General features: G+C 39.5%; 2 pseudogenes; both read left to right on the top strand.

Moving 5' to 3' along the window:
- The first annotated feature begins 50,367 nt into the window (after positions 1 to 50,367).
- On the top strand, positions 50,368 to 50,972 carry LOC118832936 (annotated as a pseudogene).
- A 2,319-nt stretch (positions 50,973 to 53,291) lies between these two features.
- Positions 53,292 to 53,660, top strand: LOC118842065 (annotated as a pseudogene).
- The last annotated feature ends 18,429 nt before the right edge of the window (positions 53,661 to 72,089 follow it).

Genomic DNA, 72,089 nt, shown 5'->3' with positions numbered 1-72,089 from the left:
TCACTGAAGAAGGGTTTGCTTTGTTTTGTTTGACTGTGGAGGGCAGACCTAGAAGCACCAGGTAGAAGTTGCAGAGAGGCAGATTTCTGTTAAATATGGGAACTTGATTTTTAAAGCCCTTCATTGTACATTCTTTTCCTTCCTGCATTCTTCTATCAAGTCCATGCTTGATCTTTACATGCACCAGACACTCCATCCCATGTGTCTTCACCCTTTTGTCCTGGATGTGTCTCATTCTTGGAATGTAGTCTCTCCTCATGTCCTTCCAGAGAATCCCTCTTCCTTCAAGACACAGCTCAAGCACCACCTTCCACACCAAAATTGTTTAACCTGAAACCAAGATCTTTTTTAAAAAAATATTTTGATGACCTTATTTGAATATAATTAGTTTCCTTTGTAATCCTATATATTTTGTTTTACACATTTAAAAATATCATTCTGAGATAGGGTCCATAAGCTTCACCAAGCTGCCGATGACTTGGGTCCATGGACTTTGGGTCCATGACCCCCAAAAATGTTAATAACCCCTGTTCTAAATGAAGCCTTTTCTAATTCAACCTAATCCAGTAAACATTTATTAAGCACCTTCTATGTGCCTGACGCTGTGCTAAGTGCTAGGGATACAATAAATAAAAAGAAAGACAGTCCCTACGCTGAAGGAGCTTACAGTCTAAAAGGAGAGACAACACACAAAAAAGGCAAGAAAGCAGGGGGCTAGGAGACTCTGGGGCGGGCAGGGGGGCAGTACCCTTCAATGAGGTATATTGTTTCATGCAGTTGAAACTAGGTAGAGGAGCAGATACAAAGTGAAGTAAACTGAGAATCAAGTTTCTGGCCTCTATAATGGAAGGCGTTGGGAGGAGTTTGGTACTCTATTCTCCAGCCCTCCAATCAGAGGCTGAGGGAACTGGTTTTGACTGAGGTTTGAGTTAGAAGCGTGGTGGTGAGTTTAGAAGAGATGAGCTTAACCTGGGAAGGGTATCTTGTAGCATGGAGTCGAAACCAGGCAGGGCAGCAGATGCAAAGTGGAAGATGCAAAATCCTCCCAACTGATAGTGACCTCTTTCTCAAACTATAAATATTTGCCTGCTCCCCCACCCCCACCATCTCTCTGTCTGTGTCTCTCTCCCCCTCCCAACGCCCTGTAAAACCTATATCTTTATCCATGTCACCAATACCCATTTTAATTAGCACAAGGTAAAACATAATTACTATGTAGTACTCCTTTGGAAGTCTCCTTCCAAGTTGACATTGAAACCTTAATGATTACTCTGTGAATCTAGATATTCAACTAATTTCAAATCCACTATACTGTTTTGTTGTTTAGTCTGCATCTCTCCATCTCTTTAAAACGATCTGTTTCCTAATTTCTTATAGGACAACAGTATTCGTTCATTTTTATACAGTGCAACTTGTATACAGCCATAAATCCTGGGATGTTCCATGTGACTAGAAGTGGTTTCTTTTAAAGGCAGCGTAAAAAGAGGTCCTGATCATGGCCATCAGGGCAGACCTTTCTCTTTATCTCATTATTAGCTTTACTTAATTCTTTTTACATTGATACAAGAGACTTCTCACAGCATTGTGATAATCTGCCAATGTGGTTAATGTAAAATAAAAACAAATCTACAAAACATTTTTTAAAAAGAAAAGAACGTGGAGAGGCAGCATTCTGAATTTGGAGTCAGACAACGTGGATTTCAGTTGAGGCTCTGCCGTATAGTAACTGTGTGATCTTGGACAAATCTTTTCCCTTTTCTAGGCCTCAGTTTCTTCTTGTGTGAGGTGAGGGTTGACACAATGACCTCTTAGTTCCCTTCCTGTTCTAAATGTATGGTCCTTTAGGCATACACATTTGTAACTATGCTTCAAACATCTGATTTAAGATGAATGCACCCAGATCCTAATGTTAGATAATTTCACATTCCAATAGTGGTTGACAACCACAATTAATCAAAATCAAACACTGAGGTAGAGAAGGGGTAGCAGTTGAAGGTTGAGAGAATAGAAAGCCTGTAAACTGATTTCTAATGGCAGCCGTGACTCAGTTGGCAAAAAAAGTAAAAATCAAGTGTATAAAACTAGTGTACTGTGAAGCTAAGTGATTGAAATACAGGCAAACCTTGAGCCTCTGGACTGTCATTCAGGGACTTTCCCTTTCCTAGACCTCATGAAGTGCCTCATTCAGTGAGGGAAGCATCCTAGAGTGACTCCTAGTAGTGACTCCCAGCACATCAATGAATTCTCCTGAGGCTTGCTAAGACTAAATATGTGTCATTTAGAAACTACCAACCTATCAACACTCCAATGCTGAAAATGTCCCCTAGAAACCTCTTGTCTTCAGAGAGATGACATAGATTGGAATGGTATGGAAGAAGGGGAATGTTAGGAGCTGGCCACAGGGGTCCGATAATCCGGGTGCAAACGTAGTTTGGGATGCCAAGTACTTTTACTCCACTGTCTTCGATTGTCCTATTTGTCTCATTAATCAGAACCCACTCAGCATGAATGAAATTACTTTCCTCCACTTGTATATATCTGAAAAGCAGAGATTTCCAATCTCCCCCATAGGCAGTTTTAAAATGCCTGGCAGCATTCTGTGCTGTGTGCTGTCCCTTGGCATGGTACATGGCACCCGTGCTTTTCTTACACTCTCCTCCAAGTTTTAAATTCATCATGGAATCCAAAACAGATGTACTGAATCGAGGGAGGTCTCAAGTGGCATTGCTTTGTTTCTGGTGGGAATGCCCTGAATCAGCCTGTTCTCAGGCAGACATTTCTGATAAGATCCAGGCAATAAAAGATCCCAGCATGCTTTAAACACGGACGTTTTTGCCATTTGTGTCAAAGGAGATTTGGAAGGGATGGATTGCTGAAGGAGAACTGATGGAGTTTATGGCTCCACCTTTCACTGAAATATTCGCATTTGGAAGATATCACAGACCAGAGAAGCAGACATTTGGATTAAGAACAGTGTGTGGAAGGGTAGAGCTGCTAACTTCACGTATGGGCTGTAATTCAGTTAGCTAGGATATAGAACAAATGAGACCAAATTTGCAGGTTTAATTCTGGCAATGGTCAGCCACCCACATGGGCAGGGCCAGAGCACCTACATCATGCAGAAGAGTTTCTTAGTCAGCCTACTTTAGTGGAAAAAAGAACCAGATTAGGGAGTCAAAATTTCTAGGTTTGCCATTCACTGCCTGGTTAAGTCAGTTAAATCTGAGCCTCATTTTTCCCTTCCGTAGAATATGGGTAATAATACTTATACCGCCTACCTCATAAAGTACTTGTGGAGATTAAATGAAATAATGCCGGTTGATAAGCGCCACAGAGAGGAGTAATACATTAGAATGCCTGGAAGGTAGAAAGGGGCCAAGTTTAAAGGCTTTCATGACCGAACAGAGGATTTTGCATTTGATCTTGGAGGTAATATGGAGTTACTGGAGTTTACTGAGTAGGTGTGGAAGGAAGGGACTGGGAAGTGGTGTCATGATCAGACATGTACTTTGGGGAGATCACGTTGACTGCTGACTGGGCCATGGACCGGATTAGGGAGACTTGAGGCAGGGAAATCAACTAAAAGGCTATTATAATAATCCAGATGTGAGGAGATAAGGGCCTGCATCAAGGTGGGGCAGCTGTGTCAGAGGAAGAAGGGGACATAGAGGAGAAATATTGTAAAGGTAGAAACAAGACTTGGCAACACATTGGATGTGGGGATTGAGCGAGAGTCTGAAGTAGCAGATGACATCAAGGTTGAAAGCCTGGGAGACTGGAAAGATGGTGGTGCCCTCCATCAGGAAACTAATGAAGAGGTGCGTGTGTGTGTGTGTGTGTACATCTGTAGAGAAAGATAATAAGTTTTATTTTAGGGATATAGGGTGTGTTCAGGGAAGACTAGTACTTGTGTGAGGGCTGCTGGGCCCTTTTCGGGGCTGCATTCCACCTTTGGTGTCCACCTGATTCACCTAACTCACCTGTGACTCCAAGAAGCTTTAGCATATACAGCAGCCACGTGTTGGTAAACTGTTTCAGCAGAAGGGCTAAACCAGGTTGAGAGTAACTGATGGGTCTCAAACCAGTCATTGAGTTGGGGGGGAGGGTATCTACCCCAAGCATGTGAAGACTTCCCCCAGAGCAATGGACGAATGAGAACAATTTGTTCCAATGGCCATGAAGGTGGCTGAAATCAGGTGCTGTGGAGTGCTTAGAGCTTGGTTAAACATTGAAGATCCCAAGGTCATACCCTGGATCCTGGGCCATCACCAATTGTCTTGTTTTTGTCTTGCCACTGGACTCCAATGACTCTGGAAGAGAGAGTGAGGCTGATGACTTTGTGCAACTCTGCTGCACTTAAATCCAGTTTATGAACAAATCAAAAGACATCATGCAAACCATTTTACCATTTTCACCTGTATTACAATCCAGTGGTGACAGGCAAGTGATGAAGCAGCAGATAGGAGCTGAAGTCACAACCCTCCATGCAGGCAGCCCAGGCCATAGTGTCATCTTCTCATTGGACTGAAGCAGCACTAGAAATCAGCAGCCCCCTTGGTGTCTGAGTAGCCTTTTTTAAGTACCGCACTGTTTACCTCCTGGTATAAGGAAGGGGCTAGAAAAGATGACCCCAAAATTGTCAGCTTCACCCAGTCCTGGTCTGCTTACCATAGCAGGTAGGGATTGCTTCTTGTGGTCAAAACATAAAATATATGTACAAAAACTTTTGTTAAGTACATGCTTATGGACAATATGAACTCCAGTAGACCCAAAAAACAAACAGCTTTTGTTGTGAGAGGACTCAGCAGGTATCCCATCCAAATAGCATCCCTGAGTGAAGCAAAGTTGGCAAGTGAAGGCCAGCTTACTGAAATCAGAGCTGGATACACATTTTTCTGGAGTGGCCACAGGGAAGGGGAGTGCTGTGACGCTGGCATATGTTTTGCAATCAGAACTAATCTAGTCAATGAGCTTGTATACCTAACAAGAGGAATGAATGACAGGCTCATGACAATGTGATTGCTTCTTGCAGGAAAGCAACACACTACCATCTTCAGTGCCTATACTCCCATCATGCAAACCCTGGTGAGGTCAAAGAAAAATTTTATGAAGACCTGGAGACCTTTATCATCAACGTGCCAAAAAATGACAGACTTATAATTCTGTAATGCAAGAGTAGACCCAGACTATCAGACACAGTCCTTGGGAGAAATGGAGTCAGAAACAATCACAGCAATGGTCACTTACTACTGAAGACTTGTGTATCTCATGACATTCTCATCACCAACACTGTCTTCCATTTACCTAAATGTAATAAAACTTTGTGGATGCACCTTCACAGCAAACATTGGCATTTAATAGACTATGCCATTGTAAGGAAAAGAGACAGATAGGATGTGAGAGTGACTAAGGCTAGGGGTGAGACAGAGTGTTGGATTGATCGTAGATACCCTCTCTAAGCTAAATATTCATATTCAACAAAAGTGGCAGCCCAAAGGCAAAACAACTACCAGAAGACAATGTCAACAGATTAGAGCACTTCTCTGAGTGGGAACAGTTTGTTGCTAAATTGGAGGGAAAGTTAGGCCAACACATGGTTGGCAACTGTGAAGCAGAAAAAGAGTGGACAGCTTTCAGAGATTTGGTATTAGGAGCACGGCATTTACTCATCTGGGCCACAACACTTACAAACATAAAGTTTGGTTTGATTGAAATAATGGGGAAATTCAGAAGATGATAAAGAAAAAGCAAGAACTTCATAGGGTTTAGCAATAGGACAGTTTATCTCTAAGAAGGCAGTGTTGAAGTCCATCAGAAGTAAAGTGCAATTGAAACTTAGAGTGATACAGAATTCTTGGCTCAGTAAGAAGGCAGATAAAATTTACTTTTATGTTGATAGTAACAATCCAAAGCATTTTTATGTTGCCCTGAAGGCTATTTATAGGTCAAAAACCTATGGTGGATCTTGACTACTCAGTGCTAATAGAACCACATCGATTAGTGATAAGGAGATGATCCTGGAGAGATGAGCTGAACACTTGCATAGTGTTCTCAACAGATTGTCATCAATCAGTGATGAAGCCATTGACTGTATACCTCAGGTTGAAGTCCATGCCTCTCTAGATAGATTTCCAACTGAAACAAAAATGGTTTTGAATGCCATTGAGCTCCTCTCATATGGCAAAGCACCTGGTGCTGATTCTATTGCAGCTGAGATTTGCAAGGCAGGGGGTCTACTGCTCATACCAAAGCTGACTGAAATTTTCTGGGTTACGTGACAAAAAGGGGTTGTGTAAGATGCCTCCATGGTACATCTCTGTAAAGGTAAAGGGAATAGATTCTCGTGTGACAATCACAGGTGGTGGGTGTCTTTCTCTTAGTCATTGCTGGCAAGATTCTTCTTGCCAGAATCTTCCTTAATAAGCTAATCCTTCACCTAGAAAATAGTCATCTACCTGAGAGCCAGTATGGCTTCAGAAAGAGCCAAAGAATGGTTGATGTGGTTATTTCCTGCCTAACAACTCAAGGAAAAATGCAAGGAGCAGAACAGAGGTCTATATACAACATTCATGAGCCTGACCAAGGCCTTTGATACCGTCAGTTGTGAGGGCTTGTGAAAAATTATGGCAAAATTTGGTTGCCTGGAGTTCATCAGTATTGTACATCAATTTCACGGTGGCATGCTTGCCCAGGTTCTGTATAGTGGATGGTGTTCTTGTGCTTTCCCAGTCACCAATGAAATGAAGCAGGGCTGTGTGCTTGCTCCCATGCTTTTTAGCATGATATTTTTAGCCATGTTGTCAGATGCCGTCAACGAAGATGAAAATGGCGTCAAGGTCAGCTACTACGCTGATGGTAAATTATTTAAATTGAGAAAGCTACAAGCCAAGACTAAAGTGGAGGGAGAGTCAGTACATGATTTTTTTTTTCCACAGATGATTGTGTACTCAGTGCTACCTCTGAAGCTGAGATGCAACAAAGTATGGATCAAATCTCTGCTGTTTGCGCTCCATCAGCCAGCACCACACAATTCATAAGTGGAACCATCAGTTATAGCAAATGGAGAAATATTGAATGGTGTGGATAACTTCACTTAACTTGGCAGTATATTTTCCAGGGATATCCACATAGATGATGATGCTGATGCACACATTGCTGGAGCTAGCTCAGTGTTTGGAAGACTCCAACAGAAAGTGTGGAAAAGAAGAGGTATTAGACTTCCTATCAAACAATGTCTATGCAGCTATTGGGCTGACTTCAATGTTGTATACCTGTGAAGTCTGGACAGTATACCAGTGACATGCCAAGACACTGAATCACTTCCATTTGAATTATTTTAGGAAGATTCTGAAGATTACCTGGCAAAATAACGTACTGGACACCATAGTCCTTTCTCGAACTAATTTGCCAAGCATTCAAACTCTGCTTCAAAAGGTGCAACTCCAATGGGCTGACCATGTTGTTTGAATGCCAAACATACATTTGCCTAAAAGACTATTTTACAGAGAACTCACACAAGGCAAGTGCTCACACAGAGGTCAGCAGAAGCAATACAGAACACTCTCAAGGTCTCTCTACTTTGGAACTGATTGTGAGATCTGGGGAACACTGCCACAGGACTGCCCAGCACGGCATGCCCTCATCAAAGAAGTCACTGCGCTCCATGAGTGAAGCAAAATTGCAGTAGCTCAAAAGAAACATGAGATTCACAAATTTAGAGACATATCCACTCCAAATACTCATGTGGACTATTTGTGCCTGACCTGTGGTAAAGACTTCTGAGCTTATTTTGGTCTGATCAGACACATTCAGACGCATTTTACCTTGACTCCAAAATAGTGACGTCATTTTGGCCCTCTTCAGGAATGAAGGACAACAACTAACCAACCACCAAAATTCTGTTTTGGACATGGTATATTTGAGATGTCAATGGGACATCCAATTCAATATATCACATTCCATAACTATAATGTGGCTATACACAGATGTATGTATATATATATGTGTGTATTATTATATTGTTAAATATTGTCAGCATGAGAAATGAAGTGACTCCATGAGCCAGGAGAGTCAACTAGCTGCAGAATACACACCAGGACATATGAAGATAGAGGCCTTAATACTTGAGTTAAGGGATTTCAGTTATTAGGAAAGCTAAAATAAGGGATAGCTATACATGATGTGAGCAAATGCCCCTTATCTGGAACTGATACTTATATTTATGGTAGAAGGCAGTTCGGTAAGATAGCTATCAGGTGGCTGAAAAGAGTTATGTTGAAAAGATACGAAGTTATTTGGGATCTTTGCATCTTCAGCACTAGGCACAATATCATAGATGGCTTAATATTATAGATGCTTAATATGTGCATCTTATGTTGGATTAGAGGGGATGAAGTTTTCCAAGTGTGTAGAGTCTAAGCAATGCATGTGTCTTTGGGACTGATCAATCAATTAAGCATTTCTTAACCACTTACTATGATCCAGGTGTTGCAAAAACAAAAATGAAACACTCCTGGCCTTAATGGAACTAGGACTCTATCAATGGAGATTACATATATACATAGAAGTAGGTACAAAACAAGTTTAAAAAATTAAATGTAAGTTAAACTTAAAAGTGGGGTAGCTAGGTGGTGCAGTGGACAGAGTGCTGGGCCTGTAGTCAGAAAGACCTGAGTTCAAATGCAGCCTCAGACACTCACTAGCTATGTGACCCTGAGCAAGTCACTTAACCCTGTTTGCTTCAGTTTCTTCATCCGTAAAATGAACTGGAGAAAGAAATGGCAAATCATTCCAGTATCTTTGCCAAGAAAACTCCAAGTGAGGTCACGAAGAGTCAGATATTACTGAAACGACTGAACAACAAAACTTAAAAGAATGTTGTATGTACATTTGCCAGGAAGGCTGGTTGTCACACACTTACCAGCACATGCCTTGGCACAAATAAGTATGATACAAAATAGCAAATGGCAAGTGTACAGGAGAGCTATAAACAAGTGTTTATAAAATCAGAGGAAATCAGAGGAAGGAGAAATGACTTCTGACTGGCAGTGGGGAGGATCTAAGGAAGCTTCATGAAAGGAGTGGCATCTTAGCTAGACTGAAGCCTGGGTGTTGGGGGAGCTGTTCAAATGCAGATTGTGACTTTTACAAAGTAACTTCAACAATGCAAATTGAGAAGGCTGGAAAGGGCATCCTGGGCATAGCGAATGAATAAAAAAAAGAGGAATAAATTTGAAGAGGCAAGCAAATCATCTCCTCTGGCAGTATCATAGGGTGTATAAGGTGCAAATGTATAAGGTAAGGTTGAAAAAGGAAGTTGAAGCTAGATGGTTACAGGTTAAGGAGCATAGAATATTCAACCGGCAATACTGAAATTTTAAGGTGTTTTTTTTTTTTATCAAGGGAGGGGAATGTAACCAAAATAAAGCTTGAAAAAGATCATTCCTCCTGCTGCATATAGAATAAAATAAAGTATGGAAGAGACTCGAGATAGAGAAGAGAGAAAGTAGGTTACAAAAATGACATGTGTTTTTAGCTAGTGCTTAATGTGGGAAGATCACAGAATCACAGAATTTCAGAGTTGGAAGAGACCTCAATGGCCATCTATTCCAAACCATAATTGAAAAACAATAGCTCTTTAAAAATCACCTGGCAAAGGGACAACCAGCTTTTACTTAAAGACATATGTGCAGAGGGAGCCCTCTCCCTCCTGAAGCAGCCCATTCTCAGATCTTGTACCTTGTGTCAAAAGAGAGTAGAGGGAAAGATTGCACAGGGTCAGGCAAAAATACTTTAGAAAAAAAAGAATATGGTAACTTCTTTTCCTTCACAATTCTATTTTCTGAGAAATCTTCAATTCTGCCAAGGAAAAAAAGGAGAGGAAATAAGTCTAAAAATGGAATTGGAGACTGTAGCATTGAACCAAATGCCAGAGGACAGGAGGATTTGAAGAACCATTTCCACCAAGAAAGCCTCTGTTCACTGTTGTGGAGGCGGATTAAGGAGCACGAAAGCAACTTGGGCCTTTACATGTCACAAAGTTTTTGAAGCAATCGGTTACAGAGTAATATTTCTGAGATTTTATCAGTGTGAATCCTCCCTCTTGACAAGTTAAAACCCCTTCTAAATCTTAGAGGGCAGTTTAATCAGTCACTATGCCCCCACCCCAAAAAAACCAGCACAGGTCAGTCTTCTGACAATGAGACTCTCCAAACTTAGTCTGACTTATCCTTCAGACAACATTACATAATACAGACCATCACTAGACCCAAACTTGAAGCCTTTCCAACTTGGTAGTGTTCCTTCCTTGGTACGTGTTGGCCCCCTTCCTGTCACAATGAGGCATTAAAAGTAAGACTTTAGAGGAAGTCCCCAATAATCAATCCATCAATAAGCATTTATTCAGTATCTGCTATGTGCCAGGCACAGTGAAAGGGGCTGATACAAAGACAAAAAAAGTAAAACAATCCCGGCTCTCAAGGATGCTATCAGAATAGTAATAATGTTTGTAATGATAGCTTACGTTTATATAATATGTCAGATTTACAAAGTATTTTCGTCACAACTCTCCTGTAAGGTAGAAAATTATCTCCATGTTAGAGATATAGAAATTGAGACTCAGGCTAGATTAAGTGATTTGCCCAAGGTTACCCAGATAGTAAGGAAGTGGCATCATCAGGATTTGAACCCACTGAGCTGTCCTATGTGGGAATTAAAAAACACTGACCCTACCCTCTACACATGTACTGAACTCTCAGGCATTTGTCCATATTGTTCCTTATGCTTGAAATGCCCTACTTTCTCCTTTTTCCCTGTCAAACTCTTTTAAAGCCCAACTAAAATACTTTGTCCTCTAGGAAGCCTCTGCTTGTCCCTCCCAATTGATAATGACTATCAGACCTCAAATTGACAACTGGTTTTCTGAACAAACTCTAATAACACTTATCATACAGTTTTGTATATTATAGTTATCTGTGTTTGTGGTTTATTCTCCTACCAGATTGTAAATTCTTTCACAGGAGGTACTGTCTCTTACCTAAATGTTGTGTCTCCATTCCCCACCTCCCCCAAACTCCCAGCACAGTGCTCTGCATATGATAAGTAGTACCTAAGAAAATATCTGCTGCCCAACTGATTGAATAAAAGAAGTCATCATTTGTAGCTAGAATCCAGCAGAGAAAATGTCCACTAAGAGCCTGATTTTGTAGCTAGTACTTTAATTTCGATGGAAAACTACTTGTTTAGATCCTTTATTAAGTGAGCACCCCCGCAAGAATACTTGGCAGAGTTATGGCTTTCTATTTTATCATTGAAATTCGAGAATTTTGAAGCCCTCACTTGACCAATAGCAGATGGAGCAACATTTGGCGTGCCTAGCACTTAAGCATCACCATGAATGGACAGTGAGGGAGCACTCGCTGATTGGCTGCATGTCATAGTGGATTATTTCCAGATGCAAATAAGAAGGAGCAATAAGAACAGTTACTAAAACATAAAATACATCAGAGGTCAGTTCCCCATTCACAAATGGAGTAAGAAAAGCACGTGCATATTTAATATGATTTAGTAGAAAGAGCACTAAACAGAGAATCTGGAAACCTAGGCTTGAGTCCACCATATGATCTTCAGTAAGTCATTTAGCTTCCCTGAGGATCAGTTTTGTCATATGTAAAATGGGTTGGGAGTGGGGTGGTTACTTCTAGTTCAAAACTAAGGTGTAATAATTCACTTCAAGCAAGTGCAGATGATAGGATTTTATTAATGAAAGAGAACTTAGAGGTCAGCCAGTCTAAACCTCTCATTTTAAAGATGAGTAAATAAACACTCAGAGAAGTCCTGCAATTTGCCCAATATCACACACAGTAAGTGGATCCAAGATTCAAAGTCAGGTCCTCTGATTTGAAATCTGGTATTCTTTCTGCTACATCAAATCCTTATAACAAGTGTCTAGCAAATTTTGTTCCATGGAAACATTTCAGCTTGGAATAACAGTTTAAGCCTAAGTAGATTAATTCATTTTGCCTAGTTCTAGAAGAATCATGTAGGCTTTTATATGTTTTCATGAGTTCCTCAAATACAAAGCCATGACTACAATGAAAAAAGTTGAATGTCGTAGGTAGCTTCTGGAAGAAATGTCTTTACTTTAGAGTCTCATGCTTTGTAGAATATAGATGAGCTAAAATAAATAACCAAATAAGTAAATAAATGAATAACAACATAGTTTTATTTTGTTTATATTGAATTTCCATTTTAAATAAGTCAAGAAGTATTCATCTGAACTCCAAGCCAACTAACAATGTCTTGGTAAATGAATATATTTGAAAAACAGATACCCAAATTACTTTTCATCCAGCAATAACTAAAATGGTATTTCAGAGGAATGACAACAAAAGAAGAAAACAATAAGGTAGAGAGGCTATTGGAAGAAAGACGTACCAATCCACTGTTGATGGACCTGTAAGTTAGACTATCTTTTACAAAGATCAGTTTGTAATTATTCAAGAAAAAGCAGTGAATTGTTCATACCCTTTTACTAGTAATCCCTCTACTGGGTATAAACTCCAAGGAGGTCAAGGATCACAAAATGACAAACTATTAATAGCAGCAATTTCTGTGGTAGCAAAAATATGGAAACAAAGCAGATGTCCATCAACTGGGGAATGGCCTGACAAATTAACAGCTATAAATATAATGGAAAATTGTTGTGCTGTGAAAAAAATGACAAAAAGAAGAATTCAGAGAAATATGGTTAAAATATGTAAGAAGTGGTGCCAAAGAAATAGGCAGAAGCAGGAGAAAGATATACACAAAGACCATAATAATGTAAATAAAACCAAACTAAATAGCAGCCAAATTCTATTTAACCATAATGACAAGTGTTGGCCCTGGAAAATGAATGATGAAACATATTTTCCTCCACTTAATAGAGAAGTGGGGGACTGTGTATGGGAATGTTGCATTGTCTGTTGGATGTAGTCACCACTGCATAGTCGTTTCTTCTTAACTAGTTTTTTTTTTTCCATTTTGCAAAGAAGAGTCTGCTACCTGGAAATGACTGTGATGTAAAAATTAAATGCCTCAATAAAGCTATTAAAATTACATTAAAAATTAAACTGAACTTCAGCATGCTTAGTTTGGACAAAAATTAACAATAATAATACTAAGTTTCAGGTTTACAAAGTACTTTTTTCGTAACAGCCACAAAAGGTAGAAAATATCACTATCTCCATTTTGCAGACAAGGAAAGAGGGTAAAAGGGATTAAGTGATTTTTCCATTGGTGATAACAGGCACTAAAATATAACTGAAATCAGCATCAATTTTAAATTTACCCACAGTATAAATTCCAAAGCCAGGTCTAGGCTATTTGAAGTAACCAGACTATTGCTGGCGCTTACCAAATACAGAGTAACAATCATAAACAGACTTAATTTGAGAGAAGTTTTGCTCAGGAGACATTTCTAATCTTGTTGGTATCTGGTGTGCATCATCAGACACATAATATATCCTTGATGCTGATTTGACTGTATTACAAACTTTAATCTTGAAAACAAAATGACAAATTATATCAGTGCCATAAGCAAAGGCAACTTGTAAAACCTGGGCTGCAAGCAAGAATGCACAGAGTTTCCAACTGTATAGAAAGAGTGGAGAAATGGAGCATTGCAATAGTTCTTTATGTGAATGACATAAATGGATTGTTGTAAGAAGTAGACCGAACTCCCATTGTTAACGACAATGCCTTACGTCCATGTTAGTCATATGGTCAAAGGAAATACTGTTTGTGGTGGAGGGGAAAAAATGACTTTTCTTGGCATCATCTGAAAATTCTCATCCCCCAGGACATAGCTGCAATACTTTTTCTAGAGATAAACAAAACTCTGATTGAGGCTTTTCTGACCCTACAGGTTGAGCCTGTTGGTTAAAAGTTGACCTACTTTATATCCATTCCTCTCCCGCCCACACTTTAGAAAACTAATTGGTGCTTTCTTCAACTACTGTTATATGTTTTGCTTCAAGTCATAGCTGTAGAATAAAGATGGAGTGTTCAGTCTGCAAAGAGGGGGGAAAGTAATCCACCAGAATAGAACACAAACATCTTCTGTAGTTTCACTGTTTATTAATAACACATTTTCTTGCCAGCTTATTTCTTTGTAGACCACAGAACAGAACAAATCCCATTTATGCTGAATACAGACGTCAGTGAAAGTTGTAATGCCCTTTGATTGATCCCTCAAAAGGAAGTTTACCTCATTCCCCTAAAAATAAAAGCAAACATTCTAACCTGAGAATGTCCTCTTTCTAAAGGAAAAGTTGATTCTAACAGGATATAGCTCAAAGTACTTGCATACTTTTTGTGCCACATGCTAGCAGAATTGGGAGATTTGGGGCTTGGATCAAATCTGCTATTGTGAAAAAAAAATGAATTTCAAATTATAATCCACGTAATTGCAGATGAGGAACAATCTTAATTTCTCATTTTTCAGTGTCCTAAGTGGAAGACTCTAGCAGCCGATATCTGGGTGTCATCAGTCACCCTGTTTTCCAGAGCTATGGCACAGCAAGCAAGTTGTGCCCTGTATTTGGCATAACAAAATCCTTTGCACTCACCCTCCGGATGATCTCACACTCTGGCAAAAATCATATGATTATTGTATTGCTTTGACCAAGAATGGTTTGCAAACCATTTCCCTCACTTTGAAGTTAAACTTCTGTTTGATTCCTGACTCTCCTGTCTCTAGCCTGCTCTGTTCAGCTCCAGCTACCCACAGGTTAGAGGCAGGTTCCATTCAGTTGACACATCATCTCTATTGAAATGTGGCATCCAGAACTGAACCTACTATCCCAAATGTTGGCTGGCTAGTATAATGTACAGTGGAACTATTATCTTCCTTCAGCCAGGAGTCCTAAAACCTACTGAGCTGGGCTGTCACGTGGATCAAGTGAGAATCATGAATAGGGAATAAATGAAAACTTGTCACATCATATAAATGTCAGACATTATTATTGTTACATTGTATTGATTAAAATAATCAAAACAACCTATGACTGCCTTCAATTTTTTTTGGAACCAGCATCACACTGTCTGTTGAGTCATATTGAGCTTGCAGGAAACAAAACCTCCTAGGTAATTTTTCACATGAACTACTTGCTATCAAGACAACCACATCTTTTACTCTATATTTGGACAATTGCCTTTTTAAAATTCAACTCAATTCAATGAGCATTTATGCAGTAACTGTTAAGTGCCAGGAACTGTACTAGGATATGGTGATACAAAGACAAAAGTAAAAATAGTCCCTGCTCTAAAGAAGCTTACAATCTACTGAGAGAAACAACATGTACACAGATAAATAAATGCAAAACATATACAAATAAATACAAAGTAACTTTGTAAGAATAGCAGACCTAAATGAGTGGAACAGGAAAGAACATAGTAGGAAGTAACACTGGACCTGACCCTGAATGGAGGTAGAGATTCCAAAAGGTGAAAGGGAAAAGGAGAGGGCAGGGAGGGGGGAGGAGCAAAGCATTCTCAGCCTATGAATATCCTACAAAAAGGAGGAAGATGGAAGACAAAATGTTTTATACAGGGAACAGCATGTTGGCCAATTTGGCTGCAACATAGTGTGTGAGGGAAATGTAATGAGAAATAAGCCTGGAAAGACTGCAGATTTAAACCGGGAGCAGGTCTCTATGTTTATGTCTGGTATGTGTCATCTTGCTAATTTCATTAGCTCATTATCAAAATTTGTATTCTGACAACTACTGTAGTGGCTTTCTCTCTCAGCTTTGTGTTATCTTCAGATTTTGTAAACATGGAACAAACTGTGCTAAGACTTTGGGGACACCCTATATTTTCACTAGTGTCCCCAACAAAAATGTTGAGCAGAAGATCAAGAATCAATTTCTGCAACAAGTCATTAGAGACATCTCTATAGGATGACATCAAACAATCAATTAGTGCTCCTTGGGTGCCCATTCTTTCAACCAACCATGAATCTGAATAACTATATTATCATTCAGACATGAAGCCTTTCTTGATCCTCACCCTCCCATTCCCAAATACTTGTGCCTCCATCCAAAATCACCTTGTATTTCTTTTTTATGTATTTTGTATATGATTATATGGGAATATGGAATGTTCTCTAATAGAATTTAAGCTCCTTGTGGGCAGGAGCTATTTTTTTTTGCCTTTGTATGTCCCAGCACCCAGTACAGCCATCTGGAATATAATAGGCTCTTACGATACAAGTGTACATTGATTTATTTTTTTAACATGAAAGAGATGGCTTTTGAGCTGAGCTTTCAGGGAAACTAGGGGTTCCAAGAAGCTAATATTAGAAGGCTATGCATTACAGACGTGGGGTACAGCCTATACAAAGGCACAGAGAATGCAGATGGAATTTCATGAGTGAAGAACAGCAAGGTAGCCCATTTGGCTGGACTAAGAGAGTGTGTGAAGGGAAATGATGGATATCAAAGCTGGAAAGGTAGACAGCAGTCAGGTCAGGAAAGACTTGACATTCCAAGAAGAAGAGTTTATAACTGATCCTGGGGATAATAGGGAATAATCGGAGTTTATTGAAAAAGAGTTTGACACCATCAGGCCTGCACTTTAGGAAAATCGCTGTGATGGTTTGTGAAGTATAGTTTGGAAAGAGGAGAGATTAGTTGCAAGGAGCCCAATGAAGAGACTATTACGATCATCCAAGTCATGAGGTGAAAAGAAGGGGATTAAGAGGTATTGTGAAGATGTTGTTTGGTCATTTTTTTTCAATCTTATCTGACTCTTTGTGACCCCATTTAGGGTTTTCTTAGCAAAGATACTGAAGTGGTTTGTCATTTCCTTCTCCAGCTCATTTTACAGATGAGGAAACTGAGGCAAACAGGAATAAGTGATTTACCTGTGTTCACCTAGCTAGTAGGTGTATGAGGCTGAATTTGAACTTAGGAAGATGAGTCCTCCTGACACCAGGTGCAGCGCTCTCTCCACTGCGCCACCTAGCTGCTTTATCATGAAGATAGAATCAACAACTTCAGGAATTGCATAACTAAATGGAACCATCAGCATCCCCCTAATTGCAATTAGCTTCTCTTCCCTAGATCATTTCTATTAGTGGTATCATTACTTTTCTTAGTCTTCTTTGTGCAAGACATTAAATCATACTAGACTCTTTGCTCACTTTCACCCTCTACATCCAATCTCCCACCAAATCTTGCTGTTTCATCTTTGCACTGTCTCTTAGCTTTATCTCTTCCTTACATCCTCACTGACATCCCCTTAGTCCAATTGTTATTATTTCACTCCTGGAATAATTGCAAAACCCTCCCGGCGGGCCTTTCTTCCACCTCCATTTTCTCTCCACCTCAATCTATTATGTATATTACTATCTAACCAAGTACCCTTTTCATCATGTCACCTTCTAGCTCAAAAGTCTAACAAAAATCTCCCTATTACCTGTCATATGAATTCCAAATTCCTCTACTTTGTTTACTAAGCTCTCCATAAGCCGGCCATCATTGGGTTTCCTGCTGGTATTAGTTCCTGAATGCTAAATCTTGACAATTATTGGCCTCTAAGTAATGATGAATATGAAGTAATGATGAATATGTTTTTATTTTGATTTGTCTAGCACCAACCATTGAATCCTTAATACTTTAAGTGAAGTAAAACAACCTATTTCAGTCTCAGTGTCCTTATCTGTAAAATAGCACCTATCTCACAGAATTGTGAGCATCAAATGAGATAACTTAGTTTGCAAATGTTAAAGCACTTTATAAGTGCATATTGTTGTTATTATTATTATTATTATTGTTATTATATGAAAAGAAGTCTCATGGAATAGAGGTAAGAGCATCAAACAGAGACTCAGGACATCCCTGGGTTTAGGTACAAATCTCACTTCTGCCTATCCTTAGGCAGATCACTTAACATCTAGGCTTTCATATCCTTATTTATAAAACATGAGTACGTTAACTGTAGGAAGATCAAATAAGATATTATAAGATGATAGTATGCTTGGCAAAGCTTAGATCACCATTAAAATGTTAATTATTTTAGCAATAATGAGAGCAGGTATTGTTTCATTTTTTTGTGTTCGTGTACCCAGTTGTTAACACAGTACCTGGCACATTGTATGAGCTTAATTAGTGCTAGATTGATTAAGAATAAATGTGGCTGTTGAAAAATGCATGACTTTTCAACATTGGTAAAAAGCCAATTCTAGGTATTTGGCAAAACATAAGGTAAGACAACAGCAAAAGTGCCACCCAGGAGTGAGCCCTGCTCAAGGACAAACCTATGGCCGAGCCAATGCTGCAGAAAGCTGGGGTAGAATGGGGCCACAGGGGAGATTTTTATAAAGGTTGTTTGAATATGAAGGGAGAGTTTGGACAAATGGATGTTGGTAGAGCACCCTCCCTAAATCCTTAAATAAGCAGGAATTTAGAAGGACCTGCTAAAGGCTGGAGGAACCCCAAGGGATTTAGACTAATCCTCCCTTGGTGGGACTATAATATTCATGTAGCTTATGTCCCATGAGGGTAACCTGCTCAAACTTGTCTGGTATTACAGGGATGGAAGAAATTAAATTCTCATACCTGATAGTAAGACTAGATGAGCCTGAGATGAAGAACGGAAACACAATGGCTGGAAACCAAGCAAAGTCTGAGGCTGCCCTGCTTGGTTACATGATGTTACCTTCAGGAAAGATCCAAAAGACATTCAGAGTTTGCTACCCAGGGTAGAGTATGCACAGTTATCAAGTGTATAGAAATTGGAGGAATAGGAAACTGAAATTTCTAGCTTTTGCCTGACTTGCCACTTGCAGGTTTGATGTGGAAACTGGAAAGGTTGGGTATACATTAATATTAACGTGTTAGGCTTTATTTCTACCATTCTCATCAAAGCCTTTTTACAGTATGTCTTTGTAGGTGAACTTCAGTGAAAAGCACACAGGAGATAGATGAATGGAAGTGGCCTGTTGAATGGGAGCATACAAGCTCTAAGATTTGATTGAAGGATATGGTCATATTCCCCAGACTGATGGAATATCTGACCTCATGCCTGAAGGGGCAGATAGAGACACCAGGTAAGTAACTATGATATATTCTGAGAGTACATGGAGCCTGGTGGGTGTTAGAACCCTGCCCTCTACTGGTAGGTGAGGCTGGCTTCCCTTCCTCCTGCTTCAACTGTAGCCAAATGTCCAAGTATACTCAAGAAGATGAACAATGTGCAAAGTCATTCTGAGCCTGTGCAGCTAAGAACAGAACAAAAATGTTCTCTCATCCCACCTACAAAACCTCACACTAATTACCCAATAGGACTTGTTGAGTATGGTGGACTTGTTTTAAGCACCAGATATAATTGAGTAAAAATAATACAAATATTGAATTATCTGGAACCTTAATTTTCAGACAGACAAGCAATTTTTCATCATTTTCTCCAATTTCCCCCAGAGGGACATAAGAGAGATTATCACTGTTTGATAGACATAATAACCAATGAGGCAGCTAAGTGGCACAGTAGATAAAGTGCCAGGCCTGAAGTTTAGAAAGACTCCTCTGTCTGAGTTCAAATATGGCCTCAGACACTTAAGCTGTGTGAACCTGGGCAAGTGACTTAACCCTGTTTGCTTTAGTTCCTCATCTATAAAAATGAGCTGGAGAAGGGGATGGCAAACCACTCCAATATCTTTGCCAGGAAAACCCCAAATGGGCTCACGAAGACTCAGACACGCCTGAAATGACTGAACAACAACACCCAAGGAAGAGTGTCATAGGTTGTCAAATAAGGGAAACATGGAAGGGAATTGAGATATCCAAACTAAAAGTCTGCAATTTATTAAATTTGAATGGGTTATTTCTGTGCCAGGCTGAAAGTGAAGAAGCAGTGAATGAATTTGTTATGTGTAAGTCCAAAATATGGAATTTGGAAGGTCTCTGATCTTACTTAGAGCAAGTGTTCTTCCTTCAAATGACCCAGGTTTACAACTTTGACCTTATCTTTAACTCTTCACTCTTTCTCATCCTACACATCCAGTAACTTATCAAATCTTGTCATTTCTAACTCTGGAATCTGCCCTGCTCCTCTCTCTACTTAGACAACCATCACCCTGATTCAGTTCCCCCTAGTTATCACCTTTGCTGGTACTACTGGCATAGGTCCCTCTTTGGGCTTCCTGCCCCCAAATCTATCCCTTTTCTAATCTGCTAGAGTGATTTTCCTGAAATGAAGGTCTCATCATGTTACTCCCCTCCTCCATAAATTCTAATGGCTTCCAGTTGCTTCTAATATCAAACATAAGCTGCTCTGTTTAGCTTTATAATGTCAAAACAACATGGTCCCGACCTGCCTCTTCAATATTATTATACATTGTGCTCCTTCCTACACTCTACAATCCATCCAAACTGGCATTTGTGATGTTGCTCATACATGCCTCTCAGATCTTATCTTTGCACTGACTTTCCCCTGGGCCTGGAATGCAGGCTCAGGCCTCTTAGAATCTTGTTTCCTTAAAAAGAAAAGACCGCTCAAGTGCTACCTTCTACATGAATCCTTTTCTCATTCCCCTAGCTGCTATTACCTTCCTCCCCACCAAACAACAACAAAACTACCTTGTATTCATTTTGTATGTATTTATTTATGTGTATGTGGTCTCCCCAATGGAGTGAGGACTGTCACATTTTTGTATTTGTATCCCCAATGCCTAGAATGGTTCCAAACACATAGTAGGTGCTTTAAAACACTTGTTAATTGATTACTATGTAGATGGAATAAGACTTCACTCTCCTGGTCAAAGAAGAGTCAAGTAGTAAAGAATATGTTGTAAAGGAATGGGCCAGTATATTAGTAGTACAGAGGAACTTTGAATCAAGATGGGCTCTGTGGGATGTTGCAGAGGAAGGGGGACAAGAGTTAAGGTGACATTTGGAAAGAAACATCACAAGCAAAAGCAACATAGAAGTATATATCCAGAACAAAAATGAACAAGGAGGAATGAGTGGTATCTTTAAAGTAATGCTATTTTGAGAGAAAGTAAGTACAGTATGAAGGGATCAACTGTCTTATTCTCAGCTTAGTAAGTAAAAGTAATGGGCTATACATAGGATGTGCCTGTACACATCTGACAAGTGACACTGCGGTTTGGATTTGCAGCAACAAAAGGTTCCATTTTTATCAGTCAATTCCACAAAAATTGTCTTGAGGCAGGAAATAAAGGCATACAGCAAAAATGTCTTTTATCCTCCTTCATTTTGGAGATGAAAGAGATCATATTTTTGAGAAAAGATACCCTATTTTGGCACCATTTTTAAAAAGTAATTAATGCCATGTTGAAACATGTTTATCTTGGGCTCTATAAAAGGAGTAGCACAGGAGAATCAGTCACATGCCAGGAATGGCCCACTCTTTAGATTTGTGCATGATCTCCAGAATTTGACCCTGGAATGGCAGTTCCTATCAGTTGAATTCTGAACAGATATTTGCCTTACATACTTTCTTGTGGAATCTACATCCCAGTAAGCGTACTTACAAAAATTTGAAAGAATGAACAATAGACATTGTTAACCATTACCCTCAAAATACCAAATGTCACAGAATGAATGCTTCAGCAGATGGCAAAATGCCCTCCTCCTCCCTGGCCCAATGCCAAGAATATTAAATGAGGGAGTTCAGAGGGACTTGCCATAGGCTAGAGCAACCTCAGGGGATTCGGGCCCATTCCTGTTTGGCACCAATTTTGAGAATCAAGGGTTAATTTAGAGGTGTTTCCTTTAAAAAATTTACTTTTGCCCATATTCTAAATATGTTTCTGGGGAAATTCAGCTTTCTATCAGTCCACAACTGACTTTTCACCAGGGGAATTGTTTTAGTCTTGATGCTTAGTCATTATCACCTTTCAAGGGGCTCAATACTATGACAGAAATCATTAAATTGGACTCTATGCCTGGGAATTCTGCCATATAAATATGATTCTAAAATACAGAAAAATTTTGAGATGATGAAGGTATAGCTTTAGATTTATTTTGAGAAGAGGAACACTCTATTTTTCTGGATTGCCTTGATTGTCATTTTCCTAACTCCACGCTTAGAATGCCTCCTCCTTGCCCACCTCTGACAAATCACAGAATTTGAGAGTTGGAAACAATCTTCCAACCCATGACTGAACAAAAATTCTCTCTACAACATATTCATAGAAATGATAATCCAGGCTTTATGAGGCAGAGTTATTTGGGCACCATCCACTCCATGTTTGGAGAACTTTAATTGTAAAAATGTTTTCCTGATATCAAACCTTAATTTGCCTACCTGAAACTTCTATCCATGACTCCTCGTTCTGCTCTAATGAGCCAAGTCTTTTTGCTGTTGTTCATTCATTTCAGTCATATCTGACTCTTCTTGACCTCATTTGGGGTCTTCCTGGCAAAGATACTGGAGTGGTTTGCCATTTCCTTCTCCAGCTCATTTTACAGATGAGGCAAACAGGGTTAAGTGACTTGCCGGGGTCACACAGCTAGTATGTGTCTGAGGCTGGATTTGAACTCAGGAAGTTGAGTCTGCCTGACTCCAGGCCCAACACCCTATCCACCTAGCTGTGCTACCTGGATGCCTAGGGAGCCAAGTAAAATGAGTCTAATCTCTTTACCACATGACGGCTCCTTTAAAGTCTTGAAGACAAATATCATGTGTACCCTTCCCCTAATTCTTCTCTTCTCTAAGCTAAACATTACCAGTTCCTTCAACCAGTCTTCATATGGCATGGCTTCCAGTCCTCTCACCACAGTGGTCACCTTCTTGTAGACATGTTCCAGTTTGTCTAGGTGTTTCCTAAAATGGGGCACATGAAATCGAACCTCATACTCCAGATAAGGTTTAATCAGGAAAGAGCACATTGGTTGTATCACCTTTCTAGTTCTGGAGACTCTAGTGTTAGACTCTCTTGACTCATATTGAGATCACAGGCCACCGAAATCCCCAGATCTTTTTCACCAGACCTGTTTTCCTGAGTGCCTCCCTGATCCAGTATTTGTGAAGCTGATTAAGAAAAAAAATCTAAGTATAGAATATTGGATCTATCCCTAATAAATTTAATCTTATCCAAAGCTTTGGCCAATTTTTCTAGTATATAGAAATATTTGGGGATGCACCATGTCATTCAATCTGTTAGTCTCCCACCCCTATTTATGTCATCTGCAAATTTAACAAGTGTACCTCTTATTACTCCACCCAATAACTTGCAGAAATGTAAAAGGTATAAGGCCAAGGACAAATGATTCTCTTTGTAAACGTGAGGGTATACACTAGGCTATATCAGGCTTTCCTCTCCTCTGCCCTCACCTTCTCTTGATGGATTGATCTCCTGCCCTCAGATCTTCAGCGTTTCTACTTCATCAACCAGGATCAGGTCCATAGCAGCAATTCCCTGCATTGCTTCCTCTGTCTTTTGAAGGATAAAACAATCATTAAGGCATGTAGAGAATTTATCAGCTGCTCTGCTTTTGTCAGGGAGAACACTAGCAAATGTCTGAATCATCAGAGTCTCCCATCACTATAGTATCAAGTCTCTGACAAGCTTGTGATATGTTTCCCAAATTCCTTTTCTATTTCCTTGTTCTGTTGGTAGAATAGGCCAATGATAATGTTTGTTTCTCCCTTTGTTGATACTCAATCCCATGTTCTCTCCAAAGCTTTTTCTAACTGGATCCTAGTTTCCTCATCTGAGCCATTACACAATGGTACACCACCAGTCTTTGTATCTATTTTTTTTTCCTTTTTAAAAAGGTATTCTTATACATATTACAGCCATGAATCTCATCCTACCAAGTGTAAGGGATACCTATGAGGTCCAAATTACTTCCTTTTTGATGAATTCTTAGCCAAATAAGGGCTAGAGGTGATAATAAAAGGTAATTTTGATTATATGAAATTGAAAAGCTTTTGTAGAAACAATTTTTATTCAACTAGGATGAGAAGAGACTAGTAAAACATCTAAAGTTCAGCTTTGGGAAACTAAAACAAATATAAAGACTGAGTCATTTCCTAATTGATACATGATCAAAGGAAATGAGTAAACAGTTTCTGAAAGAATAGCAAACTTGTATAAACAATCATTTGAAAAATCATTCAGAATCATTAATAATACGAAAAACTTCAAATCAAAATAATTCTGAGATTTTTACCTCACAACAGCAAATTGGAAAAGATGACAACATATGGAAATAATCAATGTTGAAAGGGTGGTAGAAAGATAGCACACTAACACACTATTGGTAGAGCTGTGAATCAGTCCAACTTTTCAGAAAAGAAATTTGAAATTGTTTTAAGAAAGGAAAGTGACTAAACAGTGACTTTGACCCAGAGATGCCACAGTTTAGGCAAATAGCCCAAGGAGATCAACATTAAAAATGAATTCACATACACCAAAATATTTACAGGAGCATTTTTTTTGAAGTTGCAAATAACTGGAAACAAAGATGACCATCAATGACCATCATTTAAAGATTAAACACATGGTGGTACATAAATAAAATGGAATATTATTGCTTTCTAAGAAATTGTGGGTATGATAAATACAAGGAAGAATAGGAAAACACTGGAAAAGATGCAAAATAAAATAAGAAGAATCAGAACAATGTTTACAATGATGTAACTGGAAAGAACAACCAACCAGTTAAAATTGAATGCTATGAAATTATAATGATCAACTTTGAGCCCTAAGAAGAGATTCTAGAAGACACCTCCTCACTTTCTTTGAAGAGGTAGAGGAGTACGGGCATGGAACTCTATATATAACTTTGGACTTTTTTAATATGTTGGATTATTTTGTTGAATTGCCTATTTTTCTTTTTTTTTTAATTATTTTATATGAGATGAATGGGAGGTAGAAGGAAAGAGATACATTAGAAAATGTAGGAGAACAAAAGATGTCAATAAAGGTTTATTTTTTAATTGTCTCCTTACATAAAATCTATAGTTCACTGTTACCCATACATGCTTTGTGCATATGCATCTAGACATCTGAGGACATGTGTTTTCATATGCTACTCTTATGTTAACTGCTATCACACAGTGATAGACTTGGCAGATCTGTATGTGTAGTACTTTTCTTCTCTCCTTTTTTAAAATTTTAAGTCCAAAGACTCCAAGTCTTTACACACACCCATATGTATGTATGTATGTATATGTGTGTATATATATATATATATATATATATATATATACATATATATAAAGAGAGAGAGACAGAGAGAGAGTCCCCCATCACTATAATATCAAATATGTATGTATATGTGTGTGTGTGTGTGTGTTTCTCTCAAGAGCACTTGATCCCTGGCCCAGATCTCATAATTCCTGTATTGAACACAGTGCTATAAAAGTCCAAGTCACATCCCAACATGCCATTTTCTCATTCAGCTGTTCATTTCCCAAATCTATGGATCTCTTCTGAATGCCATACTTTCATTTAGGAATAATAATGAAAACACTCCCTTTATAGTTCTTAGCAATACTTTCTAGTTGGTTTTTTGCCTGGTGATAATGTGATTTGTCTCCACATAAATCGGGATGAGTGGACAGTGGCTATTGCATTTAATAGTTCTTGGAAGGTTTTCTGCCACATCTCAGATTTATAGCCTGGACAGACAGACCACCTCAATATCCCTTAGCAAGGAGTGGCCAATAACCACTCTTTATCTCTTTTTTTCTCTATTAGCGCATCCGATGGTTACACATCATCATTCTCTGGACCACAAGGAGATGTTTCCTCTGGAGATGGTCTAGCTTCCTCATCTAATGGAAGAGCTACACACCTATTACTTGATGTTCAGTGATGTTTATTCTTCCTTTTCATCTCTGTCATGTTCTTCTACCTTTTAACTTCTTGATACATATCAGAATTATTTTCAACCTTTCCATATTCCTCTTTTATTTCCTCCTTGAGTTATATCACCCACTCTTTTGAGGAACATTTCATCATCACCAAAAACCTGGAGATTAGAGGTGCATTTTTCCAGACTGTTTGCCCTCTCCTCTAGGAAAGAGACCAACTTACCCTTTGTATATAAATAGGAACTACTTGAAACTGGCAGGAACACAAATGTAGCATACTCTCAGCAGGTCACTGAAAAATTCTCTTTGTCCTCTATATTTACTTGAAACCAGATCCTCAGTCCTCTGTCTTCTTTTTGGTAGCTTACTTGGGGAGCCTCTGTAACTAACTGCCTTTTTGCCACACCTGTTTGCTAAGGTAAGAGCTAATGGTTGTAAGTTCTTGAAGTTTAATTTGTTGAGTGTATTTGCTACCTTTTCTTTCAATAGCACCCTTTAACTAGCAGTTAGCATATTACTGCCACACCCTAATGTAGTCCAAAGCAAAGTCCCTCACTTAAATCCAATTCACTTGCATGTCATGGTATCACCTCCCTAATATCATGGTCCTCTTCAAGAACAAGAACAGACGACAACAACCACCACCTCGGTTGTAAAATGAGTAGGTTGACTAGATTATCTATAGTCCTTCCCAGTTCTAAATCTGTGATTCTTATTTGGCTACTTGCCTTTCTCATTCTCTCAATCTCTTCCTGTCAAAATCTCCTGCATCCTTCAAAGGTCCAGTTTCTATGCCACCTTCTCCAGGAATCCTTCTCTGATCTTCCTGGCTAACAGAATTTCTCCCTCTGAATAAGAATAAGAATAATAGCTAATATTTATATGGTAACTTATGATTTACAAAGCACTTTCTTCACAACAACCTTGTAGGAATAGGTAGCATTTCACAGATGAAGAAACTGAAGCTCATAGAGCTTAAGTGACTAGTAGCCACAACACAGATAGAGCTGGGACTTGAATCCATGGCTTTAGATTCCAAAACCCAGACTTTTTTTCCTGTAACCTTAAGTCCCATTTAATTTTTTTTAAACTTGTAAAAATTCACTCTACAACCCACTTTTGTGGACCAAAGATTGAACTTATTCTGTCTGACTTGAGAGAATAGAACTAAGGACCAGTGGATAGACATTACAGAAGGGCACATTTTGATTCCAACTAAGGAAGAATTTCCTAACAAGCAGAGCTATCAGAAAAATGTTAACGGACCACCGTGTTGGGAAGTGAGCTCCTTGTCACTGGAGGTATTCAAACAAAAGCCAACTGATGACTTACCAGGAAGGTTATAAGAAAGAATCATGAAATTGGGCAGCAATTGGACTAGTTAACCTATAAGGAACCTTCTAAATTCAGGGTTCTACTCTATGATAGTATAGTATAAAAATGAGAGAAAATACTTTTAAAATGCTAAAATAAAAAAAGAAAATTATCTCGAATAAGCTGACAATTACCCAAAAAACAGAAGATGTGTTTCTTGTTTTCAAAAGTAAATCATGCAATTTTCCTCAGAAATGAAACATCCTCTTTCCCCACAGACCCTCAGGCCTCTGCATTTTAACACACTTGGTTAGATCGTATGTCTTTCTTAAGCTTCCTTAATTGACATACTTTCAGTCATGGGTACCTAACCTTGTCCAGGAACTGTCTGCACATAATTTGCTTGTATTCCAGACTTAAAGGGAGGTGTTTTTTTTTCTCTTATTTTTAAAAATTACTGTTACTTCCTGAATACCTTCTTTCCTCTTTCTTCTTGGGGGTGGTGGAAGGGGGAAGAATATGTACTTACTAAATCTCTTTTGTTTCAGTTCTGTTCTCCTGTGAGCTTAATTTAAGCCCCATTTGACCTATTTTATTAACAAATCTCTAACAAGCCCCGTGCTGTGTGGCCACCCTTCGTAGCTACTATGTTTGCCAACTGGTGGCCAGACCCTGGCACTGACTGCTCCAATTAGCAGAGCCCTCCATCTGGTGGCTGAACAGCTGAGGTGCACATTCTTAGGACTGTTTGTTTTGTTTTTTACATTTAAACAAGGCTCTCTACACCTAGAACCGTTGTTGTCCAGAGACTACAGTATGACCAAGGGAAGCAAACCCAACCCAGGGTGGAGCTTGACTAACCTCTCCTTTAGAAATGATTTCTTTGCATATCAAATTCAGTGGCTTGAGAAGGGCCAGGGACAATCATACTTTGTGTTGTAATGAGATCATTTCTTTCTATTCCTTGGACACAAGAAGACTTTTGACACTAAATATTGGGTATATTCTTCCTTTCATGTTGGTGCCTCACTAGCCCATTAAAAGCAAATTATTTGGGTAAAGGGAGATGTGTTATGAGGAGATTGCTAAAGAAACATTTTAATTAATTAGCAAGCAGTTAGGAAGAAATTGCCAGCGAGATCATCAGTTATCCAATATACATAACATTTGATTGCTAATGGAGAGGGATTGTGATATTGTCTCTAAATGGAAACTAATTCCTGAAGTATGTTCCATGGCGCTAGTGTTGTATTTCTAATTATAAGATGTATATTGATTATATGGATTTGTGACTGGGGGTGTAAGAGCATTTCTGCCAGCTGAAGATGGAAAATAATGAGGATCTTCGTAGGCTGAAGATGGAGGTCCTGAAATGTAGTTTAGGGTGTGCTTATGGGGCATCCGGGGGGGCAGGGGGACTATCTAGGATCTGGAGTCCACTGGGGCTCTGTCCAGTGGCTCTCCGGTGGCTTGCCCAGTCTCTAGGCCTCCCCAGTTGCTGTAGGTACAGCACACACCTGCTCCTGCTTTCTTCCTCAGCTTCTCCCTTACTTCCCCCAAGCCATTTTTTGAGACATTTGGGCAAAGAAAGGAGGCCTCTCTAGGGTATCAGTCAGCCTTTCCATTCCAGGTCTCTGGGACCTTCTGGCAGACTTTCTCCATGGCGGTTCTGCCTCATCTGCTCTGCTGGTGCTCCTTCTTGCCAGGTTACTGCCAGTGTCAGACAGATTGTCTGACCTCTTCCTTCCCACCCCCAGGAGGGCCCTGCTCCTGCCTCGGGATTCCTGCCGCCTGTAGCCTGGTCAGGGAAAAAAATCAGTTAGGTTTTTTTTTTTTTTCCACTTTTGACTCTTTGGCCCCTCTTTTCCAAGGCTCAGCCTTCAGTTCCTGGTCTGAGCCTCTAGGTGTTTGTCAAGGAATGCAAGAAGTTAAAACTTTACATTTTAAAAGGATAAGCCTTAGGAGGCCATTCTTTAAATTCCATAGTCCACCCTTTCTTGAAAAATGCAGGATTAGGGGAGCTGGGTCCAGTTGGAAATGTGCTTTTTAGCCAAGAAAAGTCTGAAAAGATTGTTCTGTATTATAGGAGAAGGAGAAGGGTTTGGGGGGGTTTGTTTTTGTTTTTTAAATAGGAACCTTTGGCAAAGTTTGTATTTTAAAGTATAGTTATTAATTTTTAAAATTAAATTTTAGTTTTTTTGGTGAATATAAACATAAATATGCATATATATAAAATGTATTTATATATTTATTTATGCGATAAATATAAATATAAATGCTAGCATTTATATAGCACCTTAATGATTGCAAGGGGTTTGTCATATGTTATCCCATTTGATCTCTGAAACAAACCTGGGGGGAGGTGCTATTTATTATTCCCCTTTTACAGATGGGGAAACTGAGGTAAAGAAAAGTGAAATGATATGCCCAGGATGACGCAGCTAAGAAGTGTCTTAAAGTAGGATTTGAACTTGGGTGTTTCTGGCTCCATGTCCTACCTTCTATTCACTGGACCACCCCACTGCTGAGTCAATAGTCATTCATTGGTTGTTATAAATAATTTCACTTATGATTGAATATTCAATCAAAGTTAGCCTTAAGATGTTAATATAATTCTCTGCGTCCATGTCTAGCTCTCCATACACTACAACACACTGACTTTATTTATAATTATTGTATTTATTGTGGAAGAATCAGTATGTCGAGGTAGACTGCAGTGAGCATTTAGGATTAAAAAGTGAAGTGCATAACGTACTGGTGGCCTTAGGTGATGTTTTGGCTAATGTTGCTAAACTGCTCCCCCACCTTTCTTTTTATTCTGCATTGACAGATAAAGGGAAGAGAAGGGATATATTGGGAAATGAAGTTGATAAAAAAAAATTTAAGAGCAAGAAGTGTATGATTCAATTGGTGCTTCTTTGATTTGTGTGGGTGACCTCGAGCAATAGTAGAGCAGGAAGCAATGTGTTGCAGCAGGAAGAACCCTAAATTAGGAATCAGAAGAAAGAGTGGGGTTTGAGACCCAGTCCTTACATTGATGTGTTAGCTAACTAGTCTCTTTATCTCTCCAGGCCTCTAAGCCTTACCAAGCTTACCCTGATATTATCTGTTATCCAACGATACTGAAGAAAAGAGGAAGATTGAGAAGTATTCTTCAACAATGGATACAGAAAAGTATGGCAAGTCCTGTGTGAATCAATGCAAAATATAGTAAGTGAAACCAGGAAAACAATATGCACAATTACCAAAATAATGTAAATGAAGAGAATAACAGCAATGCAATTGGCACTGAATTATGTAAAATTATAATGAATCGTAGATCTAGAAGATATTACAGAAGCTTCTAGTCTAAACAACTGAGGAAACTGAGGTGAGGTTTGCCAATGTTACACAAGGTAGCAAGCTGCTGGAGGCAGTGTTTAAATCCATATCCTCTGATTCCAGAGCTAGTTTTCTTTCCATTGTACTAAGCTCCCTTCAAAAATCAAGCTGAGCCCCAAAGATGAAATATGGAAAGGTATCTCCCCTGATCCCTTCTTTGCAGAGATGATGGACTCAGGGCATAGAACACTCCATGTAATGTCAAACTAATTCAATATTTTGGCCATAATGATAATGTTGGTTTTGCTAAACTGTATGTTCCTCTTCTTTTAAATTCTTTGTTAAAAGGGGTGGCTTTCTGGAAGGAAAAAGGGAGACGGAGATACTGGGAAATGTAGGTGATATTAAAATGAAAGATATCAATAAAAATCCATTTTGCAAAAAGATCAGCTACTGCTTCACAACTTGTCATCAAGGACAGTTGCCCGAGTACTGAGATGTTAAATAATTTGCCAGGGTTACACAAATAGTATATAGGGAAACAAGCCTTAAGCATAGGTCTTCTTGGCTCAAGATTGGTCATGCTATACTCTTTGACCCTGCAATACCACTTCTAGGTCTGTATCCCAAAGAGATCATAAAAATGGGAAAAGGACCTACATGTTGTAACACCAATGTTACTACCAGCTGCTATGGAGGTGTAAGACCAATAACAAGACCAGCAGCACCAGCACACAGGAGGGTTGCTAGCATAGGTTCTTTGATCTGCTTTTCTAAGGAAAGCAACTTTAAGGGGTTAACAATCTCATTTTAATTAAACATATATATATGTATATATGTATATACATAATTCACTTAGTTCAGGGGAAAAAGTCAGCACCCTGAACTGTGAAAACGCAAACAGAAATTACAAGCTGGGAAAATAACACAAATCAATAGACAGGGCTTCTAGCTGTCTGATCATTACATATATACATAGTTACCAGACAGAGAAGCACCAACATCTGGGTTTTCAAAACAGAGCATCTCCTTAACGGCTACCCAGAGTCTTGTCTGACCAAATCATACAAACACTCTTCCAATGAGTGAGCCCCCAAAGCAAAATGCTAACTTCAAAGTATATATACACTTCCTCAGGGTCAGCCCACAGAGGGGGTCACAACCATGTGACTCAAACTCATGTGCCTTGGGCTTTCTTGTGACTTAAGCAGGTCATCAAAGACTCTTGATTCAAACAAAGGCAAGACTCAATCAAAGGCACTTGATTACCATAGTGCTGAGAAGCACTCCAAAAGAAAAAAACAGCAAAAAGTCCCACTTTGCTTGCCATTACACATGTACAAAAGTATTTATAGTAGCTCTCTTTGTGGTGGCAAAGAATTGGAAATTGAAAGGATGTCCATCAATTGGGAATTGGCTGAACAAGTTGTGGTATATGAATGTAATGGAATATTATTGTGCTATAAGAAATGATGAGTAGACAGACTTCAGAAAAACCTGGAAAAGACTAATATGAACCAATGCTAAGCAAAATGAACAGAACCAGGAGAGCATTGTACACAGTAACAGCCACATTGTGCGATGACTGACTTTCAGAGACTTAGCTCTTCCCAGCAATGCAAGGATCTAAAACAATTCCAAAAGACTCACAACGGAAAATGCTATCCATATCCAGAGAAAAAACTTTGGAGTCAATGCAGATGGAAGATTGCTATTTGCTCTCCTTTTGCTTTGTTTTGTTTCTTCCTTCTTGTGGTTCCTCCCATTAGTTCTAATTCTTCTTTACATCATGACTAATGTGAAAATATGTTTAACATGAATGTATAAGTAGAGCTTATGTCAGATTGCATGTCATCTTGGGGAGGGGGGAGGAGAGGGGGAGGAGAAAATTTAAAACTCAGAATCTTATGGAAGTGAATGTTGGAAACTAAAAATAAATAAATTATATTTTGAAAATAAATATATAACTAAATAAAAAGAAGAAATAAATCATTGTTAGTCAATAAACATTTATTTATTAATTGCCAAAAAAAGACTGGTTATGGTACTTCTTATACAATGAATAACAATGTAAATAAAGTCAATAGGGTATACTGGATAGAGGACCAACCTTGGAGATTGGAGATCTGGCTCTAGGTCCTATTTCAGACACGTGCTGCCTGTTAGGCAGAGAAGGTGCCTTGACCTCCAGTGCATCAGGGAGCTCCCTAAAACTATAAATTTCAGAAGACTGCATCAGTGGAAGAAGTTTCCATGCTGGGAGTTCCCTACATTCTGGCAGGAAGGAAGGAGGGAAGGAAGGGAGGGAAGGAGAGGAGAAGAAAGGAGAGGAGAAGAGAAGAAAGGAGAGGAGAGGAGAGGAGAGGAGAGGAGGGGAGGGGAGGGGAGGGGAGAGGAGAGGAGAGGAGAGGAGAGGAGAGGAGAGGAGAGGAGAGGAGAGGAGAGGAGAGGAGAGGAGAGGAGAGGAGAGGAGAGGAGAGGAGAGGAGAGGAGAGGAGAGGAGAGGAGAGGAGAGGAGAGCTGTTTGTCTCAGTTTCCTCATCTGTAAAATAAGCTGGAGAAATAAATGGGAAACTACTACAGTATCTTTGCCAAGAAAACCCCAAATGGAGTCACCAAGAGTCAGACAGCACTGAACAACAAGGAATTAGATATATTGATAGCTCAAACTGCAGTGCCAAGTACAAAAATTTACACAAAGCCAGTGCTTGATAGATGTTTGTTGAATTGAATTGTGACCCCAGAACACTAACACACAAGTAATAGAATCATAAGGGCAATTAGAAAAATTAAAGTTGAGGAATATCCGTTTGGTGAGAAAATGGATGTGAAATGCGCAATTTTCCCCATTTCTATAGAGGATTCATTAAAATTGCTCAATCAAAAGAAGAGAAGATTTAGTGATTCGCCTCAGTCTACCAGCTGGGGAGATCCTTGAATTATAGTGGTTTGTCACAGCTTCAATACTCAGGATTAAGTGTGCTTTCTCTCTCTCTCTCTTTCTCTCTCTCTCTCTCTCATTCTGTGTCTCTGTCTATTTCCGTCTCTCTCTCCAAATACACACACACACATACACACACACATTTCCACACACACACACACTCCTTATGCTCCTTCTTAGATACATACAAGTATGCAATCCCATCTGTGGTTTAGCCGAGCCTCCCTGCTGCTTTTTTTTTGCATGCCCTCTGGCTATGACATTACTCACAAACCTCCTAGAGAGAAGGTGGAGATGAATAAAGGACAGGAAACCCAAAGCAGTTGTTTCACTGCTCATTAGGTTGGAAAGCACTCTGTGTACCTGACAACACCAAGCTTAGTCTTCTCAACTTAAGGCCTTCTATCTAATGAAATTAAGGGAGGTTTTGCTCCCTATGAAAAAGAACAGAATTTCTCAACTCTTTGAATGCAGACTCTTTCCCTTCTTCCCCTCCTCCCCTGTGTCCTGCTCCCACATCATGATTCATGACTTGTTCTGTTGAGGTCTGCCAAGGAAAAAAGAGAAGTGTGAAAAGGAAACACTCTAAACAGGCATACGCTCTGCACTGTCAGCAGTTACAAAGTATGGTTGCAAAAACTTGGGAGTGACTCATTATTGACTCACTACCCACACTTTCCTCTTGCTGCTTAAATTATGCTCTCCAAAGGCCAAATACTCTGAGCCATCAGAGCCATCCCACTGGCAGCGTTTATTGTCTATGACATTTTACAATGAAAATGATAGAGCAATACTTAAAACACTGGAAATTAAAAACAATTTGTTTCTGATGACAGCTGTTTGAATGCAAGGACAAGGTCTTATATTTCTGTACTTCGGTAACTTTTAATAAATGTTAATAATTAAGTAACTGCAATAGTAATAATTTTTTGTATATAGTTAGAAATACAGTTGAATTATCATTTCTTGGCATAGAGCCTGAGCTTCTGCTGAGGCAAAGGACAGTTAGAGCAGGAAGTCATTTGTGAGTAAAGCTGGGGGTTCCTTTACCTCTGCTCCTTAGAGTAAGTTGTTAATGAGGCAGAGGTGGCAGGTTTAATTCCTCTACATGCCAACACTGTTTGACCAATCATACTTTGGGTGATCAGAAAGACAGGATGGAAAGGTAGGGATGGATAAAAGCAAATTCATTCTTTCAAGAAATATTTGTCGAGATCATCCTATACGTAAGGTACTGTGCCACCACAGAAAGAAGATTAAGCCATGGTCCTTGTCCTCACGGAGTTTACAGTTATATAAATCTCTGACTAGTAGTTTAAATCTGTGCAAGCAAGCTCTCTTTATATACAAAGAATTGAGCATTCAGAGCAGCACCCTGGTAGAAGAGTGGAGAGAGTTGTGGACTTGGAGCCAGGACACCTTGAATTCAAATCTTGCCTCAAACACTTATATCTGTGTGACCCTATGAAGAACTCTCAAACTCTGAAGTGCTGTACAAAAGCTAGCCATTATTATGGTTAATAAAGCTGCAAAGTATTAAACATAGGGGATAATAGCATGATAGGAAAAGTAAAAACACAATTCTGTTCACCGTGGTCTTGGAAATTGAGAATAGTAATATCTGACATTTTTCAGCCTGACTGTAGGAGTCATAAGAAAGAAATGATTAAAACTTGCATGGACCTGCCTGGTGACTCTAAGAATAATCTCCTTCCTACGTAAATAATAGTTGAGGATGCAGCTTGTTATCATTGTTCATTCATTTTCAGTTGTGTCCAGTTCTTCACAACCCCATTTGAGGTTTTCTTTGCAAAGATACTGGAGTGGTTCTCCATGTCCTTCTCCAGCTTATTTTACAGATGAGAAAACTGAGGCCAACAGGGTTAAGTGACTTGCCCAGGGTCACGAAGCTAATAAGTGTCTGAGGTTGCATTTGAACTTAGGAAGTTGAGTCTTCCTGACTCCAGGCCTAACAGTCTATCCACTGTGCCACCTAGCTGCCCTACAAAGCAGCTAAGCTATACCAGAAAGATGTCATATATTTTATGAGATGGGGAGATGCTTCTGTCACCATAGCCATCACCCCGAAAGACATCATGTGCCTCCAAGTCAGAGAATGCTGCATCTACTTCTTTTCTTGGGTTTCTTTTCTTCTAACATCTAATACTGCATCAACAAAGAAGGCGCTGTGCTCTATGAGCAAAGCAGAATTGTAGTAGCTCAAAAGAAATGTGAGATGTGCGAATGCAGACATCTCCATCCTCAATGTTCACATGGGCTATCTGTGCCCAACCTGTGGTAGAGCCTTCCAAGCTTGTACTGGTCTGATCAGCCACAGTTGAGCACACTGGACACTGACCCCAACACAATGATGTCATTTTGGTCCTCTTCAAATACAAAAGACAACAATCAATTCTGAGTCAACCAACTCTGCACCTTCTTTGTAGTACCCAGTTGTTTCTAGCCACACCCTAGCTGAAGACAAAGTTGTCTAGCCTGAACATCTGCCCCCAAAGTACAAATCAAACAAATTCTCTTGTGGTAGCAGCTCTCTAAGGCTGGAAGTTACAGAGAAGGTACTGATCTACACTGTTCGAAGGAATTCTCTCACTTGGAAGTTTCCTTTTGAAGGAAATCTAGTCCTTATCTAGTCCCTATCCCTATCTTGATACTGGTGACGCTGAAGAATTAAGAAATTGACCTAAGGCTCTATCCTCTTGTGTTATGCAGGTATAGTTCACACCTTGATGGGAATAGGGTGGAAATACAGAGAAAACCTGTGACTTGGAAGTAGCAACATAATCACACTAGGATATCAGAAATTATCTTGCACAGGGACAAACACACACACACACACACACACACACACACACCCCAGTTATTTACATGCTTATAGGCACAGTGGATAGAATACTAGGCCTGAAGTCAGAGAGGTCTGAATTCAAATCCAGCTCAGTTGGGTGACCTTGAGCAAATCACTTAACTTCTGTTTACCTTAGTTTCCTCAACTGTAAAATGGGGGATAATAATAGCACATACCTCCCCGAGGTTGTTGTGAGGAACAAATGAGATAGTACTTGTAAAGTAGCTAGCACAGTGCCTGGCGCCTAGAAATGCTATATAAATGCTAGCTATTTTTATTATACCACAAAAAATATCTCATTCAAGGACAAAATGCCTGCTTATGGTCCTGCTCTGAAGATACATTTTAGAATTCCTTTAACTGAAGAGCTCCATGACTCCTGTAAATCCTGTAGCATCTTACATAATGTCGTTATTCTAATATGAAAACTAGGTATTTTGAAGAGCCATGAGTTACAGGTGAATGCGGCCACAATTGATATGAGTCCCATAGCCTAATGATCACTGTGGGAGAGTGCCAAAACTGAACGGAGATTGAAGTTTACAAGGAAAATCAGTAAAAATATGAAGGCAAGAGAGAGTGGCTATGAGGAAATGTATTAATAGTATACTGTAGATGGGGCTATCGATGTTCGTGTATGACTTCTTATCACTTACTTGATCTCTAAATGTAATTACTGGCTATTTTTCTTGAGATATTTCCAGAAGATAAACAACCCTAACAATTCTGTCACTTCCATGACTTCTGCAGGAAATGATCTCAGGTAGATGATGTGTCATTCCATTGAAAGCATGAATACAAATTCTCTCATTAAACACATAAACAAACAAACAAAAAAACCACATAGGATTATGAGCTGGTAGGGACTTTAGACATCATTGGGTTCAACTGGCCTCACTGTACTTGCCACCGACTCTGGAAAAGATAGTGAGGCTGATGACTTGGCACATCTCTGCCTCACTTAAATCTGATTCACTCACAAGTCATTCCCCTGGTGATGTCATTGGTCCTCTTTGAGAACAAAGAATGAACAACAACAGAGGAGAAAGGTAAAAACCAATAATTCTTTAGAAGTTACCTTTATACTTCAAGGATGACCTAAGCTGATTATCCTCCACAGGACAGCTTTTCCAGCCCTGCAATCTGTCAATGTTTTGGCAACAGAAAAGTGAAAAGTCCACCACTGTGGGACAGTTGCCACCATGCCCTTCTTTGTAACATGTTTTTTCGTTGTTTGTCCTTTGTTCTCATGACATCATGAGCAAATTGGATTTTAGTGAGGCAGAGCTGGGCAAGGTGATCAGCCTCACTTTGTCCTCCAGAGTCATCAGAGTCCAGCGGAAGATAAGAGTCAAGACAACTGGTGATGGCCCAGGATTATCTTGTAACATATGGTGGGTGGTGCAGCCATCACCTAACTCTGGATTGTTATCATAACTTTATGTTGAGAGAGACAAGAAAAGAGACGTGTAATGAGAGAATGGAAGGGCCAGACCTGGGCACATGTGGATGTTTGGTGAACTTCATTCTGGACACTACTCAATAAACTCCACTGGCTTCCTAGTGCCTCTGGCATCAAATACAAAATGTTCTGTTTGGCTTTTAAAGCCCTTCATAACTTAGCCCCGTCCTTTTCAGTCTTCTTATACCTTACCCCCTACCATATACTCTGATCTAGTGATGCTGGCCTCCTGGCTGTTCCATGAACAAAACAACCCATCTCTTATCTCTGGGTGTTTTTTTCTGGCTCCCTTCCATCCCTGAAATGTTTTCCTTCCTGAACTCTACCTGTTGATCTTCCTGGCTTCTTTTAAGTCTCGACTAAAATTCCATCCCACACCCTCTTAATTCAGTGCTTTTCCTCTGTTGTTTCTAATTTATCCTGAATATTGTTTGCTTTGTATATATTTATTTGCATGTTGTCTTCCCCATTAGATTGTAAGTTCCTTGAGGGCAAGGATTGTCTTTTGACTCTTTTTGTATCCCCAGTACTTAGAACAGTGCCTGGCACATGGTAGGCATTTAATAAATGTTTATTAATTGATTGCACATGTAATTCTTCTTTGTTTCCTGTTTGCTCCACCAAAGACAGAGGAAAGACTTTCAATTGAGTGTGCATATAAAATGTCCCAATGACTTGACCTTTTTCATTTTTCATTTTTCTAACCTGGCTCCATTTGAGTAGGGATTCAATAATTGCTATAAGCCTCTGGGTAGGAAGAGTGCCAGCGGCCTGTTCTCCCCACATGTATTGACATATAGCTATGAACAAATGTCCCTGCTGTTCCTTCTGTCTTTATTGTGTCTGTTCTTTCCTGCCATAGGTAAAGGAGTTTTGGAGATGGAATGGACTAGGCTATGATCTTGTGAGCTTCAAAAGGTCAGGAGAGCAAAAGGAGGGGAGTTCGGGAACTGGAAGTCACATACCTGCACTCAGTGAGGAGCAAAACTCCAATAATCTGCTCAACCCAGCCCAGCTGTGGATTGACTCCAATAGTGGATTCTGCAAGCTACAGAACTACTCATCAACTGATTATTCCACATTCAGAAGTGACTTGGCCAAATACTTTGCAGCAGCCACTTCAAGTAGATCTTACTCTCTCCAGGGACTGAGGTACTATAGGGGAGAGTGTGCCCTGATGTACCTCTGTTTTTACCCTCTCAGTAAATAATCCTTTGTAAATGCTAAAATTAGTGGTGTCAAATTCAAAAGAAAGGAATCCCGTCAGGCCACAGCCACCAGAGACTTGGTAAACCACAAATTAACATTATCTATGTTGTATTGTATTTTTGTTTTGTTAAACGCATACCAATTGCATTTTAATCTGTCTTTAACCACACTTTAACAGGCTCAGGTCTGATGCCTCTGGGTTAAATAAGACCCGTGGAGTCAATAAATAATTAAAGGGAGATACTATCTCTGGCAATTGATTTAGAAGAAAATACATTAAAATGGGGTCAGAGTAAATAGCATTAGAGAAGATCCCATAACCCCTTAGGGGCACCCCCTAGGACTCCCGAGGAGAAATGGAGCTAGCTAGTTTTGAGGGATACAATTCATCAGTGAGAGTGGGAGGATATGTAATTCCAATATCTTGGAGTAATTAGGTGGCACAATGGATAGAGCTCTGGGCTGGGAATCTGGAAGACTTATCTTCCTGAGTTCAAATCTGTCCTCAGACACTTAGTAGCTGTATGACACTGAAATTCACTCCTTACTACTCTGGGAAAGACAGAGCTTCTACACTTCCATTCACAGAGACTTCCTTGTTTTCTCCACTGCCCCCTTTTCAAACAAAGAGGTAATCGTCCTTGCCAAAGCAAAGCCCCCTCTGCATGCACAAGTGATCCATTCCATTCTGTCTTCTGCAGCAGATTGCCTCCTCTATCATGCCCATTCTCTCACTTATCTTCAATCTCTCCTGTTTACTGACTTGTCTCTATTACCTACGAACATGCCTATATCTCTCTCATCTTCAAAAAAGTCCCACTTGATCCATCTGTCTCCATTAGCTATCATCCTATATCTTTGCTCCCTTTTGTGCCTAAACTCATTGAGAAGGCCATCTACAATTGATGCCTATATTGCCTTTCGCCTCACACTCTTCTTAACCTAGCTGTCTGTCTTCTGACCTGATCAGTCAACTGAAACTGCTCTAAAACTACCATTGATCTCTTAATTGCCAAATCTAACGGCCTTTTCTCAGTCTTCATCCTTCTTGACCTCTCTTCGGCCTTTGATTTTGTGGATCATCCTCTTCTCCTTGATTCTCTCCTGGTTCTCCTATCTGCCTGACCACTCCTCAGTGAGTCGATAAACATTTATTAAGCACCTACTATGTGCTAGAAACTGTGCTAAGTGCTGGACATGCAAAGAAAGGCAAAAGACAGTCCCTACTCTTGAGAAGTTCACCATGTATTGTGTGAGAGAAAACATGCGCATGGCTACATACAAACAAGCTATAGGCAGGATGAATTGAAAAAGATCAATAGAGGGAAGGCATTAGAAGTAAGAGGGAATGGAAAAGGTTTCCTGTAGAAGGTGTTATTTTAACTGTGTCCTGAAAAAAGCTAGGGAAGTCAGGAGGCAAAGATGAGGAGGGAGAGCATTCCAGGCAAAGAAGGCAGCCGGTAAAAAGGCACAGAGTGAAAAAATGGGATGCCAATAGAGTGGCAAGTAGGACAGTGTCACCGGATTGAAGACTAAGTGGTGGTGTGTAAGGAGTAAGGAGACCAGAAAGGTGTGGGGGACCAAGTTATAAAGAGCTCCAATCACCAAGCAGAATTGTATATTTGATCCTGGAGGGGATAGGGAGCCACTGGAATGTATTGAGTAGAGAGGTGACACGGTCAGACAGGATGGCATGGTGCACTTTAGGAAGATCAACGTGATGGTTGAGTGAAGGAGCTACGGAGAGAGACTTGTAGCAGAGACCAGATACCAGGTTATTGTAATAGTGCAGGTATGAAGTAATGCATCATGGTGATGGCAGCATCAGACGATACAAGGGGGTACTGTGAGAGATATTCTGAAGGTAATAGCAACAGGCCTCCTAAAAATTGGGCATGGTGCAGGGTGGGGGTGGGAGGTGAAAGGAGATGAGGAGTCAATGATGACACCTAGGCTGAGAGCCTAAGAAACTAGGAAGATGGTGTTGTCCTTGACCATATTAGAAATGTTTGGAAGGAGGGAGGGTTTGGGGAGAAAAATAATGAGTTCAGTTTTGGATATGTTGAGTTTAAAATGTCTATGGCACATTCAGTTCCAGATATCCAATAGGCAATTGGAGATGTGAGACTGGCTATCAATAGAGGTTAGGGCTAGACAGAGGTGAGGACAGATAGGTAAAGCAGTGGACAAAGTTCTGGGTCTGGGGTCAGGAAGACTCTTCTTCCTGAGTTCAAATTTGACCTCAAATACGTACTAGCTGTGTGACCCTGGGCAATTCACTTAATCCTGTTTGCCTCAATTTCCTCATCTGTCAAATGAGCTAGAGAAGGGCATGGTAAACCATTCCAGTATCTTTGCCAAGAAAATGCCAAATGGTGTCACAAAGAGTTGGATATGACAAAAAAGAGACTGAACTACAACAATAACAAACTATGATATGAGAATCATCAGCAAAAAGATGATCATTGAATCCAGAAGAGCTACTGAGATCACCAAGTGAAATAGTATAGAGGGAGAAGAGAAGAGGACCTAGGAAAGAGCCCTGTTGGATACCATAGTTAGCAGGTATCATCTGGATGAAAATCCATCAAAGGAGATTGAGAAGAAGCTGAATTTTCATCCAGGTCATGTCTGCTAGCCAAGGCAAAAAAAAGCCAAAGCTCTGTCCTGGATCCTCTTCTCTTCTTCCTCTGTATTATCCTGTTTGGTGATCTCGTAAGATCTTCCAGATTCAATTATCCCCTCTATAGTGATGACTGGACAGGGACCCTTACGTTTTTTACCCTGTAAACAAAAGGTGGGGGTGTGACTAGGTCCTCCTCCAGGGACATATCCGTTTGCCCTTGTTATTCCCTTCATCAAGTTTTGGAGTGACCTGGTCTAAAATAATGGGAGACCAAGCCAATAAAAACCTGATTGAGATGGCTTATGCTTTTCTGGCCAAATTTGCTAGAGGCAAGCTGGGTTTCATAAACCAGCTAACATTTCATTCCTTAAGTGCCAGAGATGGACTACTCAGCCACATTTGAAAGCCATTGTCCCTAGCTGTAGATTGATCCACCCACCTGAGAATTAGGCTTCTCCCTCCCTAAAGTACTGGAGAGGAGCCAAGGACTCTTAATCCATCTCCTCTTTAGAGTGTCCACCAGTTGGGATTACCAGAAGAGCCAACCAGAAGGAAGACATACCTAGGTACTAAAGGCTCTGTGTCCTTCACTCTGGGTCTTTGGTGCAAATGGAGACATTCCAAAAGATCCCTTTATTATCAGCTGCATGTCCCTGCTAATAAAGAATATCTGATCAGAGAACTGCTTTAGTCTGCCTTTTGTTAAATTCCTGCAAAAATATCCTCCTCTGTCTTCTGACATTTGCCACCACCTTGGTACAGACCCTCATCACCTTCTGCCTGGACTTTTGCAGTAGCCTGATGCTTGGTCTCCCTGCCATAAGTCTCTCCTGTCCTCACTCCAATCCATCCTCCACTTAGCTTTGTATCCAAGTCCTTCATAAACTGGCTCTTTCCTACTTTTCCAGTCTTATGACACCTTACCACACTGCTCTCACTCCCCCATATACACTGTGATCCAGTGAGACTGGTTCCTTGCTGTTCATTTCACTAGACACTCCATCTCTCAGCTACAGGCATTTTCTCTGGCTGTCCCCCATGCCTGAAGCTCTCTCTTTTGTCATCTCTGCCTTCTGGCTTCCTTTTCCAGATCCTCTTAAGTACTTTCCCTCTGTTGGTTATCTCCAATTCATTCTGTACATATCTGGTTTATATGTAATTTTTAGTCTCTCCCATTAGATTGGGAGCTCCTTGAAATCAACAATTGCCTTTTGTTTTTCATTGTAACCCCAGAATTTAGCACAGTGCTTGGTACAGAGCAGGCATTTAATAAATGCTTATTGACTTGACTTGTCATGGCCCACTGCCTCCCACATTACTGCTATATCCATACTTACAGAAAGAAAAAAATGATGGGCAGGAAAGGAGCACGTGGGTGAAGAAGCACAAAATAGAAAGGGGGATTTTGTTTGTTTATGAGAAATTATCTTAATGGGCTTTCCAAGGAAAAAAGCCCATAGTCAATAGTTAAGGCTACTACTTTATTACGAAAATTGCCAGTATGCCAGATTTTCCCTAATGAAAGTATGCACTGTATATTTGCCCCAAGGTCATATGCAGAATTTTGATCCTAGAAATAGTGACCACTTACGTAGCACTTTCACACTGATCATGTCACTGAACCTCAGAACAACCCTGTGACATAGGCAGGATGTATTACTATTATCCAAGATGACCTCTAAGGTCCCTTCCTGTGCTAATATTACAGGGTTCTTGCTATGAGTCTATGAACTTGCTCTAGTCCATGGAGTAAATCAGTGGCCCAATTTTCTACCCATGGGGCTCCAGAAATAATAATGGGGCTCATGACAATATAACTGTCTGGGGTGAGGGGGAGGTAACTTTTTATTGAAATGTGTACATCTAAACATGAGAAAATATTCCCAAATACCCTTGTATGACTATGGCCCTGGGTGGCTGGGTTGTGACCTTGTTTATTTGGGTATACAAATTACAGAGATGGACTGGTCAAGCCCTTGCTGTGTGGCAACAGCACTTAATATGGCAAGGATAGCCAATGTTCATGCTATAAGTAACACTTTGGAACTTCTTCCCAACTTTGTTCTATTTGACTAAATCAGCAATTCTCAAACTTCTTGGTCTAAGGACTCCTCTGTATCCTTAAAAATTATTGAGGATCTCTCAAAGAGCTTTTATTTATGTGGGCTATATCTGTAGATATTTACCGTATTACTATGAATATAGTATTGACCTCACAGAACCTTGAAAGGGTCTTAGGGATCCCACAGGGTGTTAATAGAGAGCACTATTTTCTAAGAGATTTCAAAAATATCCCTCTTCCTTTTTCCCCATCCACCCCCAACTCTGGCCCTATTCAAATGTATCACATATGGACCTGTGATTAAATTAGCTAAGTATTCCTTTTTCTTTTCAATTGATCACTGAATAATCTGAAAGACACGATGTAAAAATTCTTGATATTTTCACCCTAAATTTCTTTTTACATTGCTCATATAATGACAGCTTAAAATCTTTCAGGAATTTACAGTGATTGAAAAACCCATAAGTGAGTTCAGGGATTTTATCACCAATATTACTAGATTGGATAAGTGTAGGTAGTTTAAAACTACTCTTCTATTTCAATGTCGGGAAGGAGCACATTGAAAATGGAAAATATTGAACCATAGTAGACAAACGCTCCCTAGTCTTAGGCAATAGTTTCCTCCCAACTTGCCCAGGTTTAAAGATTCCATTTGAAAAGCCTTTCCTTAAAATATTCATAATGGATTGTGTCTACATTAGCATTTCAATGATGCAGAGTTTCCATTGTGCTATAGAGACCTCTTTAGTCTGTCACATTGATTAAAATAAAAGAGGCAGCCAAATGTTACGGTCACAGAAACACAGCAAACATTCGTAAAACTAACCAATCTAGGAGTGAGGTTTAGTCAGAGTTGAGATGACCCAAAGGTCACTATTCTTCGTCCAGAACACTCGTGGGATCTATTTTGCTTCTGGAGCACTAGGATTTCTGTTGAAAAGAATGAATTTTGTAAATTCCCACCTACTGGACTCAGTTATCCCACCCCCGCCCCCTCCCAGTCCCCAGAAGCATAGGCCCTTGGGTGAGGAGAGATAGAAGGACTCTCTTACATTTGCCTACCTAGCCAGATTTCTGCTTGGTTACCCTGGAACGTGGCCTGACTGCCGATAGCAAATGTTTTCACTGTGTGAGAAGTTAAAAAAGTAACAAGAAAAGGAAAGAGAAGATTACTAACAATGACTTAGATGTGCATAGGACCTAGAAGTTTGTAAAGTACTTACAAAGATTTTATAATTTGATCCTCATTACACTGAAAAAAACCAAAACCCAACCATCACGATAGCAATGATGATAATAACTGCAGCTGACATTTTGAATGGTGCTTTAAGTTTTGTAAGGTGCTTTACACACAAAACCACCCGTGAGGCTCAAAACCCTGTGTCACCGTTCCCATTTGTGGATGAGGAAACTGAAATGATATGGTTGACCGGATGGTCTTCTCTAGCTCTAAAATTCTAGGATTTCTCCTATTTTTTCCATGATCCATTATTCGCTGAAGGCCAGATGATGAATTATTGGCTCACTTTAGAAATATGTAACCTAACTCCTGAATTGGGAATGTAGTTGGAAGAATGCTCTATAGAAACATGGCAGGGGATGCTAACTTCCTCTGCTCTCCTGTGATACTCAGGTCATTGCCCCCTTGGGGTTCTAGAGCCAACATAGCCAAATTGGAGTTGGGCTGTGTAATGAAAAAAGATTCAATCCCAAGGCTCTCTTTTTTTCACCTTACCTTGTTGTCAGATCTAGCATGTCTTAATGGAACTGAACCCTATCCCCCATGCCCAGTTATTAATATTTTCTATTATTATTTTCCCGCATCTCCTGGAAATTACTTTTTATTTACTTTGTATTTTGTATTTACTTATCTCATGTTGATCTTCTCAATAGAATACAAGCTTCTTGAGGACAGAGACTATGTCATTTTTATCTTTTATCCCCAGCATGTAGCAGAGTGTCTGGCACATGGTAAATGATCAATAAATACTTATTGAATGAACAAATGAGTCTCTAAAAGCAGTAAATATATCTCATAGAAATTGTCATATTCCTTTTGATTGGATTTTCTTTAAAGGGCTTCTTATTACTGATATTTAAGCATTTTACTGGCACCCTTTGTAAAAATAAATAAATTCTTGTGTACTAGTTAAGTTCAGGACAAGGCATGATAATCAGTGTGAGATCAAAAGGAACAATCTAACTTTATTTGTAAAAGACTTGGGTGTATTTAAATGTAGTTATTCCCACCCCACCCCCACCCCCCAATTACATTGAGAGCTCCTTGAGATCAGCCTCTTCGGGATTTTTTTTTTTTTGGTGGTGGGCAAGGCTTGGGGGGAGGAGTGTGAGGGGAGAGCTGGGTGGGTTGGGAGGGCCTTTCTCTGAATCCATAACACAGAACAGTGTCTAGCACCTGACAGGTGCTTAATATATGTTTCTTGACTTGACTTGAGGTAGATGAGGTTGACTTTAGTTTGTGAAAAAAATTCTAGAACTCATTTTTAAAGGGAAAGCTTGTGAGTGCTTAGAAAGGGAATCACAAAGTACTAGCTGGGCTTCATCAAAAGCTTATGACATTAGACTAACCTTATTTCCTTTTTTTTTTTTGACAAGGTCACTTAAATGGTGAATCAGAGAAATACTATTTTAGCAAGACTCAATATATCCTTGTGGACAGGCTTCAAAGAGTTAATGTACAATCAAGCAGAGTAAATTTGATAATTGAGCCCAAAGACTAGTAATTAACAGAGCCTTGTCAAACTGGAAGAAGCTCTGCAATGAAGCGCCCCGTGCATCTGTTCTTGGTTCTATATTGTTCAACATCTTTACCAGTGATTTTGAAGAAGGGATAGATGGTGGTCGTGCGTTATCAGATTTGTAAATTACATGAGACCAGGAAGTAAAGGTAGCATATTGGAAGACAGACGGAAACCCTACGAATCTCAACTAGCAAGAACGATGGGTCAAATCTAGTAAGCTGAACTTTCGTAAAGATATGAGATTCTATGCTTAAGATCAGTGGTGGGATTTAGCCGGTTTGCACCAGTTTGGTAGAACTGGTACCTAATTTTAGGTTGCGTTCAGTGAAGCAGTTGTCTGTGGAGGCGGGGCCTGCTGTGTCAGTGGCAGCAATGGTGCCTCTGCTCAGTTCCGTGTTTATTTGAATCCCACCACTGCTTAAGATCAAAAAGTCAATTTCACAGTAAAAACAGAGAAAGCATGGTTAATCAACAGCTCCTATGAAAAAACAATTTTAGTGAACTACAAGTTCAATATTAGTAACATGGCACCAAAAAAATTAACAAAGTTAAAGGGGCAATGCATCCAATAAGAATCAGACAGTATCTGGGGTACCATGTTAAAGGGTCAGGATGTGCCTTTGACTAGGGAAGACCCAGAGTATCTACTAGAATTTGTAATCAAGTAATTATAGATCTTGCTTGCCTGGTCCTCCCTTCCATTGTAATGTTGCCTCAGACAAAGTGTGAGGAATTCATGAGCAGAAACTATAGAGATGGAGGAGGGGTGTTTGTTCTCCAACCCTCATGCCCTCCTTTCTTGCTGGAATTAGCCCGGATGATCACTTTTAGGTAGTCTAGGCTATTTACCTTCTCCTCTCATCTCGGTGTCTCTCTGTCCAGCTCCCTATTGCATGATGTTATAGAGATTATAACACATGCCCCGACAAATCGTCAAATTTCTGGAAGTACATTGGCTAGCAGAGTAAGATAAACAGTAAGATAAGGGGCCTAAAAATCATGTCAAGACAGGTTGAAGGAATGGGAGATACTTAGCTGGGAGAAGAGAAGATAAAAGGAGGGATATGGCAAATATCTTTAAGTATTTAGAGGGCTGTTATGTGTTAGATGTGTAATGTGTAATCATTTTGCTTTATCTACCATGTCAGAGACAGGACCAAGGACTCAATATAGGAAAAAACTCCCTAATGATTAGAGCAATGAAATGGATTTCTTTGGAGACTACAGAGTAAGTTTTCTATCACTGGAGGTCTCAAAGAGGTGATTGGTTGACCATTTCTTGTGAATGTTGTAGAGATTAGATTATCAACTCCTTAAGGGCCGGAACTGTCTGTACTTTTCATATTTGTATCCCCACCATTTAGCATAGCGACTGGCACATAGTAGGTACTTAATGTTTATTGAATTGAATTAATGGGGGGAGAGGGGGTGTTGTTCTGGTGTAAGCCAGACCAGAAATCTTTGGTGGTTTCTTCAAACTTGAAATTCTATGATTCTCTGAACTTGAGTCAGGCTCATTGAAAAGATAATTTACTGCCTAGTGCTAAATACATCCCATTTCTTCTCTTGAATAACACAATTTTGTTAAGTTTATAGAGAAGAGATTTCGTCTGGGTGATACCTCATAAATAAAATTATTGTGGAGCTATTTGACCCCTCCAAGTGCTTATCTCCAGAATGTTTTTATATATATCTAAGCAAAAATATATAAAACAATGGATAAAACCAAAGGACATATATGATGTTGCTTTTTTTTCATCTTACGTATTTTTCCATATTTTCTTGTTGTTTGAAATTGGGATTTACAAAAAGTTTTTGAAGTAGAAAAAAAAATCAGAAAACATCCAGACCAGGTCAGCTTTATGAGTTCTTTAAATATTCTGTTTCCTCTTCTGTTAATCTGGGCAATTTATATTTTTGTAAATATTTATTCATTTCATTTAGAGTGTCAGATTAATTGGCATATAGTTGGGCAAAATAGCTCCTAATAAATGCTTTGATTTCATCTTCATTGGTGATGCATTCCACATTTTAATTTTTGATGTTGGTAATTTGGTGTTCTTTTTTTAAAATGAATTTAACCAATGGTTTAATTCTTTTGCTGGTTTTCATAAAGCCAGCTCCTAGTTTTATTTATTGGTTCAATGGATTGTTAGCTTTTTACTTTCCATTTTATTAATCACTTTTTGAAGAAAATCTTTCTGATCTTCAGGATTTCCATTTTGGTGTTTAATTGGGAATTTTTAATTTGTTCTTTTCCTGGTTTTTTTAGTTGCATATTCAATTCAGTGATCTGCTCTTTCTCCATTTTATTCATGAAATATACATTTTCCCTAAAGTATTGCTTTGGTTGCATCCCATGAATTTTGGTATAATTGTCTCATTGTTCTCATTCTCTTTGGTGAAATTATTGATTGTTTCTATTTTTTCTTTGACCCACTCATTCTTTAGGACTCGATTATTCAGTTTCCAACTAATTTTTAATCTATATTTGCGTGTCCATTTATTAGATGTAATTTTTATTGCATTATAGTCTGAAAAGGATGTGTCTGATATTTCTACTTTTCTGCTTTTGTTTCTGAGGTTTTTATGCCCTAATACAGGGTCAATTTCTGTAAATGCCATGTACAGCTGAGAAAAAGATATAGTCATTTCTACTCCCATTCAATTTTCTCCAGAGGTATATCAGATAAAATTTTCTAAAATTCTACTCATCTCCTTAACTTCTTTCTTATTTATTTTATAGTTAGATTTATCTAGTTCTGAGAGGGGAAAGTTGAGATCCCCTACTAGTGTTGATTTACTGTATGTTTCCTCCTGTAACTCATTACATGTGTCATCTTCTCATGTTGGAATGTAAACAACTTAACTATATTAAGTCCCTTATGATGTCTCTTTCATGTTTACCTTTTTATGCTTCTTTTGAGTCTTGTGTTCGAACGTTAAATTTTCTACTCAACTCTGGTCTTTTCATCAGGAATGCTTAAAAGTCCTCTATTTTATTAAATACCAATTTTCCCCCCTGAAGGATTATACTCAGTTTTGCTAAGTTAGTTATTTTTGATTGTAATCCTAGATCCTTTGCCTTCCAGAATATCATATTCCAAGCCCTCAGCTCCTTTAATGTGAAAGCTGCTAAATTTTAGGTGATCTTGACTGTGGCTCCATGATATTTGAATTGTTTGTTTCCGGATGCTTGCAATATTTTCTACTTGATATCTTTTTTGGATCAGTGGATTCTTTCAGTTCTTATTTTACCCTCCAGTTCTAGGATATCAGGGCATTTTCCTTGATAATTTCTTAAAATACGATGTCTAGACTCTTCCTTTGATTTGGGTTTTCAGGTAGTACAATAATTCTCAAATTATTTCTCCTCAATCTATTTTCCAGGTCAGTTGTTTTTTTTTGATGAGATATTTCACGTTTTTCTTCTGTTTCCATTTTTTTTACTTTGTTTCATTGTTTCTTGATATCTCATGGAGTCAATTGCTTCTACTTGTTCAATTCTAATTTTAAGGAATGATTTTCTTCAGTGAACTTCTGTGCTTCTTCTTCCACTTGCCCAATTCTGGTTTTGAAGGTGTTATTTTCTTCAGCATTTGTGTGTGTGTCTTTTTACCAAGTTGTTAATTCTCTCCTCTTTTCATAATAATTTTTTAAAATCTCCCCCCGCCCCAGCTGAGCACCAAGGCCAAGTTCCCTGTCACCCTCCCCTCTGGGGGTGGGGTTGGGGTCCACACATGGTACCAGGGCAGCACTGCATTCCCTTATTTCCATAAGAAATGAGATAATATGTTAGGGTTCTTTGATCCCTCTGATTACTCTGCGCCACCCCCCCCCCACCTTGCCAATACTTCGCAGCAAAGTTTAGAGGAAGGTGGGGGGAACTGCAAAGTGGTGGGAAGAGGAGAAACCAGCATGTCCCAAGTTCCTCCTCCCCTCCTCCCATCTTCTTAACTGAAAGTAAATCAAAAATGGGCAAAGATGATCCTAAGAAACCAAGAGAGAAAATGTCTTCATATACCTTCTTCCTGCAAACCTGCCTAGAGGAGCTGAAGACAAAGCACCCGGATGCTTCTGTGAACTTCTCAGAATCTTCTAAAACATGCTCAGAAAGGTATAAGACAATGTCTGCTAAGGAGAAACGAAAATTTGAGGACATGGCAAAAGCTAATAAGGTTCATTATGAAAGAGAAATGAAAACCTCCATACCACCTAAAGGAGAAACAATAAAGAAGTTTAAGGATCCCAATGCACCAAAGAGGCCTTCTTCAGCATTTTTCTTATTTTGTTCTGAGTATCATCGAAAAATCAAAAGGGAACATCCTGGTCTTTCTGTTGGAGATATGCCAAAAAAAAATATTGGGAATGATGTTGCTGCAGATGACAAGCAACCTTATGAAAAGAAGGCAGCTAAACTAAAGGAAAAATATGAAAAGAATATTGCTGCATACCGGGCTAAAGGAAAACCTAATGTTGGTAAAAAAAAAAAGGGGGGGGGAGGGGAGGGGTTGTCAAGGCTGAGAACAGCAAGAAAAGGAAGGAGGAGGATGAAGAAGAAGAAGATGATGATGAATAAATTGGTTCTAGAGCAGTTTTTTCTTGTCTATAAAGCATTTAACCCCCCTGTACACAACTCACTCTTTTTAAAGAAAAAAAAATTGAAACATAAGGTTGTATAAGATTTGTTTTTAAACTGTACAGTGTCTTTTTTTTTTTTGTATAGTTAACACACTGCCAAATGTGTTAGGATAGATAGCCCTGTCCTAATAGCCACTAACCTTGCCTGGTACAGTATGGGGGTTGTAAATTGGCATGGAAATTTAAAGCAGTTTCTTGCTGGTGCACAGCACAGATTAGTTATTTATGGGGAAGTAGTTCATTTTCATCTTCAATTGTCTTTGATGCAGCACATGAAATAATTGTTGTTCTGTTAAGTGAATACCACTTTGTAATTGCAAAAAAAAAAGTTGCAGCTGTTTTGTTGACATTCTGAATGATTTTAAATAAATACAATTTTTTATTAGAAAAATAAAATAAGCTTCCTTTTTTTTTAGTTCTTCTAGGAATATCTTTATTTGAGGAATTCACATTTTTTATTTAAGATTTTGCTTGTAGCTGTTTTAACACCATTGTCTTCTGAGTTTGTGTATTGATCTTTCCTGTCACTTTTTATGGTCGGGTTCATTTCTTTATTGTTTGCTCATTTTCACCAAGTAATTTTTGACTTTTACCTTTATGATAAAGTTGGGTTCTCCTCCCAGGGTGGGACAGGGGGTGGTGTGATCCTAAGATTCAGGTTTTTTGTGCTGCTGTTTTCAGAGCTAGTTCTTGGAGTCTGTAAGTTTTCAATGCTTCCAAGGTGGTATGATCCGAGAAGCAGCATGGTCCCTATTCTCCTGGTCTCCATTCTGGTTTTTACCCAAGAAAGGCCCTTCCTTGCTCCCCTGCATCTTCAAGTCCTAGTTCTCCTCTTGGCCCTGAAACTGTAACCAGGTCCCCTGCTCTCCTGCTGCCACAAATGCTAGTTCTCCTCTCTTCCTTGGAACTGGGACCAGGGTTCCTGCTCCCCTGTGGCAGCAAGTGCTAGTGTTCCTCTTCACCCTGGAACTATAACCCAGAACTGTGTATGGGCAATCCAACAGGATCCTACACCCAGTGCCAGAAAAGGTTCCTCTGTAATCTCCTTTTGACCAGTTGTTCAACCTCTTTACCATCTCTGGGCTGAAAGCTCCCAAAGCTACTGCTACTGCTGTTGCAGACACCTCCAAAGCCTGTTACTGGTGTCGCTACTGTGTGCCCCCACCCCAGCATAACAGATCTCTCCTGACAACCACCTAAATTGTCTTGGACTGGAAAAATACCTCACTTTGACCTTTTGCTGGCTCTGCCACTACAGAATTCTATTTGAGACATTGCTTAAAAGTTGTTTGGAGGGGAATATTGGGAGAGATCAGCTGGGTTGTTGCCTCAGCTTCATCATCGTAACTCCAGGTTTATGAGTTCCTGCTCATCTAAGAAGTATTGCTTAAGCAGTTCAAAGGAACTCCCTCATGGCCAAAAATATGCCCTATCATCTTACTAGGATGCCTGAATGAGCATTACAGATTCATTCCCTTGGCCATGAAGACTCCAAGATTCACCTCTTAAAAGGAACCCCGCCCCGCCCCCGGAGCCATAATACATTAAATCATTTTCAGTCACTGGTGTCTAAGCCTGAACTGTATTCCTACTCTTAATGTTCAGTGTGGCAGATTTCTGAGAGTTAGGTCCTAAACGGAAGAGGACATATGACACTTATGTTTTGTTAGGAAAACAAGTGAATTAAGTTCAGAGTATGGGGTGGCACAGAGTAGTGCTGGATATGTTATAATCAAAAAAGGATAATATTAATTATTTTGTTGTAGATAAAATTCTGTTTAAGTGAATAAATTGCTACAAATGACATTACCAATATGGAAGATTTGAAAATGGAACAACTGATGCTCAACTTCTATAGAGAGAATAAGGAAAAAAAAAGAACTCTGAACACAAGAGAATGAGAATGGTGTCACATAGTCTGATGCTTATATAAATCCCTTTCTTAGAGTTCCTAAGCTGGTGATGTGTTCTTTTGTTTTGGCAGGTTATCTTGACATCTTTTAGGTGGAAAAGGCTTAAGAAAATGAAAGGGTATTTGCTCCTTTTTGGCAAGACAAAAGAATTGTAAATAACTTAGTTCTCCTTTCCCTTCCTATAAGGAAACCAGAAAACAATAAAGATCTTTAGGAGAGGGTTTCTAATTTGGATAGAAACTCAAAAATTATATAATTTGTTGTTGAACATTAATTACAGGGATTGGAGCAGACTGAGTTGATGTTAGAGGGTGGGAGTGGGGGAAGGGAAGCCAGATGCCAAGATGGACATGTTCCTGATGACCTGGCACCACAAGACGATGATCTTCACAGATCTTCACAGATGCGAGGGAGTCAAGTCCAGTGTTTGAGCTCAAGAATATTGTGGAAGGCATCCTTAAGAGGCACCCAGATGAGCAGCGGCTCTATAAGGACTAACAGCTGCTGGATGATGACTGTAAGACCCTGGATGAGTGTGGCTTCACAAACCAGACAGCCAGGCCTCAGGCACCAGCCACGGTGGGACTGGCCTTTCCAGTGATGATGTATTTGAAACGTTGGGTATTGGGTCTTTCTCCAGCCTTCCAGAACTGCCAGATATCATGAAGCCTCCAGACTCTGGAAGTGGCACCAATGAGCAAGCTGTGAAGTAAGGGCCCAAGGCCCCACCCCCTAATAGTAACTTAATACAATAAAAAATTTTGGTATTAGGCTGTTGCCTCCAAAAAAAAAAGAAAGAAAATTAATTACAATCACGGATATAAAGTGCTTTTGAAAGGAAATTATTCATTTGCTAAGCATCTACAAGAAACGTAATTCCAAGTCTCAAAGAGATAAAAGTCTTCCCAGCCTGGAGAAATGCACAGAAAGGTGGATAGGAAAGGTAGAGAAGAATGTTGTGAAACATGTTTGGGTTCCACCAAGACAGTCATTATCTTCTTCAACTAGAGAGAGATAGGATAGCAGTGACCAGAGTGGGAGGGCAAACCTGATTGTTAGTGAACTTTCTCTTGGCCAAGAATCCAGACCTTTGATGGAATTTCTCCTTTTCCTTTTTTAATTTCTCTTCCCCCTCCCTTTTCTATCTGAAGGGTAATAGGTTTAAATCCAATGTTCTCTGCCTCCTTTCAAACTATAATTTACTATTCCAATAGTACTTTAAATCTGATTTTCTCTGGATAAAAGACAAGATTAATCTTAATTGTTCTGCAAGTATGTCTTTAATTGCATGCATAGAATTCCAACTGGGAAGCCTTTGGCTGTTGAACAACACAGATTTTAATTGGCTGGGAAGTTTACTTTTCAGCTTAGTAGCAGAGGCCACTTGGGACTTTACAAGCTGTTATAATTGTATTAATAATCAGTGTAAAGGGGGGACTGGTGAGCAGACTTAGTGTGCTTGGCTGATGCAGTCTCCACATGGAAGTGTCTGAGAAACCTGTTGCTAGAAAGGCATAATAAAATGTAATGGAGGGACCCTGCACCTCAACTTGGAGTATGCACAGACATTCTGTAATTAGTTCCATTCTGCTAACCACATGATAAAAAGACTATCTGCTACTGGTTATACAGCCAGGATTGGCATGCATACAAAAGGTACAAACTGAGCAATATGAAGGAGTCTTCATTCCTGCCAGGTTGGGTTCACATGAGGAGGCAGGACTCAACCCTTGGTGGGCAGAGAGGCCTCACTCATGCCTTTATGGTCCCACTGGGGACACGTAACTCATGAGCAAAGAAGCCATTTTGTGAGGAAGTCCTGAGCAACTGACCCAGTTGTGAGCCCAGAGTAGTAGAAATGTGGGCTCATTGATCCATTAACAGTTACACATTCAGAAGCAAATTTAATGGAGGCAACTATTATCTAGGAACTTCTTTAATCTGAGCCAACTCTCCCTAGGGACTGAGGAAGTATTCCCTCTCCTCACTTTCAGTGTTAAAGTACATTAAAGCAAGTATATCTTGCCACAACTTCATAGTAAATATTTCTTTCTAAAAGTGAATTGATGATAGTTTAAGTGGAAATTGGGTACTAATCACTAATGGTTAAAGGTAAGGGAACACACCATAATGGGAACTTGCTGATAGCATTAGAGGAAGCTACCCCATTGCCTCTCAGAGGTATCCCAGAACCAGGTAGTCAAACATGTAGCTCACTTCGGAAGGGTGAGTTCAGAGTCTTGTTATACCAGTTTTAAGAATATGTATTTTTTTAGCCTGTCCATATTAGCAGAGACAAGAATCTCTATGAATCTGGACTATTACCTCTGGATATAAGCTAGTCATTGTTTGGTGGCTTGGGCTTCTTTCTCTCTTTCTGAGAGAGAGAGAGAGAGACAGAGAGACAGAGACAGAGAGACAGAGAGAGAGACAGAGAGAGATGAAAAAAGAAGGCTGTGACTGGAAAGAAGGCTCCACTCAAAGCCAAACTCTTCTGGGCAAAAAGAAATGTAAGTATGGTTGAGAAAGGATTCATCTTCTCCCGCTCCCAGAAAGGAGGGTACTGTCAACTATCTGTCTTATACAGCAACACCTGCAGATCACATTAATGGGCTACTATATTTTGTACAGGAAATAGCACTTGATTTGAGGTTAGAAGATCTGAATGTGAGAACTGGCTCCAACATCTATTACTTCTCTGTCTATAGCAAGTGGGTATTTCATTTATTTGGCACTTAACGTATCACTCAAGCAATCGGTAACATTTATTAAGCACTACTATGTTCCAGGCACTGTGCTAAGTGCTCGGGATATAAAAAGGAGCAAAAGTCAGTTCCTGCCCTCAAGGAGCTCGCTAGACAACAAGCAAACAAGTATGTGCAAATAAGTTCCATGCCAAATAAATGGGAAATAATCAAAAGAAGAAAGGCACAAGAGAGGTTGGGAAAGTTTTCCTGTACAAGATGGGATTTTAGTTGGGACTTAAAGGAAACCAGGGAAGCCAGTAGGCAGAGATGAGAGTCAGGAGGGAGAACATTCCAGGCACATGGGATGGCAGAAAAAATGCTCATGGCCAAGAGATGGAGTGTCTTATTCATGGAACAGCAAAGAGACCATTGTCACTGGATAGAAGAGTATGTGGCAGGGAGTAAGCTGTAAGAAGACTGGAAAGGTAGGATGCTATCTTCTGTTGTGAAAGTAAGGACCTTAAAGAGAGAATTCGTTGAAATTTTGTCTTTCATTTTCCACAGCACATAAACAGGGCTTTGCACAGTAGGCACATATTAAATGTTTGTTGAATTGAATTGAAATATAAATTTATGCAAATTTCTGCATATACATATGTATTTTTAATTATGTATGTCATATCTGCCAGAGTAAATTACGAATTTAAACACGCTAGGGAAAAATGTCATGTAGAGAAGATGCCTCTTACTTGGACTCAGAAGAACTGGCTTCTAGCCATGACACCTTCTACTTGCTAGCCATGTTATTTTGCACAAGAGACTGAAGGAAATAAATCATTAAGACTCAATTTTTCTCATGTGTAAAATGGGAATGATAATACCAGCCCAGCTTATCTCACAGGATTGTCATGAGCATCAGATGAAATAATGGATGTGAAAACACTTTGTAAACTATAAAATGCTATGAAACTATAGAGGATTGTTATTACTTGAGGTTTGGGATTATGTTTAAGGCCTTTTTATATGGCTAATATAGTGCTTTACATCTTATAGATGCTTACCAGATGTTTGTTGATTATGATATAAAGGCTTGATGTTTTTCTTTAAGTATTAACCGTGTTAGCTGTATGTTTACCCAGGCATCAGGGGAGAAGAAGAATACTTCCATGTTCTCCACTGTGCTCAAATTTATACTAATACTCCGTAAATGTCATAATGCTGCTTGTGAGTATATTGCAGAACTGCCATAGTTTTACACTTGCTATAGTAAGAAGAGCAAAGGATCAGGAGCAGGGACTCCCAGGACTCAGTACTAAATCCACGATTGACTAGCTATGTGATCTTGGACAACTCCCCTAACTTTCTATGTCTCAGGGTCCTCACTTATAAAATAGGTTATATGCAATTGAGGAGAGAAAAAGGAAAAGAAAAACCTCATTTTTCTCTGATGCCCTGAGCCCAAGGCATGGTGCCAATAAAAAGAATTACATTCCCTTAATGCTCTAGGCCTGAGATGTAGATTCTGATTTGAGGAGAGCAGAGATTTATGGCAACAAGGTGGTGCCACCATCCTCCCAGGCTCCCAGGTTCACAGAGTTGGAGCATCCTTGATTATTCCCTCTCCCTCAATCCCTATATCCAATCAGTTCCCAAGTTTTGTTGACCTTGCCTCCATTATATCGCTTTAATGCATTCCCTTCCTACTGATCATACAGCCAATATCCTAGTTCAGCCTCCAATAAATTCTTTCATGGATTATTGCAACAACCTCCTAATTGTTCTCCCTACCTATAGACTCTCTCTTCTCCGATCCATCTACCACAGAGTTGCCAAACTGGTATTCCCAAAACACAGATGCGTCCATGTTGTTCCCCTACTGAGAAGTCTTCAAATGGCTCCCTTTTTTGCCTCTGCGATAAAATACAAACTCCTTAACCTAGCATTTAAAAGTCTCTGGTTTTCCCTTATCTTCTCATTTTTATTTAATATTATTTCCCTTTATATGCTCTCATTTCTGGTCCTTCAAAATGGCCTAATAAATGAACTCCCATAGAGCGGTGGTTTCTAAACCCCTAGTCCTAAAAATATTTTGACAAGCACTTCCAACATATGAACATAACCCTTGGTTTCTCTCGCTGTAAAGAAGAAATGAGTACTGAGGATGAAATCTTGCTTGCCAAAAACAGAATTCTTTGTGTAACTGGCATCCAACCAAGACTGGGGCATTTTGTATGCCACTACATATCTGATGTGACTCTGGATTGATGGAGAGAATACTGAACCTGATGCAATACTGTGTATGCACATGATTAAGAGACTTAATGAGTTGGGGCCAGGGCTTCTTTGGGGAGAAACATATTTGGTTTTCAAGGCTCTTTGGGAGAGACATATGTGAAGAGAGAAGCTGCAGACATGCAGGAGAAACTATCTCCTTCACCTTGCCTTCCTAGAGACTGCTAGAATTGAACTCCTTAGGTGGGATCGGGCCCCTTCTTTTGGTTTGAACTCACTCCTCATTGAAGGGCTCATTCACTGACTGAAATATGTGTGTGTGTGTGTGTGTGTGTGTGTGTGTGTGTGTACACATACACATGTACACATACACACACACATATATATACACACAAGCATGTGTATATGTATCTATATATGTATTGTGTGTTTATGTATGTATATATCTATATATACATATATATATATACACACACACACAGACACAGACACATGTCCTAATCTGTAGAGCTTCTTCAATTTCTGCTTGCTGTTTTGCCTGGATAAATTGATTTACCTGATATTTAATATATTCGATGGCCTTTTGTGTAACCTGCATTTGTTGGGGAAAAGTTAAGCTGGCAGGAGTAAGGTAAGGGCTACCAATTCCCTTAGGAAAGAAGCAGTTTTCCTTCAGAACGCTTAAACATTACACTGCTAGTCCAGAGGTATTTGGGGCAGGAGAGGGGGAAGATAGTTATTATTCAAGCCTGATTCTCTTCTTGGAGACTGGAGAAAAGAGTTTCTAGCCTCACAGCACTCCTGGGACCTGCTTCCTCCTCCTCCTCCCCACAAAAGCTTGCTCTTGGCTCTCTGTGCCTCCTTGGCTTCTGAGGCAAGCATGTGTCTGGAATGGGGCCAGATCTGGTTTGTATCATCTATCCGTTTTTGCAGAGCCTTGTGAGATCTCAAAAAGCAACAGTTATCTCTCCTCTTTCCGGGTAACCATGCAGCCACAGAGGAGTTACAGCAGCAAATTTCAACCACAGAAATATACTGACCGCGAAGAATAGAGTGGCCTACAGAAAGAAAGAACCAAGAAATAAAGAGCCCTGTTGGCATTGATTAGTTTCTTCTCAGTGGAGGTAGATTGTAAAATAGCTAATGAGAAACCCTGTAGCAATTTCCCAATGAAGCTTGAGTGTTAGCCTCTCATCTAGCTGTAATTATTATATGAATCTTTATTGCTTAAAACTCCCTTTTCTGTATCTGGGAATAAAACTGCCTTTTCTATATCCAATTTGTGTTTATATTCTGGGTACCATTCCCTGCTGGGGAGTACCCCTTACATTAGAGTCACAAATATAATTGTTCCTCAGCAATCCTCAGGAATCTGAGGTAGTGTTGAAATTGGAATGCCAGGAAACCTAAAAGCAAGGAACGCAGTGCAAACAGGACAGGAACTGGAGAAGCTCCCCAACCTCTTTGGCCAGCTCTCCAGACTCCTTTGGTGCCTGGCTAATTGCTGTGATAGACAGATAAAGATGAATTGGTCATTACTGTGCCTGATCTGTGTATTTTATTATTTCTTAATAGAAAGTTGGGAATAAACATAGCCAGTGTTGACAAGGTATACAAACAGTAGAAATGCTTGTTTTATTCTATAAATTAAAAATAAAATAAATAAATGTGAAAAAATAAAAAAAGAAGGAAATGGACCCTGTCTAAATTAAAAGGATTCTGTATTGACTGGGAGCTCATGAACTATATGACAGAGTAGTATCGATTGTTTTATTGTATCAAAATTTATAAAACAAAGTAAAAATGTGGATCCTGTCCTTTTGTTTTCTTCTAGCCTAAAGGGATTGCGAACTTAAAATTAGTAACTTGGAAGCCTGATGCAGCCTGGGGAAGAGGTTACTCTACTTTCTCTCTTACTTCCCTCCATGTGTGCTCAGATCCCTCTGGTATGAGTGTTAACTAGAGAATAGATCATATTTGGTGGGAGGACAAGGGGAAGGGCTATTCTAAGAGTAGGTGCCTGGAAATACTCATGTTTCATGGGTAGGTACCTGGAGAGGGATAGGGAATACCTCCCTTCATAAAGTAGTTCAGGTGAAACTTTTTAAACTTTCAGTGACATAAACCTCTAACCCCTCTTAAATATCCTGCTAGATGAATATTTATGTACTAATGATATGCATATCATAAACCACAAAAAACCTAGAATTTTTTAGGAAGTTGTAGTGTTAATCATGATTAAAGATCTTCTCTGCCCATTTAATAGGCCTTAGGTGGAGGTAGTTAAGGGAAGTTTGATTAAAGGAGGCTTCTTTGTAGGCAGGCCCACACCCTTTTGCTGATTAGGTACGAAGCCCACAGCCTTTTGCGGGTTAGATGTGAAGTCCTTGGGCCCTAAGAAGGGTGTATGTACCCTGAGGGTAGCCACTAATCTCAGAATTCAGCCCAAGAGGAAGAGACAGAGAGACAGAGAGAGAACTGGAGGGGCTTCCAGAATTGTGGGAGGAGAGGATGAAGGTAAGCAGACAATTAGGATTCGTGAGTGAGTGTTTACAGGAAGGATCCAGCAGAGGGGAAGGTTATAGAATGGCTTGGCTCCTAGCTGTGATATTGTGTTTTAATTTCCTTACTGTTATGTTGAAGTGGACTTACCGGTTTGGGGATACAATTGTTGCTATGCTGAATTGGAATTATTGGTTTTGGGATTTGATCTTCTGGTGTGTGAATAAATGTTTTACTTCTGCCTTCTATATAGAGAGTCTCTTATATTTTATAATTCCAAACTATACAGTCATATTCATGGTCACCATTGATATTGTGAATCTTGCCTTACTGATACAGAAGTGAAATAAAGGTGAAATAAAATTTAATCCTACAGACAATAGGGAGCCAATACTGAATAAGGGAGCAACGCAGCATGACCTCTGTTTTAGGAAAAGACTTGGCTAGTTATGTGGAAGATGGATGGAAAATAAAAGAGTCTTAAGGTGGGGAGACCAATTAGGAAAGTATTGGAATATTCCAGGCTAGAGACAATAAGGGCCTGGAATAGGGCTATAACTCTTCTGCAGACTATTAGAGTCACAAGGTAAACTACACAGGAGCCATGTCTGGGGATAAATGTATGGTTGGCCATTGTGAGAAGAACAAAAAAATGTTGAAGGAGGTGGGCAAGTTGTATTGCACACAATCCTATGATTAGTCATGGTGGAGAAGCGTCGCCATGTTCCCATCCTTTCAGCGATTGATTACCGCTCTTTGGTGTCAAGCCACAGCCACCTTGGGGTCATTCTATATCTCCACATTGGAGACCCCTAAGCCAGAGGATAAAGAGGGTCATGTAGCTCTGTAAAAGGTTCATGTTTGCTGAATTGAGTGGCATTAAATTTAATTAGAAGGGAGGCCCTCAAAGGTTACAGAGATAAGCATAAGCGGTGGTAGCAATAGGGTTAAAGGCAGGCAGGACCAGAGCTGAGACAGATACAGATCTGGAACATAAAAGCTAAAGTAGCCCACATATTCTCTCATGATCCTTATCACACCTCCTATACTCACTAACAAGCTTCTGGTCCCAGAGCAAGGCTACATGTCCCCTTTGTTGTCCTAGGTTAAACCTGCTGAGTCAGGGGTGAATCTCTAATGCCTTCAACTGGAGCCACCCACTCGTATGCTTGCCCTTGAGATTATCCATTGAGAACCATTTATTCGGGCAGTCTTGAGTCCTTTTACAAAGGGGTATTTAGAAAGGTGGTGTGGTAAAAACATTTGGCACAAAGCATCCTCCCAAGAGTCTGCAATACATTCTACCTCAAAGTACATAGAGATTCTAGGGGAAAGTGGGCTCAAGCTGAGAGAGTCCCTGGAACAAAACGGTATCTCATGGCTCTTAGCTGCTGAAATCTCTTTTCTCTTATTTGTGCTCAAGGAATTTCCCTTATGCATGGTGAATCTGTGTTGCCTCTCCTTGACTCCTAATGTAAAACACTGATGACAGCTGATCCAAGGATGCTACCAGGATGCTGATGAGAAGGATAGAACTCTAACATCCCTCAAACTTGAAGTTTGGATTCAGCCAAAGGGCTGCACTTGAGGATCTAGAGGGCCACATGTGTCCTCGAAGCCGCAGGTTCCCCACCCTTGCCTCAGACACTTTTGAATTTGCCCGTGGCCAGGCCAATGTGGTTTCCTCCTTTCCACATGCCACCTTCTTAGGGGTTAGGTGAAATGTTCTCTCCTCATTCACTGTACAATGGAATCTCTTTCTCCAATTCCAGTACTTTTACATAGGACCAAGAGGTTGTGATAAGATCCATCAGCCACTCTCTATCTGCAGTTCTGCCTGGTTTCAATTCCAGGGAACAAGATGCCCCTCCCTTGATAATGGAATTACTTTTAATATCATCACCATACTACTAACTCAAGCCTTGGATGCCACTTCCCTCAGCCTCCTCTCCTCTCTGATTGGAAGGTAGAATACTACATTCTTCTCAAAACTTTCCTTTGTAGAGGACAGAAATTGGACTTCAAGCTCACTCTATTCTCCATCTGGTTTCACCAGTTCTGTTTTCATCTCTATAGAACAAGATGCCCCTGACCCATTTCCCTCTCCGGGTACTCCCAGTTTTCCAACTTTTTGTATGTTGTCTTCTTCCATTAGATTGTAAGCTTCTTGAGGGTAGGGACTCTTTTTTTTTCTTATTTGTATTACTAGCACTTAGCACATTACCTGGCATATAGTAGGTACTAAATAAATGTTTATTGAATAGAATTGAATTGAATTGAAAATTAGAAGAAGCTTCCTGTCTGGTATCATGTCACTTCTTCCAAGAGCTTTCAAAGACAGAAGTGCCCTAAGTTCAAATCTGGCATTTCTTGCATAACTTTAATTCTGAGTATGCAGGTGACCTAGAGATAAATAATATTGGATGTGTCCTATGCCATAATTTCATAACATTATAAAAACTGATGACAATAATGGATATGAGGACATTTGGAAAATAACAGAAACGCAGAGGTTTTTTGTTATTGTTGCTAGTAGCACAATTTGATTATATTAGCTGCTGTCACCTAGCTAAGAGCAGAATTCTGAGTATATGGGACACATAATAGGTATGTTTTAATAGATTGAGGGTCCCAAAACTTCTCTGAGCAGGGTGTTGACTGATGGGGAAGACCAATTTGCAGAGAAGACAAGCCCTGACCAGTAGGGTGAAGAGACTGTACATTTCCAGTGGGAGTTACTGAGAATGGTAGGACTGAAGAAAAGGGAAGGAAATAACAGAGAAAAATTTCACCCAGTTCACAGTTTTGCTAAAGGCTTATCTTACTTGCCGGCGATGGTTTCCTTTCTCCTTTCTCATTTCAGGCCAAACTCACCTTAACAATGCAGCCTGGTCTAGTAGAAAGAGAACTGGTTTTATAGTCAAAGGACCTTGTTCACATTTGAGGTCTGACACTTATTAACTACATGACTTTGGACAAGTCACTTAACTTTTATGGGCCTCAGTTTTCTCATTTGTAAAATGAAGTTCTGAGGTTCCTCCCAGCTCTTAAGATACGATACTGTGATAGTATACAGGTAATATATATTGAAGTCAAATATAATTTTTCCCCATCGTCTTCTCTTCTCCTGGTTATCTACCTCTAATTCATTCAACATGTCCTGTGGAGCAACCACATGAAAGAGAACAACTAATCTATTTCCAATCTTCTTATACCATATCCCCTGCCACCCTCAGCAATCCAGTGACACTGGCCTCCTTATTCTTCTTCAAACAAGACACTCTATCTTTTAAGTCTAGGCATTTTCCCTGACTGTCCCCCCATATCTGGAATATTCTCCCTCCTCATTTCTCCCTCCTGGCTTCCTCAGCCTCATTTAAGTCCTAGCTTAAAATTCCACCTTCTAAAAGAAGACTTTTCTAATGTGCTTTTATTCTAATGCCTTCCCTCTGTTGATTATCTCCAACTTATCCTGTATATAACTTGTTTGTATGTAGTTGTTTACATGTGCACAATTAGATTGTGAGCTCTTTTCAGAGCAGGGACTGGCTTTTGCTTTTCTTTGTCTCCTCAGTACTTAGCCCAGTTCCAGGCATAAAGTAAGCACTTAATAAATGTTTATTGACTGACTGACGGTTCTACTCAACCTAAGTTGCATTTTCTTAGAAGCTGGGTGTTTCAGCCAGGACCTTGGCCTGCCCCAATATGCCGGAAGGAGGGGAGAGTTTCCTGGCTCCATTCAGAAGCCGAGTTGTGCGAGAGTCAATACAATGGCTTCCTATTTCCACACATGTTTCATTTGTTCAGAGACAAGTCTTATGCAGAGACACAGGAAGGAGGAAAACACTTTGGAAAATGGATTGTGGAGCTCTTTTTGTGGTGACAAAGGATCGGAAAATAAGGGGATTGTCCACCAATTGGAAAATGAACAAGTTGTGGTATATGATTGGAATGGAATGCTATTGTGATATAAAAAATGATGAGGGGGAGAGTTTCAGAAAAAGCTGAGAAGACATTTGAATTAATGCACAGTGAAGAGAACAAAACCAGGAGAACAATTTACACAATAACAGCAATATTATAATGATGACCAACTGTGAAAGACTTAACTGCTATTCTGATCAATACAATGACCTAAGACAACTTCAAAGGACTCATGATAAAAAATGCTGTCCACCTCTAGAGAGAGAACTAATTATTTCTGAATACAGACTGAAGGATACTTTTTTTCAGTTTCCTTATTTTTCTTGCTTTTTTTGGCAACATGGCTAATATGGAAATATATTTTGCATGATTTCACATGTATAATCAATACCATATTGCTTGGCTTCTCAATGAGTGGGGGAGGGGCAGGAGGCATGGAGAAATTTTGGAACTCAAAATTTAAAAAAATAAATGTTGAAAAATTCTACCTTTAAGAATATATAAATTTTATTTTAAAAAAAGAAAGAAAGAAAGAAAATGGATTGTAGGCCTCTAGCTCAAGAGCTGAATACAGCTCTCTAGCCTTTTAAGTGAGGCTTGAAGCAAACATGAGGAAAAAAAATTCTGTTCCAAATAGTACTGATGTGATGATAAAAATAATGTTATGATCCTTGAAAGACCTAAAATGGCATTAAAATGTAGAAACATGTAAAAGCACTTTAGCCAAATAGCAGTTAAGGGGAAAACAAAACAAAACATTTTCATAGCAATGAAAACTATCCTGTTCCTAGGCAATGGCAGTGGAGAATCCTTGTTTCTTCTTCTCTTTCTGCCAGGTTGCCCATCCTTCCTCCAGAAAATCCCGATTGAAAAAGTTCTTTGACTTTCCATGCAGAGTTAGATGTTCTAAGGCCTAACAGGAAAATTTTGCTTTTGTTTTAAAAAGGCATTTTGTATCAGTTAATTGCGGGAGAAGGAAAAAGATTCCCTTCCCTTTCCTGCCCTTCAGTGGCCCTCTGCTCTACATCCTATCCTTCCCATAAACACTAGTTCACATTTCCTGGAAGAATAAAGCTTATCATGTTGGAAAATACTTCAGATTTACTAATTGCTAAACTGTATAATTGGCTATGTTCACTTTAAAACCTTGTACCATACACTATCAGACTGGCTGGTCTAGCTTAACTGTTTTTATTACAAGGGAAGGCTCATTGTGGGCATGGGAGGTAGGAAATATATATCTCAAAATATCTGTGATATAAAAACAAAAGGCATCAATCAAACTTTAATTAAATATGAAGAAATACTCTGAACCAAAATAATCTTTAGCTTCAATGAGCAACCTGCAAAATTTTGGCTTTAAGATAATCATTCTCTTAAAAGAATATCAAAACATCTAAATCCAGGAAATCATCCTAAGCCCATTTTAGGAACTATGAGATCTGATTTACTTCATTTTCTAAATTGCCCTTCAGATGTGATAGGCCGCCCTATACAATAGTTTAGATAGGAATTCATTTTTAGTTATTGATGGGCAGAGATTTTAAAATAGCAGTTCATCTTAGAAACGTTAAAGCAGCTCATTATATTTCCCAACAGCGCCTCTGCCAAAGGTGCCATTTATTTGCTGTATTGCAGCTTATTGCAGAATAAGCCATTTCGCATGGGGAAAGAGTATGAATTGTCTCCCCATCTGTACTTACCAGTCTGTTTTCTCACTACCTATTTTTGAAAGCGAAGTTATAAGTCTTAATAACAATGCAAATTCTACCTGTACTCCAAATGGTTAGGTTATAAATACTTTATTCATATTATTAGTATTTTGGGGATTTTTTTACCCCTTTTTAACCTGGTACCTGGAATTGACTTTTAGAAGTCCAGTTAAAAGAAATGGATTTCTGTCTTTTTGCATCCCATTTACGGTAGGGGTATGCTCATTACATGCAGCTTTAGAATCATTACTACGAGAAGTATTCATTCTTTGCTCTAAACAATACCAAAATTAATCTAACCTGGATACTTCTGGATGCATTGTTTGAGAATGACTTTGGCTTCAGTATCAAGCTTTCAGAATCCAGTTTCCTTAAGGATTATTCCTCTGAGCTATGCACCTTCAAGTTTCCCACCCCCAGACATTTTATCTAAAAGAGGATAGTCACTGTGTAGGTTGCTTGACTGCTTTCCTTTGTGACAAGGGAGGGCTTATAGTGGTAGCGGTGGGGGAGGACACATCAGGAAATGACTGATGCAAGAACAAAAGACATCGCTAAAACTTATTCTCTCAAAAAGGAGCTATGAAAGAACATTCCTCACCACTCCTGTCTCCTCGGTGGCCTTGAAGCGGCATAGTGGGAGACAAAGGAGAACGGTTGACTGTGGAGGTAGAAGAGAAGGAAGGAACATATCATAGGATCATAGATCATTGGATCATAGATTTAGAGATGGAAGAGATCTTAGGGAAAAGAAGAGAGAACAAACATTTATATAGGACCGACCATTTGCCAAGCCCTATTCTAAACACTTTACAAATATCTCATTTTATCTTCACAACAATCCCGAGAGGCAGGTGCTGTTATTATTCTATTTTACAACTGAGGAAACTCAGGTTAAAGACTTATCCGGAGTAAGTATCTGAGGTCATTTTTGAACTCAAATCTTCCTGAGTTCAGGAAGATGTGGTACTCTCTCTACTTTAACACCTTAGAGGCAAGAGAGTCCAACCCCTTAATTTGATAGAAACTGAGGCTCGGAGAGATTAAATGACTTTGCCCAGAGTCATACAGTGAGGAAATATCTGGGACCAAATTTGAACACTGTTCTTTCTGACTCCAAGTCTAGTGCCCTGTCTGCTTAGACCAGACTGCCTTCAACTTCCTCTGTGCTGTGTTCATAGAATCAGTGAATCACAGAATCATTTATTGTAAAGAACCTGAGAACTCAACTAGCCTGATCCCAACCTGAACAAGAATCCACTCTGTAGCATAATTGACATGGTGAACGAATGGTCATCTAGTCTTTACACAAAAACCTGCAGTGATGAGGAGCTTACTACCACATGAGAAAGCCTATTGAACTTTGAGACAGCTCTAGCTGCCATTAGGAAATTGCCTGTACTTGGAAACCTGCCTCTCCATGACTTCCATCCATTGCTATTAGTTCTGTTCTCTAAGACTAAGCTGAAGGAGTCTTATCCTTCTTCTGAGTAACAGTCAATCTAAGACATAAAGACAGTAACCATGTCCTGCATAAGTCTGCCCTCATCATAGTGTAACTGATAGTGCCTCTTGGATAAAGAGCATTACACATTAAAAGGTGAAGTCCAGTTGGCAGGACCTGAGTCCTTTGGCTTAGATTGATGGTTGGAAGAAGGATGGTGAATCTTAAAGAGACAGGTCAGCTACATCTGCCTCTCAGAGTTCTAGGGTACCCATTTGTGGGTGTCCATCTTTACTACCATTGACTCAAACTCCCACTATCTGTGTTCCTCTCTCCTCCCTTAGGTATCAGTTACCGACGACTCAGCTCTATGTAGCCACTTGACATTGATCAGCTTTGGCAAAAAGCTATTTACCTTAAACTTATTGCAAGAAGAAAAGACATTTTCTTCAATATCTCAGCACTCATTGTCTCCTATATCAACTCAGTCTCTGAGAAAGTAGGCTCACTGAGCAGAATTCTTATACAACAGTGGTCTGACCAAGTTCTCATCCAGATGTGGCATTACTGCCTGATGAGTCCTTATCTTAGCTAGGTAGGTCTTGGTCCTGAAGACCACTCCTTGCTCTGCAGAGCATAAAGGCTGGGTTGACTATAATATCTGGCATGGATTCCAACTCCCAGATTCCTCTGGTTAGCTCTCCTGACCTGAATAACTTCCTTCACCTACAATGGAAAAGAATAAATATGGAGGCCAGTATCTTGGAGCTACAAGGCCTTGATGGAGAAAAGGTCACAAGGCCTCTTGCCCTTACAGAAATGTCTCTCAGACAGATACATTAGTGGAGTCAGTGAGATATCCCAAGTGCATAGATAAAGAAAAAATTGCTGAAGAGATGAGACTGGACTGAGGATAACTTAAGCTTTTTTTTTTTTTGAAGATACCTCCAGTTCTGGCTACACAGCCAACTGAACAAAGTCTTTTATAACCATATAGTTAGCATACTGGAACCAGTTACAAAATGACTGACTATACATGCTCCACACTCCCTCCAATGCAATTCCATTTCATGTCATCCCAACTCTCCTGGAAGGAAGTTCCTTAGCCTTTCCCCATGAGGAAACTGCACTAACCAAGCAAGTTGATACATTCTGGGAATATGCTAGACCTCTATTATGTTGTTTCCATTGTTTCTCCTACCGTAGGGCAAACATCACATAAAATAGAGAAGGGGTGAGCAAGGAGCCTAAGCATTTAAGTTATAACTGGACAATAGCACCGGCAGTTTCATTTTGAGTTTTGTGTGTGGTAGGGAAGGTGATTCTAGAAAAGCTTTAGGCAAGAGAAATGGGGAATGGAGAAGAGATGGTTAGCTGTCATGGGCCACCCCTACCTGAACGAATCCAGGGAGAAGTGTGGCTGGAATGGACTTAAGCTTGTGAAACTTTTCCCTTCCAAGGATTTAATGATTTAATGTACTTGCTTCCGTCTTCTTCCTCCCTTTCTTGTTGCCTGAGATGGGAGAGATTAGTAGAAAGATTTTTTTCTTTGTTGATAATTGCAGATTTGATTAGTAATTCAAAATTGACTTACAATCATAACTGCTTTTGTCTTGTGTATTTCGTCATTTATGGACAGAAGACTGCCCAAGAAAGGACTAGTGAGTTGTCTCAGTATAGAGGCAAAAGTGGATCATTTGGGAATCTTGCTACCAACTGGAGATATAGTCATGATATGAGAGAAGATGATATTGATGTATCCATTTTAATATATCCCAAAGTAAATAAAAGAGTACACAGGGCCTTTTCCCTTAGGATAAAGCAACTCAATCACCATGACTATCTGACAGGAGACTGGGCCATCAGGTCATACCATCCTTTTCTATTATTTCCACTTTTCTCCTGTATATGTGCAAAGAAATCTCTCTATAGAGGTAGAGTTGAGGCAAGTGACCAGAGAGTAGGTTATATCCAGTGGGAGGGAAAAGTGGATCCGGACTAGGCTAGTAATACCCACATTCCAAGGGCGAGGGCCAGAGAAGGGAGTAAGGACCCCCTACCTTTCATTTTTACCTCCTGCCCAAAAAACCTACAAACTTAAGCAATAAAAGGGTTCCTAGGCAGTACAATATGATCATAAGGATCACATCTTTAGACCTGGAAGGGAATTTAGAGTGCATTTAGTCTAATCCCTTCATATTACAGATGAGAGAATTGATTCCCAAGGAGGTTAAATAGCTTGTTCAGGGCACTCTGTCAGTGTCTGAGGCAGGATTTGAGCCAAGCACTTCCTGAATCCAAGTCCAGCACTTTATCCACTACACCACACTGCTTTTCATTTCCTTTAGTCAGGAGCACAGGAAGATCTGTAGACATTATGGCCCAGTATTAAACCTATAATCATTTTCCCTCAGGTGTAGCAGTTTCTGAGCCATTCTGGTTGCACTACTTCGGGGAATGGCATCCAAACAGTTGTTGTGTTTGTATTCCTGGGCTGCCATGTATGTTTCTGGCCATGCTGCTCACCTCCCCAAAACAGTATATCTTCACCTAGGGTGCAGGGTAATGATGCCAAATCAACAGATGCTATATCCCTGAGAAAAATCTCTTTGAGCTACTCACTAAAAGGAGGTGTTAGTGCTAACAATTAATTACTCTGGACACAAAGTAATGATAATTCATTTATGCAGCAATTCAAGGTTTACTGAGTGCTTTCCTCATTATATCCTTGTCAGGAAGCTATACAATAATTACTATTACCATTTAATAAGTGCAGAAATTTTGGCTCAAAACATTCAATGACCTGCCCATGGCTATGCAGCCCAAACGTTGGTAGATCCAGGACTCCAACTCAAGGGTGCTAATGTCAAATTCATCATCTTTTCCACTATAACACATTGTCTTTTTCAAAACCAGAGAAGTATCCTCACTGATCTCTCAAACTTCTCAGTGGTTTTATCTTCATAGAATGCAAAATGAGGCAGCGACATGCCAAAGTCTTCCATTCCACTTGTGGATAGTTCTAATTATTAGGAAGTTTGTCTTACTTTACAAAGAACGCCTGTCTGGGCCTCCCACCCATTGATTCATTGCATCCAATTCTTGACTCTATTTCTAAGCAGAGCAATCTAATTTCTCTTCAACCTGATAGATCTTCAAATTCCTGAGGTCAAATATTAGGTTTTCCCCAAAAGTCTATTCTTCTCCATGGTATATCTAGTTTATTGAACAAATTTTCACACAACATGACCTTGAGGCCCTTCACTAACCTGGTCCTGCTCCTCTGAATCTTCTCTAGCCTAACAATGTTATTCTGAAAGCATGATGCTCAGAACCTAATACAATATTCTGTATATGGTCTGATCAGGCCAGAGTGTAATGGAACTATCACTTTCCTTGTTTTAGGCTTCTCTTAATGTGGCCTAAGGTCACAAAAGTTTTCTTTTCTTTTCTTTTTGGCTGCGCTTTCAAACCCTTGACATGTAGTTTAAAATCCACTAAAACACCTAAATTGTTTTTGGATGAACTCTTACCTATTCATGTTTCTCTCACCTAATGGGGTTGGCTTTTTTGAATCCAAATAAAAGACTTTATATTAGCTCCCATTAAATTTTATTTATTAGTTCTAGCCCAACATTCTAACCAGTAAAAGTCATTGGAGATTTTGACCCACGATCCAACGTGTCTTGTATCCCTACAAATTTTTTATCTTAATGTTGTTTTTTTGTGTATTTGTGTTTTGATAAATATACCATCCATGCTTTTATCTAAGTACTTGATAAAAAAATTTGTTTTGAACAACTGATGGTCAAGCACAAGTGTTGGGGGCAATCCAATGGAAATCTCTTTTCAAGATGATTGAGAATAACCATTAATTACAAGTAATAATGTTTCTTTGGGTCAGTCTATTCCTAACCCACTTGATTATTTTATTTAACCCACAATTTTCCTTTTTTCAGCAGGAATAACATGAGAGATTTTGTCTAATGCTTCCCTAAAATTTAGGTAAACTATATTTAATCTTTTCCTTTGAACTACCAATCTAGTAACCTTGTTTTTAAAAAAGAGAAATTGTATTGGTATGGTTTGTTTGCGATAAAGACATGTTGGGTCTTTGTGATCCTCTAGTAAAAGTTCTAGAAATTTGTGATCCAACACTTCTTTTTTTTGAAAATTGGGACATTTATCAGCTGAGAATAGCCAAACAAATTGTGGTACATAAATGAAATGAAATATTACCATGTTGTAAAAAATAACAAATATAATAAATAGGAGCATGGGAAGCCTTGCATTATGTGATGTAGACTGAAATAGAGGCGAAAAAACAATATGACATACACAATGACCAAAGCAATATAAATAGAAAGAACAACGCCACAAAACAGCCAAAACTGAATATCACAAAATTGTAAAAAAACAAAAACAAAAAAAAAATGACCATGGCCCAAAGAAATGACAAGAGAAGAAACCCCTACCCCTATTCCTTTACAGAAGTAAAATATCCACAGATGTGGTACATTGCATATATTTTCAAACTTTTTTGATATATTGATTAGTCTTGCTGATTTTTTTCTCTTCTTTAAAAAATATTCTTGGTTATATGTGATAAATCTTTGGGAGGGGTAGAGGGAGAAACATTGG

The sequence above is a fragment of the Trichosurus vulpecula genome, chromosome 1 (genome assembly GCF_011100635.1).
Source record: "Trichosurus vulpecula isolate mTriVul1 chromosome 1, mTriVul1.pri, whole genome shotgun sequence".
Taxonomy (NCBI): Eukaryota; Metazoa; Chordata; class Mammalia; order Diprotodontia; family Phalangeridae; genus Trichosurus; species Trichosurus vulpecula.
This window is presented reverse-complemented; position numbering and strand designations above follow the sequence as displayed.